Here is a 72089-nt window from a genome sequence, read left to right as displayed (position 1 = left end):
ATCTATCTATCTGTATATCTATCTATCTTTCTATATCTAGCATAATTCCTATCTATCTATCTATCTATCTGTATATCTATCTATCTTTCTATATCTAGCATAATTCCTATCTATCTATCTGTATATCTATCTATCTTTCTATATCTAGCATAATTCCTATCTATCTATCTATCTATCTTTCTATCTAGCATAATTCCTATCTATCTATCTATCTATATATCTATCTGTATATCTATCTCTCTTTCTATCTAGCATAATTCCTAAATAGCCTAACAGTGACATTTGTAAAATTTGCTTGGAAATTTGTATTGATCCTACTTAGTTGACATACATACACACATACATACAGAACAATAAATTAATAAATAGGACAGGTTGTCTAATTAGAAAAAAAATATGTTAGCTAGTGTCGCATTCCCCCCATTAAAATAACATAAAACCTATGATTTACCTTTAAAACTGCTCGGAAAAGTTTGCAATAATCGTTAACAAATAAAGTTATACAATAAATATATTGAAACAAGGATGATAATATCTGTAAGTAGCGAAGCTCTTAAATAACAAATTAACCTTTTATCTTAATTAGCAAAAGTGGAAAAACGCATTTCCCTATAAAAATTTATTTCCTCTAGAGCATCCTCATATAATGGATGCTCAATTGTATAGGACCTATTAAAAGTTACATTGTAAAGGAGAATCACATTGATTTTGCGTTTAGTACAGACAGACAGACACAGATCCTGATACTTTATTTTAGGTATTAGCGGCTAGGCTTTTATTTTTATTAGAAGAAAAAGGCACATATCAGACGAATATTGATTTAATCTTACAACCAATCATTATTACAAACTTTTGTGGTTCAGAGAATCAACAGAACAATTCTTTTATAATACATAAACTCTATATTCGTCACTAAAAAGTACGTACGTCCATTTAAAGCATGAAAGGACAACAAGTTAAATATTATAAGCTAGGCATCTCTATGGTAAAATCCTAAAAATGAAAGTTTGTCCTGTATTTAATTTATTTTGCAACAAATTTATGTTGTCTGATTTTGTCATCCTTGTTTTGGTAAATTTATTTGCTGTATAAAATAATTTTTCATTTTTTTAAAATTATCCAAAATAATCCTTATATTAAAGAAACAGGATGTGTGTGTGTGTTTGTCTGTCTTTGTGTATCGAAGGATCTTGCTAACCACCGAACTGAGATGGTTCTCCTTTACAATGTAGCTGTTTATAGGTCCTGGTAAGATTCATAACTATTTCGGGGGAGGGTTCCACCACCCTCTGTTACAATACTTATAACCTTTTGATATTAATTCTATGTTAAATCGTACATGAAAACTTTTTACGTATTTAAGGAGTTAGGAAACATAGAAAAATCTTATAAATTAACCCTTACAGATCGGGGGGGACTCCAGGACCCCCCCCCCTCTAGTTTTTTCAATCTCATTTTTTTGTAGGTAAGATGGAGAGCTGTGACTTTTTAAGTTTAGTAATTATACGTCGGCAAGAGTTGATTTTATTAGGATATCTGTTCTGTGTCGGTCGTGGTGTCCGGTCAAAGTCGGTTGGGTAGCACCTAAATTAGAAAAAAACCTAAATAAATCTTAAAATAAATAAATTCTACATTATGACTTTTGTGTATAAGGTACAAACCTAAATTTTTTTGATGAATACTTAGATATCAATGACCTTCTGAGAAAAGTGGTGTTATGACCGTTTGACCGCTCCCTGACCGACTTTATGACCGATTTTTGTCTGGCTTTTACTACAGATATATATCATGAATATCGTTGCTTCTATTACAGCTAGAGACCTATAATTTTTTTTGGTAAATCCTTGAGCAACAATAAACAGATAAAAATGTTAATTGGCGCCGCCAACCGCTGTTTTACCGCTGTAACCGCCGAAAATGGCGGTTTCCGTTATTTGCCGTTTTTCGGCTCTGATCAGAAAAAGTAATTTTTTTTTGTTATGAAAAATAAAACTTCGTCCTAAAATTTTGCCATCCTAGCTGCAAAATGGGCCGCGCTACAGCTGTTTTAAAATTTAGCGGCTGGCCGCTAAAAAGCGGTTAAGGAGCGGTCTGACCGCTATGACTAGAAAAAATAATTTTCTCTAAAAATACACATGAACCACCAGAAAAAAATTTTACGTCGTTATCTGTAACAGGAGCCAAGATAGAGGGGGGCTCTTGAAGCCCCCCCCCCCCCCACCGATCTATTAAGGTGGGAATGGGGGCCCGATCTGTAAGGGTTAAATAAGAACATGTTAAAATAGTCCTATAATGACGTCATTAGATCCATCTCTTTTTAAGGGGTTTCCTTTCCCACTTCTCCTCTCACCTCTCCCTGACGTCATGTCATAAGGAAAATTTTCTAGGACACTATCAACATGTTCTTAAATAATAAAGTTCAATTAATTCAATTTTTCTGTGCTGGAAAGGTCCTAGGGTAGATGCCAGACTGAATTCTGGTCACTTCCCCCAGTTCAGGGGGTTTGGGTGGGACTAACAATCCTTCCCTAGAAAAAACCTGCTCACGTTCAATCTGCACAAAGTAAAGACCAATTTAACTTTGGGCTCGGGAACGAAGTAGAGGTTGGAAACAACAATATGATGTTTGGCAGGGAAAGGACCAGTCAGGCGGATGATTCTGAATTCCCGCAGAATGTTCGGACAATGTTTCAGTCAGGCCAGACAGAAAACATTTGCCAAGAAATGCTTAAAGCCAAGGTTGATATCCTGGCTATCACCGAATCAAGGTGGACAAATAATGGAGAGTTTAAACATCATTCTGGCTTGAAAATACTTTACTCAGGCCATATGAATGAGGATCTAGGACATAAGCAAGGGGTGGCTCTTATGCTGACCAAGCAAGCAGAGCAGGCCATGATCAGTTGGCAACCCCATGGTCCAAGAATCATGGAGGCTTACTTCAAATCCTCAGATAAAAACATCAATCTGAGAAAAATTGTAGCATATGCTCCTACAGAACAAGCAGATACAGAGGTCAAAAACGAATTTTATGACCAGCTTGACTCTGTATTTAAGAATGGTCATAAAGAAAAGGACCTGACCATGCTCCTAGGTGATTTCAATGCTCAAGTGGGGAGTAATAATGAGAATTTAGAAGAAGTCATGGGCAGATATGGCCTAGGCTTAAGTAATGGCAAGGAAAATGACAATGGTGATAGACTTGTAAGTTTTTGTACTGAAAACAAACTTGTCATTGGTGGAACCATCTTTAAACACAAGAAGATTCATACTGCCACCTGGAGATCACCAGATCAAAGAACCTTTAATCAGATAGATCACATCTGTATATCTAGACGTTTTAAAGGTTCTCTCCTTGATGTCAGGGTTGAAAGAGGACCTGATGTTAATTCAGACCATTATCTTCTATCTTCTAAAGTTCGGCTTAGATTTAAAAAGCAGGACACAAAGCCTAACCCCAGGAAAAATTATAATTTAACAACCCTTCAAAACTCTGAAAAGCTACAAGAGTTTAAGCTCACTCTAAAGAACAGATTTGAGTTGTTGACTCTTCAAGAGGATGATGGAGTTGAAGATATTTGGCAAGGTATCAAAAAAGTTTATAATGATACTAGCCAAGAAAAATTAGGTTTTAAAAAGGCTAACCAAAAGCCGTGGATCACTCAAAGATCCATTGATCTCATGGATCAAAGAAGAGAGGTAAGACAAAAGACACTCTCCAGAAACTCTCCAGAAGATAAAGACCTGTATAAGATGCTCAGCAGGGAAATCCAAAGAAGTGTCAGAATTGACAAAAAAGAACACTTGGAAAACCTTGCTATGCAAGCAGAAAATGCTTTTAATCAAAATAGAATGAAAGATGTCTATGAGATTACTAAGAGCATTGCAGGTAAAGTACACAAATCAGGATCACACATCAGGGACAAGGATGGTTCACTCCTTAAAACTGATGAAGATATTCTAAATAGATGGGCAGAGCACTTCACTGAACTGCTGAATCTTCCAGTTCCAGAGGAAGAAACTGAGATTCAACCCTCAGATGCACTTGACATTGACTGTCGAGCGCCAAATCTATTGGAAATCAAGGAGGCAATTAAAAGTTTGAAAAATAACAAGGCCGCTGGACCTGATAACATCCCAGCTGAGGTCATAAAAGCAGACCTAGATACATCTGCTGAGGCATTCCTACCTCTGATCACAAAGATATGGAATGATGAGTTATGCCCAGAGGACTGGAAGAATGGACATATTTCAATACTAGCCAAAAAAGGAGACTTGGACCAATGTGGAAACTACAGAGGGATAATGCTCCTTTCAGTACCTGGCCGTATCCTTAGTAAGATTCTTCTTAATAGAATAAAGAAGAAGGTTAATGAAAAGCTAAGACCTAATCAGGCTGGATTTAGACCAAACCGTTCCACTATTGATCAGATAACCTCTCTAAGAATCATCATAGAGCAATCCAAGGAATGGAACTCTGAGCTTTTTGTAAACTTCATTGACTACAAAAAAGCATTTGATTCTTTAGACAGAAGAGCTCTCTGGAAAATCTGCCGACACTATGGCATTCCAGAAAAGATAATCAATATCATTAAAGCTATCTATCATAAAGGAGGTGGAAATGTAATGTATAAAGGTAAACTATCAACCTTTTTTGAGATTGTAACAGGCGTCAGACAAGGATGCCTTCTTTCTCCCTTCCTTTTCCTCCTTGCCATTGACTGGATCATGAAGAACTGTGAAAGTAATGATGGCATTCGTTGGGAGCTATTTGGCAATCCCAAATATTTAGGAGATCTGGACTTTGCTGATGATATCGCTTTATTAACAAGCAATAGAAGTCAAATGCAAAGAAGGACTAACAGGATAGCTGAAACTTCCAAGAAAGTTGGACTAGAAATAAATGTTCCTAAAACCAAAATACTCAGATTAAATGCAAATTCCCAAGAACCAATTACTATTGGGGACCAAATTCTTGAGGATGTAGATTGTTTTGAGTATCTTGGAAGTAAAATTGATGAAGCTGGAGGCACTTTAACAGATGTTAAAGCTAGAATTAACAAATCTAGGACAGCCTTTGCCAGCCTGAACAAAATTTGGAATTCCAACAACATCTCCATAAAGACCAAGTTAAGACTGTTCAAGTCAAATGTTCTCTCTGTTTTGCTGTATGGAGCTGAAACTTGGTTCCTAAACACAGCAGTGGTCTCCAAGCTACAGACATATGTCAATAAATGTCTAAGGAGAATCCACAAGATCTTTTGGCCAAATAAGATCACAAATGCTGAGCTTCTAGAGCGCAGTGATATGTCAGACATTAAACTGACAATAAAACAGAGAAAATGGAGATGGCTGGGGCACACTCTAAGGAAAGGGCATGATGATATAACCAATCAAGCCTTGACTTGGAACCCCCACGTAGGAAAGAGGAAACCAGGTAGACCAAAAACAACCTGGAGGAGGGAACTCTTAAGTGAACTGAAAGAAAAGAAAATTCCATCTTTCAGCAATGCCTCAAAACGTGCCCAAAAAAAGGAAGATTGGAGAACCATTGTGCATGGCCTACGTTCTGCCAAGAACTAAAAGGCAATGATGATGATGAATTCAATTTCTTTAATAGCAGCGAAGCTTCTCTTAATTTACTTTGTCTATTCATCAGTCCGCCAGTCTGTAACGCTAAAGGGACATGCAATTTTCTCGGCTGCCACCGAAGATAGACAGCGAATATTCCATATCAGTGAGCATTAAGTGTTTTCTTCTACTGTAAAAGAAAACAAGGATGATAACATCCACAAAAGCGAAGCTCTATAAACAAAGAACAAAAGAACATTAACCCTTGTAGAGTGTCAAAACTGGATAATCAGAATTTAAATGTACATAATTCGAAACAAAATTGTAGGTAAATTTGACTAACAGACAGACAGATTGAGTTATACAGTAGCTTCGCTATTAAAAATCTATCTATTTATTTACATTAGTGGATGACAATGGATATATAGTGGATAGGGGGTGGATGAGGGGGATCGTTATTTTAGTCAGCTACAAGTCTTTAATAGAGAAAATTTTTGATGTTGTATTGAGTTAAGTTTTTTTTTATAAAATGAAAAAGGGACATTTAAAAATAAGACTTAATTTAAAATGTTAAAATATATTTGTCCATCCTTTACAGACAAACAAATCAACAAACTAAAAAAGAAGTATAAGATAGAGAAAGATAGTATGGTGCGTTTTAGAAGAGGGATTTAAAGGGGTAAGACAATGGCCGATAAATTCATGTACATCCCCAAAGTTAATTCACAAAATTACCCCTTCTGTAGATTACAATAAGTGGTTAAAACATTTGGATACTTAACTTAATAAACCAACCATTAAAAATTTGGAAAAGCCAAAGAACAAGAAAACGTTATTATAAAACTTTGGGGACTAGAGTAAGTAACAGACCATTTTACCCTCAATGTCGGGGTTTAGAAATAGTTTTAAAATAAACAATGTATACTGCCTAACCATTGAATTCAAAATTATAGCGAGTATTAGTATGGATATACCCACCTAAGAAATGTAAGTTAGATATACTAACCTATCCTGTGTATAAGAGAGTTCACTGTAATGGTTTGGTATCAAGGGCGTGCAGGAGGAAAACCCCATTTTCAACTTCCTAAATCTCAAGTTTTCTATCCTCTGAAACCCTGAGAGGGAGAGGCTTAACAACTTTGTTGACTTTTATAGGATTTTGATTGGTTGGTTTAGCAAGTGTCCAAACGTTTCAACCACTAATTACAATCTAAAGAAGGGATAATTTTAAAGAAGGGATCATTAACCGTTACTAAGATATAACCAACCGTTGTCTACTTATAAGCCTTCTATACTACGATAAAGGAGCTCTATCTACCAGCTTATACCAATAACGAAATTAATTCGGGAAAAAATCACGAAACTTATACGTCTTTTTCAGCTGTCGTTGGGGGGCAACACATCGTAAAATTGACGACCTCTCCATTTGCCCCCCAAATATTATTTTAGATTATTTTCGCTTGTTGGTTATACCTTATTCCTGTCTATCTACCCTCTAAAGGGCACATTTACCACGTAGACTAGCTTAGTAGGCACTTTTGTGTTGCCATTTGACACTAAAACCTCTACCGAGTCCATATAGGGTCATAGTGGACTTTCGGAGATAGACGCACATCATAGTTCCCCTAAAAAATACACTATACTTTTCACTTTTAAATATTTAATAACATTAAATACCAAATTGATAAAATCCATGTTTCTTCGATTACTAGCGAACGGATTGAGCTAGAATCGATGTTAGGGTGTCTAAATGACCGTCTCAACCCCAGGAACTTACACAATTTTAAGATAGGCGGACCAAACGATTTGTGTTTTTGACTTACAGATTTTGGCTCAAATTTAAGCTCAAAAATTGAAAAAAACAGTTTCTCCTAGGAAAACTTTTTTGTCTTTTGAGCTACAGTCGATGTTAATACGGCAAAATGTTCGTCTCAACAAGCCACATTTAAGTTTTAAATATGGGGTCAAGATTCCAACTCCTTCCTTGTCGGGCCACGACTTGAAAGTTTGATTTTTTACTCCTCGACTTGTATCGATGGACACAAATCATGTGGTCCGCCTACCTAAAAGTTGTCCCAGAGTCTTCAAATTTTTTGTGTGTTTTCTACTCATTGAGACGGTCATTTTGCTGTGTTTAGATCTTCTGTAGCTCCGTTCGCTAGTTATCTAAGAAACTTGATTTTTGCTGAGAGGCCGAAATTTTTAAGCCTCGACTCGTATCAATGGAACATAAATCGTTTGGTCCGCCTATCTTAAAATTGTCCTAGCTCCTTTAATTTTTTTGTGTGAATCCAGCATAGTGAGACGCTCATTTTGCCTTGTTTAGATCCACTCTAACCCAATCCGTTCGCTAGTTATCCAAGAAACCTGATTTTTGCCGCGGCACCCTTCTAGGTTGGGTAAATCTTATTTTCTCTCTCAGAGTTGCTATGCTTTTAAAATTTTACATAATTATTATTGGAATCATCATGCAAAGTTTGAAAACAATAGGACAATTCTAACACGTCCAAATTACAAACTGATGACCGTGCAGACAGACCCTAATTAGAGTTTTGTTTAAAAAAGGTTTTCTAGTAAAAAAATTCAAACTGATCTAAAGGTATAAGACAAAAGGTGATAAATTTATTAACATCCAAATAATTTTACACGAAATTACCCCACTTGTAGATGAAAAAATGGGGTTGAAAAGTTTCAGCTTTCTACCTTAAATAGTAGTCAAGAAATACACGTTTCCCATTAGTTATAAAGATGGACGCATGGACAGACGCACCAAGTTATTTATAGAGTAGCTTTGCTTCTAAAAAAGATAACATAAGAAGCAATTTAAAGATAAAGATAAATAAGATATTGTTATAATATAACCAGGGATCTAAAGGGATAAGACAATGGCCGATATATTGATGTACAACCCCAAAGATGATACACAAAATAACCTCTTCTGTAGATTACAATTAGTGGTTGAAACGTTTAGTCACTCAACTTTATGGATCAACTAATTAAAAGTCAAGAAAAATCCCCAAAGTTGTTAAGCCAACAATTAGTAAACTTTATTTTAAAATTTGGGGACTAGTGTGATAAACAATCCATTGTCCCCTCTCTCTCTTAGGTTAACACTAAAAATTTCAGCTTTCTACGAAATTGATATTTCCCCCTAGCCGTACAGATGGACGGACAGATAAACACACAAAGTTATTTATAGAGTAGCTTTGCTACTAAAAAGAATATAACATAAAATGACATTTAAAGATTTTTTAATAACAAATTGTTATAATATAACCAGAGATCTAAAGGGATTAGACAAAGGCCGATAAATTGATAAACATCCCAAATTATACACAAATTACCTTATCTGAATATTAGTGAGTGAGACGTTTGAACACACAACTCAATAAACCAAGCAATCAAAATTCCCTATAGGCCATAAAATTATTAAATCAACGAATAAGAAAACTTTGGGGACTATTGTCCCCTCTCTCTCTGCAGTTATTTGCTATATAAGATTATAATATATTTGTGCGAGGGAGGTAATCAAAATAGCTTAAATCCACCCAGTAATGAAAATAGCTTAAATCCACCCAGTAAGATATGTATAAAGCTGCCCTTAAAAGAACAACTAATTGAGTTCACCAATTTTCATGATTTTTAACTCTAGACAAAAAAACTCTTAAAATACTTCAAATTATTGAATATGTTTTAACTGTATCTATCTATCCATATATCCATCTATCAATCTATCCATCTATCCATCCATCTATCTATCTATCTATCTGTCTCTTTATCTATCTCTATCTATCTATCTATCAATCTTTTTGTCTGTCTATCTGACTATCTATCTATTTATCTAAGGAAGTGATAATCTGTGTCTGTCTCTACCAAAACAAGGATGACAACATCTATAAAAGTGAAGCGCTGAAACGGTAGGACAAACGGACATTAACACTTGTATAGTGTCAGAACTGAATAATCAGAATATAAATGTATAATAGTCGATGCAAAATTGTAAGTAAATTTGTTGAAAAAATGCTTAACACAGAATTATGTTTATGGACATACTGACATTTTTAGGACTTAATTATAGAGTTGCTTCGCTTATAATATTGTATTTTGATGTCCCAGGAATCAGTATCCAAACAATGAGATCAATCGGATGATTAGATTACATCAAAATTTGTTATTAAAAAAGTAAAAAATCAACATGTTTAAAACGGACATTTTGGTAATGATTATAGAGTTGCTACGCTTTCTAAATCGCACCTAACTACTACAGGAATGTACAGAAATCGATAGGACAATTCTAACATGCCCAAATTAACGAAAAAAGCTATCCGTTACGGACGGACGGACGGACGGACGGACCGACCCTAATTATAGAAAAGCTTTGCTTTTAAAAATGACCCCTCCCCCTCACAATTTTTCGTTTAAAAATTGAAATGAAAATGGGGGTAATCAACTTCCCCCCCCCCAAAAAAAAAAAAAACATCATTTTACTCTTTCTTTTAGAATTTAACCTCAAGAGAGATTAATTAGTCCTTTGACACGAATTTTGAATGTGAATACTATTATCTTTATTATTAAACTATAAGTAATCATGATCAATTTTATTGTTTGTTTGTGATTATACCATGTAATGTATATATATGTTTTTGTATGTGTCATAAAAATAAATATTTCAATGCCCTAAGAAAGCCTCTATGGGCGTAGCCGCTAGTATTAAGATAAAAAGCTGAGAAAAGCGGTTATTAAGCATAAATATTTCATTGCAGAGCTACTATTTAGCTTTTTTATCATTCTAAATATATTTCTTTATAGCTGGTCTATATATCTGTCTATATTTAGTAAAAGTTTTAAATTTAATTTTAATGAAACTGATAACCATGCACATTTCTTTCCACCCACAGGGTACATTACAGGGATATAGGGACATTACAAAGGATAATATTTAAGAAAAACCATAGGAATGAGGTTGCATTGGAATTAATTACATTGGTATTCAAAGTTTTATAACCACATTATTTTATTCATTGGTTGAAATACTATTGTACTTTAGTTTTTAACTAGTCCAAACTTTTCACCAATAACCAATATTCTACAGGAGGAATAATCAGTTTATCTTCATTGGAAATATTTATTAATTAATTGTCCGTTGTCTGATCCCTTAAAAGTCCTAGAAATACCTAACTTTAAGCATCCAAAATAAGCTATAAAAATTGGAAAGAATTTTAATGAATATAATAGATTTGAAATCTGCATAAAATTTTAAGGATTTTTTTTTTATAAAATTCGTTTTTTATATAATTCATTATTTAAAAGCGCAAATCCAATTTAAGTTAATAAATTTTGACCAATCACAGATGTCAAAATTATTTAACTTAATTTGTATTTGCGCTTATAGATAAAGAATTATACAAAAAACGAATTTCATAAAAAATTCCTTAAAATTTTATGCAGATTTCAAATCTATTATATTCATTAAAAATCTTTCCAATTTTTATAGCTTAATACAAAAGTCAATGCTTTTCAGGGCTCGGCAGCAGCTCGTCAGTCGCCTGTAAGCCACATGGAAATCAATATTTTACATTTAAAAATCAGCTGAAAGTCTAAACCTGACCCAAATAGGGCAATAACTCTTTTCAAAAAAATTTCAAGAGCATAAACAGGTTTTAATTTGAGGCTTAGTCGCGGCTGCCGAACCCTGTTGCTTTCTCTTAGCGGAAAAATCATTTAGAAAAGTTATTGACATGGTTTACTGATTAAATGTTTATAAATTAACATTGGAACATTAATTGCTTGGTCAAATGATTTTAATTTCTTTGTTTCTTTTTTAATTTCCATACTTCTTTTTTCTAGTTGATTTTTTAATTCTTAAATAGATAATGAACTAAAACAAATATTTGGTCACATGGACATACCTACCTTAAAATAGCCTAAAACCAAACCCAACATATACAACTACATATAACCAGCTATAATATGAATATATGACATTAAATTTAAGGTTTGATGCCCGTCTGTGTTTATGATCTTAAAAATAATATAGCAATCAGTTTATTTTTTTTCCCAATGGATTTAGGCTATTTCACTGGGCACAGTACCCTAAAAATTGAGGAAAATTTATATCTGTATACAAATTATTTCTTATAAATTACTTTTGTACCGAATTTATGATTTAAATCGTCGTGCAATGAAATGTACATATTACTAAAGAAATCGTGATAATATGATAAAAAGATGGGAAAAAATTCTGTTAGCAATTGCCACCCTTAATTATCATAATTCATATAACTGTCAAAACATTTAGGTTTTGAAGCCCTTATTAAGCTTTGGAATTGTGTTATATCAACAAGAATTTGATTATGTTGGTTATTAAGTCGATGTAAAATTTGGGGATTTATGAATATTTCCATGACAATTGAGAATTTGCTCTATAACTTCCCTTTTGTCTGTCAGGAAGAACGTGTCATGTGTGACATCATAAAAATAGGTCTAAATCCATCGCCCTTTCCCACGTATTTTTATTACGTCACACATGACACTTTCCGTATCTCCGTATTTTTAGTACACTATGAGCTTTACTTCTTCTGGATGTTGTCATCCTTGTAGAGATATTACTAGCGACTGCGCCCCTTGAGACGAGGGTCAGTAATATAGCATTAAATTATCCAGCGACCTATATTTAGCTTTCCTAATCAGTGCAGTGGTTACTAAGATCTTAACGAACAAAGAACTGTAATACTTTAAAAGGAAAAGTTTTCCACGCGACAGACAAGTAAATACCAAATTTAATTATAATAGCACCAAAATAAGTTTATTGTTATTTTTTTGAAGACTTTTAAAAATTTGGTTTTAGCGAATCATCAACGATGGCTGGGAATTTAATTACAGAAATATAATCCTTACCTTTTCAAGTAATAGTTCACGAATTCTAAAGGATAAATCGAAAGAAAAAAATCTAAGTTATTTAAAAAATGTATAAGTTATTTCAAATATATCCTATCGTATAAAGTAGTAAGTTATTTTGTGTGTAGCTTCAGATTTCGATAACCACTTAACCGATTGAGTTCTCCTTAATCATTCTATAATTTATACCTATATAATTTAAGATTTAAAAAAATACCTCTTATTACTGAAGCAGATTAGATCAGGGAGGAAGGGATGGGAACACTGGATTGTAAATTCTATTTGTCCCCAAAGTTTTACAATCATATCATCTCATCCATTGACTTTTTTGTTAAATTAAAAATTAAAGCAACTGTTCTATCATAATAAGTTTAATTATGTGTTTATATCAAACTTTTGTCCAATGTTTAAGCCCTGAAAATCCCAGGGCTACACCTATTTTTGTCTCAAGTTAAGATAACAATTTTAGTATGCCTTTAATTACACTGCTATATAGTTTTGTCTGTGGTTTTAACAAGGATGGCATGTTGCAAGTTTCGTGCATTTTTAGAGTATGAATAACACTCCAATGTTTAATATATAAAAGAATAGTAAAATATAATACAGACAGACAAACAGACGGACAGACAGACAAACAGACAGACGGACGGACAGACATTATTCTACTTTGTATTATAGATTGTTAGATTTTGACTTATGTTTGAATTTCAAATATAATATTAAATATTCATTATTGCTAAATTTGGGTTTATTAAATAACTCATTTCATTAAAGTATTTATAACAGACAAATTTTCAGCCAAAGAAATTAAATTTCTAGTATATTGTTGAAATAATAGCAAGTTATACGTTTAACATTAAAAGCTACACATTTTGCTAAATTGAAAGAATCCTTAAATTGGCTTTGATACAATAACTTTAAAACTTATGATAATAATATGATAAATTTAGAATTTACATAATATATAACATATAATCACTTATGGGATAACAATATATGTTTCCCCCCAAACCAAGAGCGCTTATATGCCTCTAGGGGCGTAGCCGCTTCTAGTACAGTGTTCCATACTATAAAGTAGTAAGGTTTTTTTGTCTGAAGCTAAAAATTACAGAAATTGTGGGTCTTAATTGGTTTTACTTATCAGGAAAGCTTTATGAATAATCTTGGGGTGATTTTATTCTATGTTCCTGACATTCCCAACTCGCCCTAAAGATTAGGGGCGAAGCAGTTTGTAGATTATACAGTAAAAGTCAAATAGTTTCCAAGTTTAAATAAAAAAAGAAATATTTCCGTTCAGAAAAATTCAGTTGAGCAATTAAGACTATCTTTATTGCTAATCTATACATATGAATTTTTAGGGAAATTTATAATTTACACATTTTCTATACAGTACAAAAACGTTTTTAAAAGTCAAGCTTTTCTATAATAATGGTCAGTCTGTTTGTCTGGAATGAATAGCTTTTTTAGTTAATTTAGACATTTTAGAATTGTACTATCAATTTAAAAAACTTTGTATGATGATTCCTATATAAGTTAGGTATAATTTAGAAAGCGTAGCAACTCCATAAGCATTTCCAAAAAGTCTGTTAAGTCCATTAAAAACGTGTAGGTTTTTAACCTTTTCAACAACAAAATGTGCTATAATTATTCTATTCATCCGAGTTTTGTAATAGTTATTTCTTGCATCGTATTATAAACGGCTTTCCGCGGATATAGAATGTACAATTATAAGATTAAAACTAGTTTTTTTAGCCCCGAGGAGCCGAAGGCACCGGCTAAAAAAACTGGTTTTAATCTTATGATTGTACATTTTTATATTCATAGAAAGCTGTATATAATATGATGCTAGACATAGTTTTTCGTATGGATGAGAACCAGTTCCTATCCACCGGATTCGAATGAATACGAGAATAATTCTTCTTCTTACATCAAGGTATAAAGTTATAAGCTAAGCATCTGTAAAATTAAGCCCTAAAAATGTAAGTACATCCATAAACATTATCCTGTAACAATCAGTTTTTCAAAAGAATTACTTACAATTTTGTTTAGACTCGTACATTTATATTCTGATTATTCAGTTCTGACACTCTACAAGTGTTACTGTTCGTTTGTCCTACTGCTTTGAATTTATAGATGTTGTCATCCTTGTTTTACTTTAATTTACTTCAACTATTTTACACTTGAAATTGCATGCTTTAAAAATCTTTAATAAGACACAAAGTATTTACAAAACAAAAAGAGGATTTTTAATAAATGTTTTAGAAAATTATGTTACAAAATATAATTTAAAATTTTACAACAAAAAAAATGCTAAAATGTGTATATGTATTTGTAAGTGGGTGTGTGATCTATCTATCTATTTATCTGTTTGTTTATTCTTCAAATATTTTAGCTGTTATGATAGTTCGTTGGAAATTCAATGCCTCCCCACAGTGCGTATAAAGGTGCTTTGACTTTTGTGTCAGAACCTATATTGGGACATAGTGCATTTCATTACCCTAGGTTAGGTAACTTTATTTCACTTTTCAACAAAATCTAAAATGCAGCCGTTTTTGAGAAAATTAGATTTGAAAATTTCAAGTTCAATTTTCATCCACTAGGAGTTACCGCATAATCATGACAAGAAAAGCAAAGATTATTTCTTTAAAAGAAGGTGTATCAACTATTTTTTTTATAGCTAGCCGGTTCTTTTAGTAAGTAGTAGATGTAAAATTTTTCATAGAATTCAGATATGCAATCGGTTTTTTTGTAGACCTCTTATTTTTTAAGTAATTTAAGTTTAAAAAAAAAAAAATTAAGTCGATTTTAAGGTACTAAAATGCAACAAAAAAAAGAAAGAAAATGGTCATTATGAACAAAAATAGTAAGATCTTTAATTTGACACCTTACTTTTTCAATTCTGTCAGGTAATTATTGAAAAAATCGATTTTTTTAAACCCACGAGAATAAAAACTTTGAACTTAATTTTATTATTTCACAAATAAAAAAATATGGGTTCATATATACCATTAGAATCAGAAAAATATTACGAATCCATTGTAAGCAAAATTGAAAAAAAAAGTTTACAATATAGTATATAAACTACAATAAAAGGAATTATATGAAAATATCATATTATGTTGTACAGGCAACGTCTTAATTCTTCAATTGAGTATAAAAATGGGAAGGGGGTAAAGAGGGGGTAAAGAGGGGGTAAAAAAGGGAAGACAATAGTGTTGTCTGAACAAAAAAAATAATTGGCCATTTCTGTAATTTTTTAATTTTTTTCAATTTTGCTTACAATGGATTCGTAATATTTTTCTGATTCTAATGGTATATATGAACCCATGTTTTTTATGTCTGTTTGAGAAAATATTTAGGTCTAAAGTTTTTATTATACCGAGGTTAAAAAAATAGATTTTTTCAATAATTACTCAACAGAATTTTAAAAGTAAGGTGTCAAATTAAAGATCTTACTATTTTTGTTCTTACTGACCATTTTCTTCTTTTATTTTGTTGCGTTTTAGTACCTTAAAACCGACTTAATTATTTTTTTAAAAAACTTAAATTACTTAAAAAATAAGAGGTCTACAAAAAAAACGATTGCATATTTGAATTCTATGAAAAATTTTACATCTACTACTTACTAAAAGAACCGGCTAGCTATAAAAAAAAAAGTTGATACAACTTCTTTTTAACAACATTGCTTTTATAAAGTCTGTCATAAAACCTCTCTATATATGATTTATTTAAGGCTGAATTTCCGTGACCTTAGCAAAGCAACTGATAAAAATGGCCATGAATCAACTCACTTCAGGAGTGGTTTTATGAAGAACTTTATAAAAGCAAACTTGTTTAAAATTTAAAATAAATAATCTTTGCTTTTCTTGTCATGGTTATGCAATAACTCCTAGTGGGTGAAAATTGAACTTGAAATTTTAAAATATAATTTTCTCAAAAACGGCTGCATTTTAGATTTTGTTGAAAAGTAATATGAAGTTGCCTAACCTAGGGTAATGAAATGCACTATGTCCCAATTTAGGTTCTGACACAAAAGTCAAAGCACCTTCAAACGCACTGTGTCCCATGCAGTTAAGGTTAAACTTTTAAACAAGGACAATCATATCTGTAGAAAATCTTGAGAAAGTAAAACTAGATAATTTCCTAATTCATATATGTACAGTTTAGTCGGGGTTTATAGATGCCATTGAAATAAAGTAGTATGCTTTTTTGTCTGTTACAAAGGATCTTGCTAACTGTTTAACCGATATGGTTCTTAAGGTCAGAAGTTTTTTTTAATTTTGGGGTGGGTATCTTCACCCTCTTAATAAAAGATACCCCCCCCCCCCCCTACCTTAAGTGCCCTTAGAGGCATCTATGGAGTGTAGTATTAAATATGTCTTTTATGGCTTGTAGACCGACAGACTGATAAAACTAGTTGTAAGTTGGATGCGCTGTGGTAAGGGCTTCCGTATGTAATTATAACACAACACATACACACACACATACACATATACACACGCAACCCATACATTGCTTAGCCTAAACATATCTAATATCTATCTATCTATCTTTTTTTCCTTCTTTCCATTGATAATTATTACATACGAACTTACGGAGGGAAAAAATGATATTTAAAGTGAATTTTTTTCAACTTTTTTATAAAAGCAAAGTTGTTAGGAATTGCTTTGAGTACAACATATTAAAAATTTAGCCTACTAGGATTAATGGCTATTGTTTTATCTTTTACGCGGAAATTTACAGTCCCCAATGTCTAATAAGATGCTGTTATAATACTTTGGGTACCGCGGAAATTTGCAGTCCCTAATGTCTAATAAGATGCTGTTATAATACTTTGGGTACTGCGGAATTTTACAGTCACCAATGCCTAATAAGATGCTGTTATAATACTTTGGGTACCGCTGAAATTTACAGTCCCCAATGTCTAATAAGATGCTGTTATGATACTTTGGGTACCGCGGAATTTTACGAGATCTTAGTTGACAATCTCCAACCCCCTCCCCCCTCAAAACAACTTAAAACTAAACCGAGACCTACATTAAACTTCCCTGAAAATTTTGTATTGATCGGTCCAGCGGTTAAAAATTGTGTGATTAAACTGTTTATGAGATCTTTGTTAACACATACATACAGACAGATAAATTGATTTATAGAATAGTCAATAAGATGTGTGATTTAGCCGTTCTATAGATCTTAATAAAATACATAAATCCCAATAAATAAAATTTTGTAACAATCATTCAAGCCGTTTACAAGATTTTAATTAACAAATATAATAGGTTGCGCGATTTTTTAGCAGTATATTTTTCAAGTATTTTAAGAGTAATTAATTATTTATAAACAATACTTTCTTATCTTTAACATCTTTATTACTGTTACATATCAAATTTGTAAAGTGGCTCCTAAACACCAAAAATCTTTGAAAAAAATCGCCTTTAAAGACATGATTTAGCTCCCAAAATTCTGGGATTATATATGTAAATTTGCTTATAATCTTTACTATAATACATATGAGATTCGATATTGGGAGCCAGAAAAAAATAGGAGCCGACTCGCGAATTTTGTATGCTAGGATATGCTTTATTTCTTTATTTGATCAAACTTGTTCAGTCCTATATTTTTTCCATAGTCCTATCCCCCTTCCCTGTTAAAGCTTGTAAATATAATGTTTTGCATACCATTACTATCCATAAAAGTTGATAAAATCCTATTTAGCTCAACTGACACTTTTTATCCACACCCCTCGCTATCCCAAAGTACTCAGTACTGAGAACCCCCAACCCCCACGCTTCCGCCCAAAAATATTTTGAGAAAAGAAAATTGAGATGAGGGCAGTGTTGTTTTTTTTTATTTTGTTTATTACTTTAGTCCAGGTTAGCTTGTTTTTTTGGGGTATAAGGTAGACCAAACGTTGGGGTTAGCCATTAGAAAAAAATACCACTCCTCCCTCCCCACTTTCCTAAATATTTAATAATTAATTTAAAAGATAATATAAACTTCACCAAAATTTTGCATACATGAAATGTTATCATAGTCTCTCTTTTCTTTTTATTACGTGTTACTGTTATTAATTATTAACTGTCATTAAAAACAGAGTGTTTGATGCTTTCCCTATCTTAAGAATTATAAATATCCTAACTATGGTACTTATCAAGGTATTTAATTACAATCTTAGTTTAAAATAAATTACTCTTGTAGTGCTGCAATACTTAAGGAAATAATATCTTTGTTGCTTTTAGAAATATGCAAAAATTGTTGTATTGTATTAACACCCATATTGATGACTTAATCGCTTTTGTTGCAATTTAAGTATTCTTTAAAAAACAAATAGTAGAACAATTGAGTAGGCCTAGCTGTTTAAACAATGTTGTAAATCTCCCTATAGAAATATATTAACTGTCTATCTTTCTGTCTCTCTATGTCAAACATTATCTCACAAACGGCTGTTTATTAATACTTTCACAATATTCAGGTTAGGTCTCAGACTTTTAATATCCCCTGAGAGATATGGCCCCTAGAAACATCTATCCCTCCCTTTTAAAAATCTCCTAATTTGAACAATAAATAGTGGGTTTGATAATTAATGAGAAGGAAGGGGTACCCCACCCATAGGAAAATTTGTTTATAAACAACATTGGACCAGTGAGAATATTCCCTAAAAAGTACAACCTTATTGGATCAGTGGTAAGTGAAACCTTATTTGATAGTCTTAATTTGATTATAGATATTCTAATTATTCCTAGCTAAGACATACTCTCATCTGAACAGTACAGGCTTTATATTTTTATTAGGTTTTTTCTTCAAAATTCTTATTCCATTTAATAATGATTTAAAGGCAACAGTATTCATAAATTGTTTGGCCAAATTATTTTTTTTATTAAACAAACATTGACTATTTACTTTCAATTTACATTGGTATTTTATCATTGATTATTCTAAGTAGCGCAGCTACTATTTAATATACAAATGTCCGTACGACCGTCCATTTTCTACATTTACCTATGTAACAAAAATTTTAGTAAAAATGGATACCTATTTATAAAGGAAAGTCGACCCTAATACAGTATATGTACACTGTACAGTCTATTTTTTTAGATTGTTTATTTTTAAGAACTAATCAGCATTCAACAAATTAGGACAAGAAAACATACTCTCGCAACGGAGGAATAGACAACAGTTGATTATTGAGAAGCTGTGCTTCTAATTTACGCCAATATTCACTTTAAGTGGGCACGTCAACCATGACATAGGGATAGTTATTCATAAATTTTAATTTCATTTGATTCTTGAATTTAGCATGGAGATAATGGACCATAAATTTTACTGACCCCCTAGTATTAAACTTGTTGTGATATTTTTTGGCTTAAAAATTGTGGGTTTAATATTAAGTCTGGATTAGGTTTTACAAACAAAAATGTCGAAATAATTTTATGTGATTTATTGTGATTTATAGGCATATTAAAGTAAAAAAATAGAGGGCATCAGGGGTTAAATAATTGTATGTTCAAAGGGTGTGGAACCCTGTGCCAACTATTAATTGGGAATATCAGCAAATAGCGTCGGAAATATTGACACAGCAAGTCGCTATAAAAGAACAGAAAGTAATTTGCTGCAGACGAAAAAGGTCCCGATCACTGGGACCAGGTAGTTGTCTGGGTTATGCATCTATACTTATACATTTATTATAGGCATAACTGTCATTAAAGACAATTTAATTTGTAAAATTTGTGTTTTTACGACACAAACCTTTCTAAATCTGAGAATACATGTCCATATTGAAAGCTTAGAATTAGTTGTTTAAGTTTAAGGTTTGGCTGTTTGCTTTACCAATTATGGATTATGGAGGTGTTTAGATGAAACAACATGTTTCAAACATAAAAGCCAACTTTAGAGTAAATTATTTTGAAGTAGGTATTTGTTTTGAGTCTTGGTCAGTCTGCAGGACGCTTTGGGTACCGGGTACTTCTGGTGCCAGGTTTACCTGTCTTATGTTATTTTGTGGCCAATCTTGCTTTGTCTTTGGAGTTTCTTAGATTTATTCTTTGACTGCCGGGTTGGATAAATCTTATACCTGTACTCTCCACAGCTCTCATACAAAAAATAAAAGGGAGGGATTGGGATGACCACCCTCCCCTTCCTTGGAGTAAGTTTAAACCCGTAATTTTTTCTTGTATTATGGCCGTCTTAAAAATGACAATCAAACATATTTGCATATTAATTCTTATGCCAAAATAACAATTTTGCTGTGAAATATGAACATTCTTATTGTGCAGTATAAATTTGACTAAATTCAAGAAATTAAAGCTAATTCTAAACTACATAATGGATAAAAGTAAAAGTGGAGAGATTAGAAATAAAGTAGTGTAAGAGTGTGTGTGTCAAGATCTTTAAAACGGATAGCCGACTGTAACCAATTTTCTAGAAAACTTTGTTTTATTCATACATAGGTTTAAGTCTATTTTCGAGTGGATGTCATTAGCACAGATGTAAGTAATGGTGAACTTTTCATTCTGCTAAGAAAATTGATTTTTGCTCTTTGGCTGTGTTTATATTTCCGGCGCTATTGGCTGATATTTAAAGACCTAATTAAAAGTCGGCAATGGTCCCCACCCCGTGGGTAGAGTTATATACAGCTCTTGTCCCCTCTATTCTTTTATTCTTTTACTTTAATTAATCTATGAACTCATATCTCATGCCAGCCGTAAATCTGAATAGTAGTTGATTGAATATAATTTTTGCAATACTGTTTTTGCTTTTGTTCTTGCATTTAAACTACAGGGTGTTTCAAGAGAAATGCGGTTTTTAAAAACTTAATTAGGCATAGAAAATAAAACAATTATATAAAATGCTTTTTATATTTGGAGAACCGATCCTGGTACATTTATGTTTCAAATATTTAAAAATTATTTTTTCGACAAATTATGCCTTAAAACCGGTTTTTCCAAAGACCTTAATTTTGAAGATTTACGAATTTAAAGGTTGTTGAAAAAATGTGAACATTTTCAAAATTCAAATTGCGCGGCTTGTATTAATACTGTAATTGAACAATAGTAAAATTTAAAATGGCCTCTCACATAGATATACAGGGTGTTTCATAGAAAATGAAACAATTATATAAAATGCTTTATATATTTGGAAAACCTATTATGGGACATTTATGTTTCAAATATTTAAAAATGATTGGTCAACTTTATTGTATGACGTCATTTTTAGTGCCACTTTACGCTGTCTCGCATTAAAGAAAAGCTACGCTCATGATGTATACTCATGTTTTTTAAAGGCATCATTTAATAGCTTGAAAATACGGAACTATGTGATAATTATAGAGTAGCAACGGTTTCAAAGCATACTTTTAAGGTCTTTTAGAATAAAGATAAAGATATTTGGTTTCTAAAAAAAGTATTTGTTACACAATCCAGGGATAAGACAATGGCTGATAAATTGACGTACTTTTCCAATGATGATACACAAAATTACCCCTGTAGATTACAATTGTTAGTTAAAACGTGTGAACAATTAATAAACCAACCAATCAAAATTCAACAAAAGTCTCCAAAGTTGTTTAACCAACGAAAAAGAAAACGATATTATAAAACTTTGGGGACTAATATAATAAACAGCCCAATGTTCTATCCCTTCCGTGATACAATCACGTAAACGGCAAGAATAAAACAAAATAAAGGACTTGAAAACCTTGTATCAAAGTGGGCTAAAAAACGATGGACATCTCAAAATCCAAAAGAAGCTAGGTCAGCGGCTTTGTCCCGTACTTAACTCATGCACAAACCTGTAGAGACTATTTTATACTCTCACAAACACATTTGGAGCCGAGGTTTGAACCATTCACCTCCTTGATTTGCAAGTCGCGGATTTAATTATCGGAATACATATCCCTTTCTTTAAATGACATAATATCGCTGGTGGCAATTCATTAGACATACGCGGAATGGTGGGGGAGGGGGGGGTTAATGTCTGCAAAAGGAATGGTTTTTCCAGGGGAAAAGGGGACTTTTACTTTTACTAGTACCCAAATTGTTTTATGAATACAATCTTTCATTAATTGACATGTGGGACTTTACTTTTCAACCAATAATTGTAATATAAACAAAGGTTAATTTTGTTTATCATAATTGTGGGTTTACATCAATTTATCGACCATTGTCTTATCCTGTAAGATCCCTAGGTTTTACATCATTATGGTAAATCAAAGATCATCCTGTATGAACATTAGAGTAAAACACTAGAAGGGGAAAGGGTTAAATAACTGTATATCCTTGTGCCGACTCTCAATTGGGTCATTGAAAATCACCTAATGGTGTGGTATGTATTAACACAGTCAAGTAGCAGAAAATAATTTTGTAGCAGACGAATAAGGTCATTGAAAAAGGGAGTGAGATAGTTATCTGTATATACATCTATACTATAGATCTATTGTATGAACTAACGTGCTAATCGAACCATTATTGTAACTAACCCCTTTTTTTTAGCATAGGTACATTTTTAAAAATAGTTTTACTATTTGTGGTACTAGCGGCTTCGCCCATAGCCTCTAGGGGCTTTTTTCCTGAAGGTTCAGGCGAAAATTTAAAAAATTTTTTTAGATATTTTTAAATTTTATAACTCTTTATAACTTTTTATATTGATTTATATTATTTAAAACCTTCGAATTTTTTTTATTGTTTATTAAAATTACTTTGCCATTAGCCATTTTGGGGCTTCGCCCCTACAGAAGAAGAAAGGTTTCACAATCTTTTTGAATTTAAAAAAACAAAGTTTAAAAGAAGAAAAGAAATTCAAAAAGAAGAAAAATAATTGAAAATAAAAAAAATATAAAATTTATAGAAATATATAAAAACATAAAAAACATTAAAATTAGAAAAAAAAATATGAAAATTTTTTTGGGAGGGGGAGAAATTTTCATTTTTGGGGGATTTGGGGGTGTCCCATCCCCCAAGAAATAGCCTAAAACCACCACAGGACCAATAGGTATACACCCTGAAGAGTAGAATCCAATCGGTTTAGTGGTTACCGAGATCTTAAGCTTCAAACGGACGGACGGACGGACAGACCGTCGGACAGACAGACATCATTCTACTTTATATTATAGATAACTCTTTTGCGAATGTGATTAAGTATATTTAACTATATGGAATATGCTAAAGATACTATACACGGTTAGAAGAACTGGAAAAACAAAAATACTGGACCATATTTCTGAAACTTTTTTGGTTATATTACCTAACTAGCGGCTTCGCCCCTTGACTCTAGGGGCTTTGCCCCAAGAGGTTTGATCAAACTAATTTTTCGTATTTTAGATTTAAAAAGAAAAAGTAAAAAAAATTTTTTTTTTTTTTGGGGGGGGGATATTTTTCATTTTTGGGGGGGTTGGGGGTGTCCCACCCCCCAAGAAAATAGCTTAAAACCATCACAGGACCAGTAGGTACATTCCCTGAAGAGTAGAGCCCAATCGGTTCGGTGGTTACTGAGATCTTAAGCTTCAGACGGACAGACAGACGGACAGACGGACAGACAGACAGACAGACAGACAGACAGACAGACAGACAGACAGACAGACAGACAGACATCGTTCTACTTTGTATTATAGATTGCTCAGTCCGTTTGTATTTGTTGTAAAATATATGCTTCGCTCTAAATGGATTAATTTCATCCTTGTTGTATACAAATAGCGGCTGTGCTTCTGACATGTAGTAGTAGGGTATATATAGAGGCGGTAGATATATGTAGTATAATTTTCAACAAGAAAAAAATAGCTTTAAACCATCCCAGGTCCTGTGTGAAACTGCCATAAAATAAAGAACTCAATCGGTTCAGTAGTTATTAAAATCTTAAGCTTCAGACAAACAGTTTTTAATACTTTATGAATACTAGTGGCTGCGCTACTGCCATCCAGGAGCTCTATATGGATATGGAAGGACTAAAAATAGCCTAAAACCACACCCAGACTCATTTACAAAGAAAAAATAGCCTAAAACCATCTTAGGGACTATAAAAAGCTTCACTGTAAAGGAGAGCCATATTGGTTTAGTAGTTATTGAGATCTTAGGCTGCAGACAAAAAAACCTTACTACTTTATTTACTAAGTATATTTGCGATTACTTTTATTTAATGAAATCTTCCAATTTTTAACATGTACAAAACGGCCTGCTTAATTGCTTCAAGATCCATGTCAGATCTATATAGGAAATAAATGTCTATAAACGAATTCAAGTTTTCCAAGGAATATATGATTAAAACTCATAGTGCTCCAATAATCCATAATAAACTCTCATTGCCCAGAACGATAAGACCCATTATTTAACTTTATTAAAAATAAATTCATTTTTTTCATTTCATGTTGCTATTTACCTTATATTGATGTATTTAATTTCTAATCATAAAAAAGAAAATTTTAATTTATAATATGATAAATTTAAGAAAACTATGTTTTAAAAGAATTCGATTGTGGCGACATTTTGTGTGTTCAAATATTAAACTAAAATTGTAATCATCATCATTAACCCTTTGGTGATGGTAATGTAAAGAAAAAAATATAATTTAAAAAAATCTTTTAAAAATCATTTAAATTATTAAATATTTACTTTCTTTTAGATAGTAATGCCGGGTGAGGAAAATAGATTTATTGAGAAATAGATATGCATATAGAAAACTAGCCAATAGGGAGATAATTATATCGAGCCAACTCTAGTTTAATTAAATAAGCTGTAACTACTCATGAAAATAGTAAGCTTCATTGGCAGACGACCGGACTTTGATAATAAAGTAGCTACGCTCTGGTGCAAATTAATATTTTGCTACGGACTCCCTGTTGATATGATTGACACGTGTCAATGGTTATAGCCAAGTTCAACAAATTGACTTCTGGAATTGTCGAAAGTAGTGTGCTGTTTGTTTGTTTGTCAGTATATATATATGGTTATGCATTTGTATACATATATATGCAAGGTCCCCAACTAGTCATAAGTTGGTTGAGCTCTCTGGTCGAAATTTCATTCCTTACTCGTCATGGGGTAATGGCGCAATGGGTAGGGTGTTGGCCTGGTAATCTAAGGGTTCCCGGTTCAAGCCCCACCACGTGCAAAATTAACTCTGATGAAATGAGCCATACTGATGTGCCCTAAAAGGGCGAAACATTGTGTCTATGGACATATATATTATATATATACGAAATCTTAAATTATTTTATATGGTTAGCTTATCGACGGAAAAATTTTGCTATACAATTTTAGTTTACAAAGAAATATGACCAAGCCCCAAATACATAACTTTTGCACCAAGTCGTCTTCCTGTGACGTCATAAAATTAGGGAGATAAGACGAGAAGTGGGAAAGAAAATCTTAAAAAAGAGATAAAGAATATGACGTCACAAGAAGACGACGTGGTGCAAAAGTGATGTATTTTGGGCTTTGTCAGAAATATTCGGTGCTCTACCTTAAAGTGTCTATCGAGCATTTACTCACTACCCACTTATTTTGTAATTAAATAAATTTAGGGAGATATATTTTTTTCTATGCTTAACCTCTAACCTTGCAGAACTACCCAATATCCAATTTAACCTAACATAACCTGAACTAAAGTAATAAACAACCATTCGAAAAACCACCAACCCATACTCTTTATTTTCAATCTATTTTCAAAAAAAGTTCGGTGGTTCTGTGCTTGAATAGGCATTTGAGGAAAACACCAAATTTTCTTTACAGAAAAAGTTATAGAGTATCGTTGCTACTAAAAGAAATACTAGTTTAGAACTATAATTTATTTCTTTGGATATAAACAAAGCATTTTTTTATATTTCATTTAATTTTACAATATATGTACTATATTTAATCTATTTTCAATGTTAATTAATTTACAAAATAATACGTATTTTAATTTTATAATAGAAATTTAAGAATAATAAATTAAATAAATAGATAACATTTTATTATATTCTTTTAATAAAAAAAACTTACTTATTCATTTGACTAAATTGAATAGTATAATAAACGGGTTTTTTTTACATTATTTAATTATTTGTATTATATCATTGATGACGTCCAGTAGCAAGTAAAGCGTTTAAACAAGTTTTTACAAACTTTCAAAAGTCCCCTTCATTTTTCGTCCAAAAATAAAACCATTCGTTTTTCTTATGCATTTGGGATCAAACTATCTAACAGAAAGATAAACCAACAATTAATACTTATAAAGTAGCTCCATTACGAATTTGACTAATACTATTCATATACTGACTAAGTAGAAACAAAATAGGGATTAACACAGAATGACTCAATACCAATAGCACTGTCCGTACTATTAGACTCATATGCCAGAGTATCATCTGTGTCCGCACCAGAACTATCGGTTTCATCTCCCTCGTGATCATCATCAATAGTTACAAAACTATCATCACTGTAATACTCCTCATCATTAACATAATCACTACAAGTATCGTCTCCATTATGAGAGATAATACTCTCAGCATATTTGGAAGATTTTTTCCATTCTTTGCTTGCGGATTTTTCACAAATTGTCTCCGCAAAATTGGACGATTTTTGCCATTGCTCAATTGCGGATTTTTCATTTGAATTGAAAATAAATGAGTCAGTGTCATCTGCCATGTGATCATCGGAATTTTCATGGTTTTCATCAAACTGAGCAGTTTCTGTTGTTGATATAGATGTTGTTGTTGTGTTATGGAGACTTTCACCCTTATGTGTAACAGTTACCACCAAGTCATCATTAACATCTCCTCTCTCACTTCCTTCTCCCTCCTTCTCTGTCTCCTTGCCACTCTCATTACCCTCACCAAAATCTTTTTGATCTTTAACCTAAATAGAAATAGATTTGGATTAGTATTGAGAAAACTAATTGAATATTTTTTTTAAAAATTTAATTCAGAAAGGTCTGTATTTTTAAGTGCTTTTTGTTAGGTCTGTCTTTTTGTATGTCTGTGTTTTTATATGCATGTTTCTTTCTAACTGTCTGTATTTTTTTCCAAATGTGTCTTTTTGTAAGTCTTTATATTTGTCTGTCTTTTAATATGTCTTTCTACATACATGTCTGTCTTTTTGAATGTTTATCTTATTGTAATTATGTCTGTCTTTCTATTTATCTGCTGTTTTAAAATGTTATTTTGAATGTATGTTTGTTTCTCTGTATGGAAGATGACGTCATATCATAGAATAGCCAATGAGAGGCCAGTATACACTGTAATTGACCAATATGGTAAAATTTATGCTGGCCTCTCATTGGTTTTTCTATCGTATGACGATATAATCTGTGGAGGGACTTTAATCATCTTCCTACGTATGTATTAATAAATGTTTTTTAAACATCTCAAACTGCTATACATATTAGGACAATATTTCATATTTTCATATTTCCACTAAAAAATGTTTAGACTAAATCTCCCATTCCGAAACCTAAATTGTATAGCGGCAATTATCTAGCGGCTCAATTTGGGAAATAGTCAGGGATTAAGAAATAGGAAAATTAAATACTGACTATTTTTAAATAACCCCCTCCCCCGCAAGATGTTTTACCTTTCATTTGGTTGTGTGAAAGGTACAGTTAAAAGGGTTAAAATTAGGTATAATGAAGTTTATGGAGCTCCATAGGGTAAGGTTCTTTCAGGGTTAGAGCACCCCGCTGGGTTAAGAAACAATTTAAAGCAAACAAGAGTTATTCTAAACTATCTCGATTTGTTTTTATTATTACGAAACTTACAATTGGTATGAAAATGAATCATTTACTTTTCCATATATCCCTGGTCAATGAAATTTGAAATTTATTAAACATATGGGGGTAGGAATGGTAGACAATAATTGGCTAATTGGTGAGCGCAAATGACAGCCCAAAAGAGAAGCTTAATTAAAGATTTAGAAAATATTTTTGTTCAGCTATAATGTTTTTCTTTTCAAAACCTCGTAGAAAAATGTTAAAATCTTGTTGATCATAAAATGCTGTTATTATGTTTATAAATTTTCCCTACAATTAAGCTTTCATTATTTACCGTTTTAGTAAACAATTATTAAGTATAACACCCAAAATATTTAAAAATAATAAAAATATGCAGTTCTACATGTATATATCTATAAGAAATGGATGTTTCCCTCCCAATTTTCAAACAATTGTTGAAGCTACATTTTTTGAAGGAATGGTAATGTTTTCAAAGACTTGATCAAAATATTCGTTGAACTTTTTCTTCTAAATTTATCAATTTCCCAAAACCTATTTTAATTTAACCTACAAATATATAAAAATGTTGCTGTAAAAATTTCTTTTTTCACTCAATTTTAGAACCAAATGTTTTGTTAAGTGCTTATATATTATTACAAGTTCTAAAATAGCAAAGTGTATAATGGATTAAGAAGTTGGACTGAAAAATAGCTATAATATAAAACATTAAGGTTTTTTTTCTCTAAATCTATAGATCTAAGAAATTGCCTGTTCGTATTGGTTGCACTTTTCATGTAAATACCTTGGATTGGTTTTAAGCTATTTTCCCCGTCCTCCCTAGAAACTAGGAACTAATCAAGTCTTATAAATAAAAAAAAACAAAAAAACAAGGATGCAACATCCATTAAAGCGAAACTCTAAAATCAGAAGCTATCTGTTACGGACGAACGTACGGACAGACCTACCCTAATTATAAGAATATTGGCTTTTGAAAATATAAAAACAATATTCTTAATATTGTAAAAACCCTGTATAAGTAGCAAATGTTTCTGACTAGAAATAATATTTCTAAAAATAAATAATAATAATAGTGTTACAGCAGAGAAACAGGTTAGAAAAGACATATATCTTGCTGTTTTATTATAATAACAAATAAATAGAGAACCTAACCTTGATCTTGTAAATCAATTAATTTTCCTAGGCTTGAAACTAGAACAAATTATTAACATAAGATTAAGGATAGAAAAGAAAATTTAAAAAAAAATGGTAAAAGTATTTCTCGTATTCATTCGAATCCGGTGGACAGGAACCAGTTCTCATCAATACGAAAAAACTATGTCTAGCATCGTATTATAAACCGCTTTCTACGAATATAGAAATGTACATTCTATATCCGCGGAGAGCGGTTTATAATACGATGAAAGAAATAACTATTATTTAATCTATTTTTTGGGCAAAGTAGACAGATCTCTGATTTAAGTTGTTTATTGATAAAGTAATTTAGATTTTAGATGTATTTTATGTTCATGTTTAGGCTTAAAACTTTGAGGACTTAAATTTGGCAATCAAGTAGGGATCTTAAAGGATAAGACAATGATTTCCCCCAGTAATACTTAACAAACTTACCCCTTCTGTAGATTAAAATGATTAGTTGAAAGTTGTGACTAAACATCTAAGATATAATTAAAGTTTTAAATAAAACATAAGAAAGTAGGCGGGCATGAACCTCGTCTAACCTTTCAAAACACAAGCTTTTAAACATTTTTCTTCAAACAATCTTTTCTGTACAAAGAATGTACTTTTGAATAACAATTCTAACCTTTTCTAACTTATTCAGGATAATTGAAAAAAGTAAAGCTCAAAAGAAAGTATACAAAAATAATTTCATTTAATTTTTATTCTATGAGATGTACTATAAAGTTAGGAAAGGGATAAGTTTTCTATAAAACAAATAATACTGATTAGACTCGAATAAAGTAAATTTCCTCTAATTAGGTCTATAGCATTTGAATTTGAATGCTTTTAAGCTTAATTGGTTGGTTCAAACATGAAGTGTACACACTCTTTAACAAATTATTATAATTTACAGAAGGGGTAAATTTGTTCACCATCAATGAGGCTGTACATTGGTTCATCATACACCAGCGGCTAAGCCTTATCATTTAGGCTTTTAAAAACAAAATTGTAAAAAAATTAGGAGTTCGTTTTTTTATAGGGGTGCTTTCTCTTGATTAGTTGGTGGTACCCTTAACCAAAATAGTTATAAACCTTTCCAGGACCTATAAGAAGCTGAACCATATCGGTTTAGCAGTTAATTAGATCCTTCGTTATACACGCATAGAAAGACAAACATCCTAATATATAAAAATCCCTTGCTTTTTCAGAATAGATATCTATTTCACTGAACTTTTTCCCCTGTATTCGCACAAAAGAAGTATTGTTATACTCGTCCTTTAATTTAACAAATTTTACTCACATACACTTTTTTTCATGGTTTTAGAGTTCATAAAATTCATAGAGTCATATTAGTATTTTTTAGCGTAGCTACTCTACAACTACGCTTAGTTTAGATATTTAACCAGACAACTATCATCCCCCTGTTAAGGACTCTTTTCATCTGCTATCAAATTGCTTTCTGCTCTTTTGTAGCGACTTGCCTGTGTTAAAATTCCCAACACAATTCGTTGATTTTTAAAGACCTAATTGAAAGTCGAGACAGTGTACATACAGTTATTTAACCCTTTCCTCTCTAGTGTTTTACTCTATGAATATGATTCTTGTAGCAATTAAGGAAGTGTAGTAACTCTATGATCATTAACAGAAAGTCTTAATTTATACTATCATCTTACATTTTAAAGTGTTGATTCTTATGTCCATTAGGCATAATTCCATTAGCAAAGCATATCTTAAATCAACTTGAAAATTTAAGTGTACTGAAGCATTTTTGAAAATGTACATCAAATTTTTCTAAATAATATTCTAGCATATTTAAAGGGAAATGTTTGTTTGACATTTTTATTTGTTGAGCTTCGCTTATGTCAATGCTTTCATTCTTGGTTTTTATGATGTCGGAATTCAATCTAACTTGACAATGTAAGAAAAGAGAAACTCCACTTTTTAAAACTTATTAACTGCCAACAGTCAACATGCAATTGTAAGGTTTTATGTGGACTTTATTTCTTTATGTTTATCTTATCAGTTTGGAATAGAAATGTATTGCATCGTATTATAGACAGTTTATAATTGTAATTTATTGCATAGTATTACATACAGTTTTCCATAGATAGTAAAATTAAAATAAACGGAATAGTTTTAGTTATGTTGGCCCTGTGGGGCCGAAGGCTCGAACCATCAAAACAGGGAAAAATATTTTTTTTAAATTTTCGTGGCAAATTCTCTGCAATACAGTACGATAATTGATTATTCACTATAACTAAAAACCAGTTTTAATTTAGCGGAAATCAAACGGATTTAGATTCATATATAACCAAATGAAAGAGTATCCCTTTAGTACTTGCCTTTATGAACATGAAAAGGCATTCTAAAGAATGTTTAATACTTAACAAGGATGATAACATCCATAAGTAGCAGAGCACAAAAAAACTCCTAAATAGAGATAAAGAGAGGTGTTAAGTAGTAACAAGTCAAGAATATTCATATTGCAAAATAGATACAAAACCTTTCCCAAATGTTTTAATATTTTTATAAAACCGACGGACCAAGTAAAAGTATACAAAATCTTCACACACAAAAAGTCAACTATCTGTCTTAAATAGTAGCCAAGAAAATAACATTTCCCTTATAGCGTTACGGACTGGATGGACAGATAGACAAAGTGAATTATGGAGTAGCGCCGCTATTAAGAACTTACATGATGAAAACGTGACAAGTTATATGTAAAACAAATAGAAGAACAGGATATACAAAGTTTTAGAAAAAAAAACAATTAAAATTTGGCATTTGAAAAGGGTCGGATTTAAAAAGAATTCCTTCAAGCCCTCCTATGATTGTTCGTTATTTTGCCAACATTAGAACGTAGACTCTCGAACTTATGTCAGCAATAGCCACTTTCGATTTAGCTCACGTAATGTTTATTTTTACACAAATGGCATGTCGATAGTATAGTCGACATAAACCTTTTAAAAATGCAAGTCGATTGAATGCTCATTTTTTTAAAGGGTGACACAAGGACATCCAAGCTTTTTTTAGGGGGATAAAATAAGGGGTTTCAAATCAAAGGATTGAAGGGGGTAATCTAATGTATTTTTAAAAATTTTAAGTGGGAGATAGTTTAAAGTTTGAGGGTTGTATTCATCCCTATATTCTCACCTCCAATAACCGATAATATATAGTATTCATTAAATAAGGGCTCGGCAGCTAGAAGTCAGTCTACTTTTAGGCTTAGGGAAATTAACCTTTATAATTCTAAAAAAAAACAGCTGGAAGTCTAAACCTGAACCAAATATAGCAATCTATCTTTTTTTTAAAGTTAGAAGTATCTAAACGGATTTAAATTTGAGGCTTTGTCGCAGATGAAACGCGGCTTCCGAGCGCTACCTTAAATCTAATATTTTTTTCTTTTTTTCTTATAAAACGTTTTTATCCGTACTTCCACTTCAATTAAGCCATTTTTTTGCCTTGGCAATTCAATACAAAAGGAAAGCAAGAATAACACCATCCAAAACAAGCGTTAAAAGAGGGGAAAATTGTACTTAATCGTTTTAGATATCAATTCATGTAGTTTAATATATCTAGAGCAAATATATTTCAATTTTTACATTTAATTATAATTTCTCAATTCTGAAGAGCTTATGATAATACTGGTATAATAGGGTTAGCACTATCTCTATAATAGGTATATTTTACTACTTTTTATGTAAACAGAGAATTAATGAAGAGCTTTTTATGTGACTTTTGAAAGAGAAGAGAATTCATTCTAGTGCATTATTTCAAACGTGAGTTGTTTCATGAATAGGACAACATCCCCTTAACTAATTTTTGACCAATATCAGACCCCCCCCCCCTTTTTTTTTCATTGCTTTGCTTTCACAGACAATCAACTAATTTGTTAATAGTAAACTTAATTATTAAAATGGTTAATATGGTTTAGGTAAGAATTATTATTTTGTATAGAGGTTTGAAAAACGTATATAAAATACGTAGGGGGGGGGGGGGTTATAATGGTCCATAGGCCGTTTTATATGATTCAACAGTGAATAGTTCAACAAATAATGGAAAAAAGAGATGTTTTTACCTCCCAACCTAAGCTTAAATAGTCTTTTGGATAATATTATTTGAGATATTATACATATAATGGATATAAAGTTTCGTTAAAATGACAGAAATAAGCCATAAACTGTCCTCCAAAAAACTGGAGCAATATAAAAAGATTAATTAACTATTTTCACATCTTTGAATGGATACTTTTAATATTGCAGAAGTCAAAGCAGCAACGGGAAATAGGAAGATGTCCCTACAATGTGTAAAAATTAGCAATGACTCTATATTTGTCCGTAGGTCTGTCTGTTCAATAATGTATTGGATCCCCCTGTTGGGGATCTTTTTGTCTGCTAGAAAATTACTTTCTTCTATTTTTTAGTGACTTGCCTGGGTTATTATTCCCCCGACGCTATTGGTTGATTTTTAGAGAACAAATGGAAAGTCGCACAGGGTCCTCGGGAAGGGGATATTAAGTTATTTAACCCCTTTCCTCTCTATCGTTTTACTCTAATATCTTTTCATTTATTTTTGACAATTTGGCGATTAATACGTGGCAGGTTTTAGGCTATTTAATCCCAAAATTTTGTATTCTGTTAATGTGTGTGAACACTTATAGGAAGTAGGTGATCTTATAAAATATGGGAACATTGCATTGGGGGGGAACAATGGGTGAGAACTTTGGGGCAACTATTCGTAGATGATCTTTTAGTATATGAGAACTTTTTCAGCACAGGGGGGTCTTTTCAAAGGAGGGGTGTTTCCATAAAATTGTAAAACAAAATTTTTTTTAAACATTGAAAACTGCACTTACTACGTATATATATTTGGATGTACATAAACACATGCAATAAGTTGACTTGCTATTGCAATGGCCTATGTCAACAAAATTACATTCTTGGGACAATTTTTATAGCTGATATATTTCCAATTTTTGTTGGAGTGTTTGAATACTAAAAGGTTGAATGTAATAAAGGCAGGGTTAGAATTTAAACAGGCTATAAGATGAATTACAACAAGTACATTTAGAAGCAAAGTAATAACGATGTTGTAGAAAACTAACCTAGCAATGTGCATAGGTCCCCTATTTTCAGTACAATACTACAGGGATCTAAAGGGATAAGACAATGGCCGATAAATTGATGTACATCTTAAATGATGATACACAAAATTACCCCTTCAATCCAAAAGAAGCGAAGCAAAGAAAACCTATCTATAAGTAGTAGGCAGAATAATTTATTTTTCTCATGAAAATTAATTTTCTAAGTAAAAAGAAAAGAATTACTATGTCATAATATCTGAATTTATAAGGAAAACAGGAATTTATTTCATTTTCCAATACGAATAGTACGAATCTTAATAATATCTAAAGAAAAGGAATAGATAATTATATACTTAGAGTGACTATATGGAAAAAAAGAATACAAAATATCTACGTCTCAAATTGATCCTGTTAAGGTCCACTTTGGGGACTAAACCCCTTTCCTCACTTTTTTTAATTTAGAGGGTTTTTTTCGCCCACTGCCATATCTCTCCCATTAAATATGTAGAAGTTCAAAAAATCTTCGAGAACAGAAAAAAATATTATAACATTTCATGCTTTCTAATTATATAATCTGATATTCTAAAAATATTTCCTTATGAAATCTTAAACAAAAAACAGATCTTAATAAATTGACTGTAATATGTCAAAAGATAAAAGCGTAGCAACTTCTAAGTTATACTTTTACTAGAACTAGACAGAAAAAGATTTTTAAGAACCAATATGTAACTAAAAATATTCTGCTTATTAGAATAGTCTCTAGATGCCTCTAGGGGCACTTATGGTAGGTGTGGGGGGATGTAATTTAATCTATTTTTTTTCTTGCAGCTAAATCACACCTCCCCCAAAATAATGATATACCTTACAAGAACCTTTGAGATGCTACACTGTAATGAAGTACTATCTCTGTCGCTTTCAGCAGACGTGCTATAATTTGACAATATATATCAACAAAGCTTTTTATTTCCTGTATGCCAGTTTAATGTCTTCTATTCATATATAAAAATTTGTTTCTGTGCTATTGATTGACATAGTTGTCCTTGTTTTGATATCAGCTACAAGCAGGCATTTTTATTATGATAGTGTAATATCATAATATCAGCGTAATACAAGAACAGTAGTTGGATCTAATTGTTTGTACATTTTTGTACAAGAAGGAGTTATATTAATAGGGAGGGAAGGGATATTGGAATGAAAATAAAACTGGTACCCAAAGTTTGATTGGTAAGTAAATACCATCAGTGTCCTAATTTCTCCACCAATAATTCTTGTTTATTTTAATTAGGGGTGTATATGAATTTATCTTATATTGTCTTATTGTTTTTTTGAAAGCGAAGCTTTTCTATAATTAGGGTCGGTCCATACGTCCGTCCGTCCGTGCATCCATCCGAGATAGATAGCTTTTATTCGTTAATTTAGGCATGTAAAAATTGTCCTATCGATTTCAAACTTTGCATGATGATTCTTGTAGTAGTTAGGTACGATTTAGAAAGCGTAGCAACTCTATAATCATTACCAAAATGTCCGTACGTCCATATTAAACATGTTAATTTTCTACTTTTTTAACAACAAATTTTTATGTGATCTAATTATCCGTTTGATCTGATTTTTGGTATATTGATTCCTGGGACAACAAAGAACAATATTATAAGCGAAGCAACTCTATAATCAAGTCCTAATCATGTCCATAAACATAATCCTGTATCAAGCAGTTTTTCAACAAATTTACTTACAATTTGCGTCGTCTCCTATACTTTTATATTCTGATTATTCAGTTCAGACACTATACAAGTGTTAATGTCCGTTTGTCCTATCGTTTCAGTGCTTCGCTTTTTATGGATGTTGTCATCCTTGTTTTGTCTACAAGATGACCAAATGTAAAGAAATATAAAATATTAATATACAAAACATTAGTGCTTACTAATTAACACCTTCTAAAATTACCCTTCGTACCATATGAATTCAAACATTTTTAAAATTAGGGTCTTCACGGATTTATATAAATTATATATACTTTTTCATAAAAAAAAACTTGATACAAGTTTAAATAATGTCTGTGCATCTGTCCGTATGTAACAAAATATCTCGGTAAACGCTGACCCTTTGTATTGAAGTCTTAATGGAAAATAGCTTACGGTCACAAGATGGTTTTAATCTATTTTACAAGAGCCAAAAGGGCCAAATAGTTAATTTACAGCATTAAACTAATCTACCTAATACTTATATTTGTCCTGTTTACTATTTTTGAAGCATTTGGGATTTACTTAGCCTATAAACAAGCATAATTTAACTAATTTATAAATTCAATAAAGATTATGCAGTCAAAGAGTTGGTTGTCATTAATATTCAGGGTTAAGAAAGCTACAAACCAACTTATTTTGTATTGATATTATTGTTTAGTAAATAACAAAGATATTAACAAAAGGAACATTTTTAAAGACTTAAATTCTAGAGAAATTCTTGACATTGTTCCTAATAGTCCTAGTAGTCATTATTCCTACAATATCATAATATAGAGTTGTTACACTTTCTAAATAATACCTAACTCAAACTGTCCCAAGACTGTCCTCATTTTTATTTGAAAACATGTACGAAATCTTGTGACTAGCCTATGAAATGAAAATGACACTTATTTATTACACAAGGCTGGAATTTTATTTTTTCCCATGTTTAATTTTAACCAAACATGGTAATAGTAGACTTTTATTTTGATTTTTATATGTGTGTAGCTTGTTAGTGTGTTTTTTAAAATGACAAGAAACCCATTGAACATTGTTTTGACCTAATTTTAACTAGCAGCTACGCTCTTAGATGCCTCTAGAGACAATTGAGGGAATAAGTGGAAGGGGGATCTCGACAAACTTTTATAAAAGCAAAATTGCCTGGTATTGATAAAAAAAAATAAGTTTAACATTAAATATAACTACAAGAAGGAGAAAAGACAATGGCAGTTCAATTAATTTACAATTCTTTCTCCTAATATTTAACATCTTCCATAGACAGAATTTTTCGTATGGTATTTAGTAGCAGTTTTTATTATTAATTTTCCAATTCATTTATCTCTACTTAAAACCTATATCCACCAAGCAACCCTTTTCTGAATGAAAGCTTCAATTGCAGCTGGCAAAAACAATGATAATCCCCTTCCACCCCATTTACCCCATCCCCTCCTCTCCTAAAACATAAACGAACTGATCAATAAATGAGGTTCATATTAGCAAGCTAAATTAATGAAGAGTTTTCTTCTGTCAACTTAACCACCTATATCATATATCCATTTATAATTATGAAAGATAGGCCAAGAGCTCTAAATGAAATCCTGATTAGTAATTGTCATCTTGACGGCCAAAAATTCATTATTTAATATTTAACTCTCCAGATATTTCAAAATGTTTATTTTCATATAAAGTTTATTTTTGTCATCATAAAAAAGTAGACAAAAAGCCACCTGAAAGCGTAAGGCTGCCAAGTACTGTTTTTTTTTTATTTTTAATCTTGATTTAAAGTGTAAAATACAAAAGACAAGTTTAATCCGTGTTAGTTTTCACTTGGATTTTTGTAAATACATTTCTATCTATTTTTCTACATAACATTAGTGCATTTTATTCCTTTTAGAAATAAGCAAGGAGTAATATAAAGATTAGTTGATTAAGTTAAGCCATTTTAGAGATTAAAAGTCACAAACTGTCTGACATGTAGGCTGATCAACGGATATCTATGAGATCATCCAAAAAGCAAAGAGAAAGACAATTTTTGTGGAGCGAAGCATATCCAATATTCGTACCTGCATAATAGTAGGTGGGTATCTTGAATCTATTCTTAGCCCATTAAATAGAATAACATTTTCTTTACCACAGTCCTCTCCACCAATAGTGAGCGTCTGTTTTCCCGCCATTTTGCTATTTCCCGCGCTTTTTACACTTTGTGGCGGAATATTAGAAATTTCCGCGCCACTGAGCATGATCACGTTGGACATTTGGGCACGCTTCACCTCCAGGTTAAAGGTTTGCTGGGGCTGGTAGATGTCCTCACAGTCCCTGTTGTCTATGGTCACGTAGCTTTTCAGGGTGGATATTGTGGCGGGAAGCATGTTCATGGGGGGCAGGCTGATGTCCTCTATGATGGGCGGGGGATGGGAGACAGGGGGCAGGGTGCCGAAATCTTGCAGCGAGGGGGAGGGGGTGGATATTATGGAGGAGGGTAGACTTAGATCGGCAATACGACTGAAAAATTAAATAATGAATTTTAACTTTCCGAAATTAAAAAAAATACTCACTTAAAGCCTTAACCAAAATGCTTAGTATTGTCGTAGTGTTGTAAATGGCCTAATTATCTTTAATTAATTGCATCAATTTAATTTGATGCCAATAATTTGGCAAAATGCATTTTAATTTCACATTTTTAGAAGGGCAGCTACTTTATAGTTATGTTTTAACTTTTTCAGCCATACAATAATAAGTCACGTGGTTTATTTAGCCACCCATTAAGATTCAGCCTCGAGAAAGCGTAAAGTGGCAGCAAAAAATAATCTATACTGGCCTTTCATTGGTCAACTTTATTACATGACGTCATTTTTTGGTGCCACTTTACGCTGTCTCTTCAGCCCCAGTTACCCGATGCTAACCACAAAATCAAGGCTTTTTAGAAAATGTAGCTGCAGCCGAACTCAACCATGCATCTTATACAAAGCCGCAGTGGCAGCCGCACATATTCGAGAAACCTGGGTTGCTTGGCAAATCTTAGCCGCGAGATATGAACATTTCAGTCCTTGTTATATTGTATTTGAATATAAATCAATTTCAGAGTGCAGCTACTCTATGGAAAATGGATTTGAATATAGCTTACCTATTTATAATATCTATTTGGTCTTGTATTCTGATGCTGCTTTGTAAACTCTCCTCTCCTTCGCTTTCCTCCCTAAATCAATGTACAGTAGATTATTTTTAGTTTAGAAAAGTTGAAAATTAATTCCATTTTAATCTAGCAGCTGCATCCCTAGCACTTAGGGATTCTAAAATCAAAGGTGTAAGATGAAGGTAAAAAAAGCAAAACCTATCCTGGGCTTAAATCTAAACATATTTAAAGCTTCACTAAAAGGAAAACTCGATTAGTTCTGAGTTTGTTGATATCTTTAGCTTCACACAAAAAAGCCCACTACTTTATGGGCCCCCAGTCTCTAAGTAGGACGTATCTGTCAAGAAAATGCCTAAAACCACCCCAAGACATATATAAATCTGCTCTGAAAAGAATTACCCATTCGGACCAGCCATTTCCCGAGATATTTAGCTATATACAGACAAAAAAACCTTAATACTTTATATTATAAAAAGGGAGAATAGCCTAATAGGATATGATTACCTAAAATCTGAGAGAGCTTCTTTCTTCTGTTCTTGTTGTCTTAATTTTTGTTTCAGCACTTTAATCAATTTTCTCTGTCCCTTCAACATCTTGTGCTGATACTGGATTACCTGGAATTAAACAAGGATAATCAGTTTTGAAATATTTCAACTATATAGTGATATAATATTTATTTATTGCATTGTATTATAGACAGCTTTCCGAGGATATTGAAATAAAAAAACATAAGATTAAAACAAATTTTGTTTGACCCGATATATCATATATTATGATTTTTATTTTAGTATTCGTGGAAAACTGTATGAAATAGGATGCTTTACATGATTTTTCAGTATGGCTCGAGACCAATGATATTTCCTTTATTGATTGAAAAAAGGGGGAGAGAGAAGAAAGTTTGGATCTACTGCAGTTCACGGTAAAATATTGCTGGTAACGAATATTGCTAAAAAATTATTAATTTTAAAGGCTGCTAGCTGCCAAACGGCTGAACGTACAGATCATGCCCGCACAAAGTTTTAAGCGGCATAAGAAGTCCTACAAATAATCTGGAATAGCCATAAATCAATTATGCATAATTATCTTGCAGTGCAGAGAAATGCGCGAAAAAGACCTATTTTACGCGGTTATTCTTCAGTGAAGCTTTCCCTGTGCATCATTGGATCTTGTCTATTCCAGATTATTTGTAGGCCTCCTTATGCCGCTTAAAATGGTGTGCGGGTATGATCTGTACGTTCAGCCGTTTGGCAGCTAGCAGCCTTTAAAATTCATAATTTTTTAGCAATATTCGTTACCAGCAATATTTTACCGTGAACTGCAGTAGATCCGAAAGTTTTTATAAGTTTGTATATGACTTTAGTATAGGCTAGGTTATAATATATGTATCGGTTACTGGGTAGCCTGTAAGGTCCCCCCTCTGTGCATGGTTAGGCGTTTTAAAAAAAAAAAAATTTAAATTTATTTCAAAAAGGATTTTGTGTTCGACAGTTACTTTAAGGGAAATCCCCGACAACATACAAAATATAGTTGGATTAAATTCTTTTCTATTATTGCAAAATGTTACAAAATTGTAATTTTGGTTGCAACTCCTGCAATAAAGGAAGTAATAAAAATTTCCTTTGAAAAAGAACTTTCAAATCTCATCATAGGGGCTGATTTATCATGTTCACATTTGGTATAATTATTGAAATAAAAAAATTGTAGAACATTTCAATGAGTATAATGTTAATATTACTCGCCCCTTACCCTTTTTCAAATCTATTCTTTAAAAAATAATGATAGAAGGTTTATTTTTGCAGTTTTGTTTTCTTTTGAAGGTTTGAAGAAAATAGCTAGAAAATAAGCCTAAAATAACTAAAAGCTACTTTTGATTGTGATCCGGCAGTTAGAGAGATCTTAAGTGACACAAAGACTGATATTTCCCACTTGCCTGCATAGGATTAGTCCGTGTTCCTGTATTTTTTTTTCAGGATGAATTGTGGTGTAATAAATAACTAAAATCGTGCCCATAATGCAGTAAGGAACTAAGAATCATTATGGGTATACTAGAGTGGATGTAGGTGTATTCTAATTAAAGATTAATGAAACTCCGCTCCTGACCACACATCTTGTTGTGTGCTGTTAGCCAGGGAGTAAGGGAGGGGACAATGGGCAATTAATTCAATATAAGAGTTATTAAAGAAAGGGCATAAAATCCAGTTTAATCCAATAAATTTGTAGGAAATTATAAAGGGATTTTAATTGAATGATAGATTTCTATAACGTCAAGTAAAGTGAAATCACTACTTGTTTTTGATGAAATATATTGAGGTTTTTTGGTGTGATTTTTATATTAAAAGATTATTGGACCCGGCCAGCTGCCAGCAAGAATAAGACTGCCCCTTTTTATTCTGTTTATTTCCCTTGCCCCCACCTCCCTTCTCCCTTCTCCCCGTCTGCTACATTCCAAACTAACACAACGAGTGTTTTTTTTCCTTGCCCCCACTTCCCTTATCCCTTCTCCCCGTCTGCAATATTCAAAACATACATAACGAGTAGCGGCATTTCATGCGCAAGTCCCCAAACTCAGTCAGAAACTGCTAAATTCTTGCACATTCCCTTTAAGCCAGTCCCCAAAGTCTGAGACTCCTAAAAATTGAATATTCGATCCATTGTCCCCTCCCTTACTCCCTGGCTGTTAGCGGCCCTACTCTGTAGAAATAGCCTCAAACCTGACCAGAATCATGCTAGCTACTTAATTTTACAGGTAAGTGTGTACGATATGGTTACAGTAAAGCTTCTAAAAGGGTCAGAGAAAGTTTATAATCTTATAATAGTTAAAATAAAGAGCTCTATTTTACTGTAGTCATTTAGAATCCTAACTATGATTTCATCCACTTTTTATTATTTAATTTTGCAACATTCAAAAAGATAACAGACAAAACAACCTTTTTAACCTTCTAATGGTTAAACTATTCTATGTTTAAACTACGGATCATTGAAAGAAAACGAAGTAGCGGGTTTCGACGCATTTTCACAGTAGCTTTTGATAGGTTATTTTAGGTTAGGTTACGTTAGATGATTGCCCCCAAGGTTGGGAAATTGGCCGTGCAGGGTCAGAGCCCCCCGCAGGGGCTAGAAATCAGAGAAAAACTACTGTGAAAATACGACGAAACCCGCTACTTCGTTTTCTTTCTGATCCAAAGCTTCTGGTATTTCCACCATTTCATTTATTGTGTATTAATGTAGAAACATCCAAAAAAAATATTATGAGTTGATAATTTGGTAATTGCAAACATGAAGTAAATAAAAAATAATCATTTTACTCTTATAAGCATATGTTAGTTTTTAAAAGATGACAAAATTCCCTTTTAAATAAAATTTAGGTGATTTTTTATATCAATTCTGTAAACCTAAGTATTATATAAGGTAGAAAGGTTTAAAACGACTAAATTCCTTTTTTTGGATGCTCTATATACTATATAGGCCCAGGGAAGGTTTATAGCTATTTTGCTCTAAAATCTAACTTTCCTAATGTAACATTAGGTAAATGTATGTAAACATAAAAATAATAAAAAAATATGTAAAATTCATATCTATAATACAAAGTAGAACGATGTCTGTCTGTGTGTTTGTCTGTTTGTAGCGAAGGATCTCGCTAACCGCTGAACCGATCGGGTTCTCCTTTACAGGGTAGCTTCTCATAGTTCCCGGGAAGGTTTATAACTATTTTCTTGGGGGGTGGGACACCCCTAACCCCCCCAAAAATGAAAAATACCCCCCCAAAAAAAAAAAAAAATTTTTTCCTTTTTTATTTTAAATCTAAAATACGAAAAATTGGTTTGATCAAACCTCTTGGGGCAAAGCCCCTAGAGGCTAGGGGCGAAGCCGCTAGTACCTAATAAATTAATAGAAAGAAGTAAAATCCTGGCTTGTTTACTTTTTTTCTTATTTTCAAACAGTTTAAAATTAATTTGATAGATTTACTTAATTTTTGTATAATATGTAATAATTACATCTTATAAAATTAAGCACTGACTATAAATTGACTATTTGATACTTTGAATAACTACATTATGTGAGTTTAAATCAAACTTATAGTCTTCAAAAAAGGAACTTAATGTGTTTGTATCTGTGCAAAAAGATCTCGCTAACTGCTGAACTGATACGGTTCCGCTTCCTAACGAAGATTCAAATATGTCTTTAGAAGAGTTTAACCTAGTTTTCGGAAGAACCTCCACCCTGTTTAGGAAACTAACCCTGACGTTAAGGTGTCCCAATAAGTTTCTAGGGGTGTAGCCGCTAGTTAAGCTATAAACGACAGCATTAATTAAGATGTTTTTTTTTATATATTGCTTTTTTCCGATGTAATAGAAAAATTTGCGAAGATCCAAAGCAGATTTTATGCTATTTTATGAAAAAGCCAAATATGTAAATTATCCCAAAATGCCCAAAAAAAAAAAAAAACGGCGAATTGTAAAGGATTTTAAAATCTACGGTTTCGTAAGAACGTAAATGACAGATAGATCTTATGAAATCTGTAGAGGGTGAAAATTAGGAATTCCATTGATCCCATACTTAATTTACTCAATTGTACCACAAGCGGCTGCGTTCCTATCATATAGAAGCTCCGTATAAACCTTAAACTATCCCATGACTTGTGCGATGTATCTATTAAATTGAGAACTCGATCGGTTACGTATCTATTTAAATCTTAAGCTTAAAATAAACTTACTACTTTATGTAATAGGATATTTTTTTATTATAAGAACACTTTTTGTTAGACTACTTAAATATTTACCCTTGAGTACATTTTTTTAGGAAATATGAGTAAAATCTATGTATCGCAACCAAAAGGAATTTGTGTAATTTTGAGCAACTGATTAATTCACTGAAATCTAATCTGAATTTCTATCTAATTTCAGCTGTTCCATCACTCCCGCAAAAATTATCAAAACTGTTGGCGGCATTCTATCAATATGCAATATTTTATGTCGACTATATAGCTTTACAAAAAAGTATTCGTGACTGACATAATTTCGCCAAGCAATTATTGTAGTATGTTTTAGCTATATTTACATCGACTATAAAGATTTGATAAAAAGTGGTCAGGGCTGACATATTGACATTCTTATATTAGCATATTAACGACAGAGTATATTATTACTGCAGCTTCCATCTTATTATTAAAAATTAAACTATTTTTTTCTTTTTACGCTTTTATGACACTTTGGGGAATTGAAAAGTTTCTGAGGGATATATGTATAGTTGATACAACAGGATCATCTATGTATCTTTCTATCTGTGTGTACCGAAGGATTTAGGTAAACCGCTGCACCGATATGGTTCTCCTTTACAATGTAGCTTCTCATAGCTCCAGAGAATCTTTATGTCTATTGATAGGAAAATAACCCACTTCCAAGAGAAATTGCCACTGGAAAAAGATTACCAACCCCTCAAAAAATGTTTTTTTTTACTTTTTCATTTCTAAACTAAAATTGAAAATGGAGGAAGGATAGATTGCCCCCCCCCCCCTCACACACAAGTGCCCCTAGAGAATTTTTACAGACAAAAAGAACAGATAAAATACACAATTAAAACTTATAGTTAAAATACTTTTTGAAAATCCACGAATTTGAATACCATTTTGCAATAACTCTGATTTTTAGCTATTTTACTTGATATTTAAGTATTTCTAAGAAAGTAAACTCCTTTTTATTGGTTTTTTGATAAACAAAAATTAAAGATACTGGAGGTTTACAGTGCATCTCAAATGGACCAAAAAAAACAAATAAAAGTAGTATTGCTTATTATTTTAGATTAGGTTCGGTGAAGGTTAGAATAGCTAAAAGGTACAGTGTCTCCTACAAATAAAGCCCTCTGCAGGGGCTTTACATGTGTCATTTAACAAAATAAAAGAAAATGGGGGAAGGGGGGGGGGAGAGCTGCGGTGGTTAAATAATAAGCTTGGTGAAAGAAACAAAAAACCTTATTAATTCCCTTCCTTATTTTCTCGTATTCATTCGAATCCGGTGGATAGGAACCGGTTCTCATCCATACGAAAAAACACTGTCTAGCATCGTATTAAATCCAGCTTTCTACGAATATAAAAATGTATAGTCATAAAATTAAACCCAGTTTTTTAGCCCGTGCCTTCGGGGCTAAAAAACTGATTTTAATCTTTAATTGTACATTCTATATCCGCGGAAAGCTGTTTATAATACGATGCGAGAAATAACTATTCTTTTCTCCTTATCAAACTTATAATTAAGACATAACAAAAGTTAAGTAAAACTGTATATTACATAAGTTTATGAGTCTCTTTTTAAGTATATATCTGTAATTTGGTACCAAGTAGTTTAAGCATCATAAAGACAAGTCTGTCTAGTATGTATTTTAATTAAAAGACAGGAATGTACTTTGTGCTCCAGGCATGTAGACAAAATCATGTTAATTCTTAAAAATTTATAGGGGTTTTGACTACCCCTCATACATAAAAGGGGACAAACGTAATAGGGAACAAACGTATTAGGGGGGAAAGGATGTAAAAAACAAAAAAATCTTCTAGGATTTGAAAACATAACATTTTGTACCCTAGGCCTTGCATATAAATTTTAGTTACCCTAATTTAGGAATTTTACCACAGAAAAATTTCCTAATACGTTTGTCACACTTGTATATTTGTCAGCTTTGTACGTTTGTCGGCCTAATCTTTGATCTTTTCAATACTATTTTTTATTAACTTGCGGCTATTCCCCTATAGGTCTATTTCAATAATCCTAAAATGTACAACGTGCTTATAAATATCGAATACCGTAAAAATAGTCTGGCAATGTATTTAAATTATATATAATTCAGACTAAAACTAATTGCCAATTACTTTTTAAACTTTAACAGTAGGGAGGTTGAACAGCTTTCTATCCCCTTGATATACTATTTAACAATTTTAAAAATACTCTAAAAATCAGTGAGGGAGGGGATATTGATTAGAACTGGTACCGAGACAAATCCAAATCAGTAGTATCTAAACTTTTCAACCAATAATTTAATGTAAAGGAGTAATTTTGTTTGATGTATATCAATTTATCTTAAATTATCTTCTACTATTTTCCATTGAATTTGTATATTAATAAATTAAATCAAAATTAATAGCAGTTCTAGATTACTTTTTAAGAACGGAAAACTATATTCACCATCTTAACCGTGAATATCTAAAGGTTTTACAATACCATTTATATTTTTTGAAAATCTTTTTTTGGTTTATAATTCTAATTTTAAATTCAATAATTTCCAAGGTTAGATTTAAAGTAAGCCTGCAGCAAATACTCGATATTTTCGATTTAAAGAAAACCTTTTTACAGCAGGCTTTCTTTAAGCGTTATTGGGTGAGAGAGGAGGGGGTTGTTTTATATACTTTTCTTTACAATCTAAAACAGTAAGTTGTAAATTAATACATATTGTCGTATTTATACATTATGATAGAATAATCCTAGATAATTTAAACTTTATTATCTTTATCGCACAATTAGTTAACTAGCTAAATAATAATTTTGATAGATTAAAACACATTTTGAATTAGTTACTGATTCTTTAACCAACTCACACATTTCGGGCACTTTATTGATAACCTATCCCTTCCGCTATTATCTCAGCTTCTAATATAGCTTAGAAAGATATACATTTTATATTATGATAAAAATTGTCTAAATATAACACCAACAAAAAAAAATTTTCTTATAACAACCTTTTAATTATCAACCTTTGTCTTTAAGTCATTTCTTGTATTTTTTACCAGTTATCACTATTGCATATAGTTAAAATGATAGTTTCTACTATTATAACCATAATATTGCTATAAAGATGCACTTTGAAGGCAATACCGTAGTTATAACGTATTTAAGATCATTAATTATATGAAATTATATAATTTTCTATCTCTAATAGTAGATAAACTATAATATTACCTAACCATAAGAATAGGAATAAGTATCAAATAAACAAGACTTTTTAGTAAAATTTAGACGTCATTGGTTCGAATCATGACTTAACCACGTCATAGCTTAAGTTGTTAAAAAAAATGGTTAAGTACCTGCTGTTATATCATACACTAGCGGCTTTGCCCCTAGCCTCTAGGGGCTTTGCCCCAAGAGGTTTTATCAAACTAATTTTTCGTGTTTTAGATTTTAAAGAAAATTTTTTTTTAAATATTTTTTTTGAGGGGGGGGGTATTTTTTATTTTTTTGGAGGGTTAGGGGTGTCCCACCCCCCAAGAAAATAGTTATAAACCTTCCTGGGACCTATGAGAAGCTACCCTGTAAAGGAGAACCCGATCGGTTCAGCGGTTAGCGAGATCCTTCGCTACAAACAAACAGACAGACAAACAGACAGACATCGTTCTACTTTGTATTATAGATATGCAATTAAAATTATAAAAAAATTGATGATGCCTTGAACAGGTGCAACTCAGTTTCATAAACAACTAGAAATAATAATTAAAGGTAGTGCAATCAAAGGATTGGTTGTTGGTAAATGAATCAACATAATTTGAATTTAACAAGATAGCATCAAATTCACTCTCAAAAATAATGATTAAATCTTTGTCTGTACTGTTTTACTATTTGCAGGGACATTAAACTGTAAATTATATTGGTACCCAAAGTTTTTTAAAGATATCTCCTAAATCTTTTGTGTACTTTTATCAAATCTTATTTGTACAAACTTATCATTGTCTCTGTTTAGTTTTACCACAAGATTAATATAACTATGACATTTGACAAATTCATCTTGTATTTGACTGATGGGAGTTTCTTAAAAACAAACAAATTTTTTTGTTTTAATAAATGCAAGAAAAATTTTTTCAATCAATTTAAAGGTGCTATTGACAATTTTGCTTGACTAATTTTGGGATAGTTTTCAAGTAATATATGAGCTATGCCATGTTGAGTCTTAATTTTTGATAATATTTAGACCTTTTTAAGCTGTGCGAACATAATAATGTGAGGAAATTTGTTTAGCCGCAATATTGAAAACAAGTTCTTCTATAAATTTCTAGACATTATTTGAATTTAATTTTTGCCAGATTTTTTGGTTAAGTTGCAATATTGAATAAACATACAATAGCATCTATCTTCAAATGTGTTTCATCTCTTCCGCCAAATTTATCAATTATCAAAACCACAAACATGCAAAATTATTAAAACAACACAAACTGTATCTTAATTGAAAGTAATAAGCAACGTAGATTAAATGGCATAAGTACTCTTCTGAACACTGATTTTAAAAAATATATGAATACGAGGGAAAGGTAAATTTTACTTAATATCATTTTAGGTCAGGTTATTTGTTGTACTTGGTAGCCCTGTATTATTATTAGCATAGGAAAATTCCCCTCCCACCCCCATCCTTTTTTTCCAATTTATTTATAAAAATTAACTTAGGGAGAGTTGTATCAGAGCTATTGTGTCTTTTTGAGAAAAAGATAATCATGATAAATGAATTTATGCGAAAGTGATAGAAGTCCATCTTTAAATTGACTGATGGACATCAATTCTTACATAACTGTTCAGTTATGGGAAATAAAATGTTAATAGGGAATAGTATTCTAATATATAAATAGTAGAACAATAATTCGTTGTAGTAAGGTTATAAACTTTCTTATAATTCCGTATACCTTAAATTGATTTTTTCTGTTGTCCTAGTCTAAAACTTATGAATTTTGTGGGATTGGGAAACATTTTACACCACCAACAAAAATAAATTATCACTCTACAAGGGACAATGGCCTGTTTATTACACTAGTTCCCAAAAGTTTTATAATAGCCTGTTCTTATTCGTTGGCTTAATAATTTTGAGGACCTGTACTGGTTAGTTGGTTTATTAGGTTCAGTGTTTAAACATTTTAACCCCTAATTTAAATCTACAGACATGGTTATTTTGTGTGCCATCATTGGGGATGTACATAAATTTATCGGACATTGTCTTATCCCTTTAGATCCCTGGTTTCAATATCTATTTTGTTATTTTTTTTCAGAAAACTTGTTCCTAAAATTATTGAAGATGAGAAATATTTTGATATATGAGGTCTATGACCATTGTGTAAAAGGACAATCTTATTTTTATTTTCATACATTTTTTATAGAATTTTAGTTTCTAGCAATCTAATGATGTCTTTATAGTATATATTTTTTTTTATTTCAAAAAGTTTTTGTCTGTTTTGGTGGGTTTTTATTAATTTTGCTTTTAAAAGACCCTTAAAATAGTACCCAAAAGTTTAAACGTTAATTTGTTGGTTTTAACCATCTCAACCTCCTTATTACAAGAAAGTTAATAAAATTGAACGATAAATGGATGTACGCACCAAATTATGATAAACATAATCATCCTTTCTGTAGATTGAGATTAGTCTAGACCAACTAAACAAGACTAAAGGTACCCAAGGTTTTTAGACCAGAGAACGTATTTTAAAAAATTGGATACATTTATAATTTACAGTCCAATGTCCACTCCATCCATGTCTCTATATGTTAACGACGCAGCCGCTAGTAAAATTGTAAGTTTAAACTGTATATCATATCTATCCGAGATATGTTATGTAATACAGATTTAAAACGAAATTGCGGTTTCCTAAATGATTTCAAACGATGGCATTGGATATAGGATATACGTGGATATTATGACAGGGGAAAATTTGTTGTAAATTTAGCTTGCTAATATGGACCTTATATATTAGTCAGTTCGGTCATCCAGTAGGAGGAGGGGATGGGGTAAAGATGGTAGATGAGGGAAATCGTTATTTTAGCCAGCTGCGAGAATTACTTTATCTGAATACATAAAAATCTGATGCAACATCCATTTGATATTATATAGATTTTTCAAACAAATACTATGATCGACTTGGAAAGGAAAATTGATTTTAAAACACCATTAGACTAAAGACTGTTACTTTAAATGTAAAAAACAAAATTACTATTTATTTTTAGAACTGGAATTGCTATACACCAAAATTATGGTACAAAAATACCCCTCTAAAATAGTAGAAAATTTGATTCTAAATTTTTTTTCAAAAGATATCTCAAAGTCCATTAAATTCTTAGAATATTATTGTTCATCTTTTAGTCAGTTTTAGATAAAATTTTCCATATTTGCTGCGCTACTTATAGCATTGCATATTGGCATCCTTGCTTTTAACTAAAGGTCATCCATAATAGTTTTTTTTTTGATTTGTCGAGTCCTTTTTAAGGAAATATTATTTACGGAATTTCATGTTTATGCATTCCAGTAAAAATGTAATGTTTTGGTTGAAAAGTTTTTACACTCATAGTTTTTACAAGCCAAATTTGATAAAAAAAAGTACCCCGAGTTTCCAAGCCAACAAATAAGATAATATGTTTGTAAACTTTGGATACCAGTATGATTAACAGAATAATTGCCACGGATAAATATTGGTCTCTGTTTCATATAGACATAAAACACATTTTTTTGCTGGATTGTAGGATAACAACCTCTATGTTTAATAATTACGGGAATGTGACCATAAGTTTGTTCACTTCTCAATCATTTAATATCACGTTTCCTTCAGGGATTTTAAGGGATAAGACAATGGATGACAAATTGGTATACATCCCCAATGATGATAAACAAAATTGACTCTTCTATAGATTATTTATTATCACACAACTAGTTCTGAGTCATTCAATGAAAATTTAATAAAAGTACTCAATGTTGTAGAGCCAGCGAATAAAATAGCGTGGTTATTAAACTTTGGGTACCAGTGTAATTTAAAGTCCAATTTACCCTTCTTCCCTGCGCCTCCTTAGTTTCCCTCTTAAACTAAGAAAAATTGTGTTGATATGTTTCATATATTTAAGATTGATGTCGATTTAAGAAAGCTCTTAAGTCAGCAAATTACTACAATAAACTTATATCTGATAAATATTATAAAACCCAATAATGATAATGATAATAAGAGAGAGAGGAAAATTAAAGTGTAAATTATTCTGGTACCCAAAGTTTTATCAACATGCTCTCAGATTTGTCAGCTTAAAAGATGCTGCTTACTCTCATTAAATCTTGATTTGTCCATCTATTGACATTGTCTTATCCTTTAAGATCCCTAAATAGTAACGCATTGTAGTATTATGTTGATTTAATAACAACACAAAAGTTTTACAGGGTTATTAGTAATATGGTCATTTTTGATAGACATATCGTTGAGGAAATACATTTTTATAAGAAGCGCAGCTTCTCAAAACTATGTTTGTAAGCGTATTTCTTTTTTTTATTCGAATTTAAGATTGTTGTTAAAAAACAAAAGGTTCTTGTTTGTAAATTTATTTCTATTTTTGATGATACTATAATACAATCTTAGTATATATTTCTGTAATGAAGACGTTCTTTTCTTCTGTATTTTATCCTAACTAGCGGCTACTCCACTAGAAGCCTTTAGGGGTCTTAAAGTGGGAGGGAGAAAAGTCAAAACCCTTCCATATTTAATTTGAGCTTTAAAAAGAAAAAGTTTAAAAACCCAGATTTTTTTTGAGGAGGGGAGTCATTTTTCATTTAGAGGATGGAGATACCCTGCACCAAAAGTGTTAAAAACCTTCTCTGGACCCATTGAAAGATTCACTGTAAAGGAGATCCATGTCGGTTCAGTGATTTGCAAGATCCTAGGCCGGCTGCAGACAAAAAAGCTTGGAAAGTCATTTCCTAATTTTTATTCAAGTACTCAATATCTTTCTTCTGAAAGAAATAAAAATTTCAATCTTTGCATATATTTATATAACACACCATTTAGGATATTTTTTTTTATTTTTGTGATTTTGTCCTTTTCTTATGTACCGTTGAAGTCACTTTTTTACTTTTATTCTCTCTCTCTCTTTCTCTCTCTTGAAATTCCTTTCTACTTGACTTTTGGTCAAAATAATATGATTTAATTGTTAATAATTTAATTGTATATTATACGGACGGACGGATTGACGAACAAAGTAAGTTACTTAGTAACTACTCCTAATAACAAATGAGAACAAATGATAAGATTGCATGAGGATTGCACTCAAAAAAGACGCCGCACACTGGGAAAAAAACAATAATACCGGAATTTTCAAGTTTATTATAAAAATAAGAGAAAACTTTATTTCTTATTTTTTCACCAATAAAATTATAAAAAAAAACTTAGTTTACAATAACAAAATATTTTTGTAAAGGCTGAATTAAAAAACCAAATTCTTTTTTTTTCTTTCAATGAAAAAAAAGAACAAATAAAATATTTCAAAAAGATAGACACATGTACAAATATGCATTTTTTCCACTGTTATGTTATGATTGTAAAGGTTATAAAAAGTAGAAAAAAAGTTATATGGTGGTTTAACGTTTTTAACGTAAACGATCAGTTAGAGCGAGCCCAATTGGAATTTACTATTTTATACGTTTTAAAATTCAAATTTGCATAGTTTATATAGACGTTTGGCATATTCAGTAACAAGCCGTTTTCATTCCACAGCACATATCATTCTCGAAAAGTATATACTTTCCGGAAGCCAATCTTTATGAGGAAGGTATTTTTAGAAAGGAGAAAATGTGTAGAAAACACCCATGTAAATTAGAAAATCCGCAGAAATCATTTTTAAAAGTTATTGGCAAACATTTGCAATGTTAATTTGCAAAATTGATTTTATGCCCTAAATGACATATTCTGAAATAAATCTTTTATGAAAGTTTATTATCTTTGAGTTTAGGACATGCTTAAGACGTAAAAAATATTTTCAGTGTTACTTTTTTCGCCCTACATGTGAAAAAAGGCATTTCTCACATTTTATTATAGAAAATTGCATATAAACAAAATAATTATTTTTTTCTACAGTCAACACAAAAATTGGCATAAAATCTTTCATTTTAAATGTAAAAGTCAGATAAAGAATCCTTTTTAGAGCAAATATAGTGCAAAAAGTAACCAAGACGTTTTAGCAAAGTATGAATATCTAATGAAATAGATACTTTTAAATTTTGATATACATATCAGATAAAAATATATAAAAAAAAATCAAAAACTATAAAACAAGGTATATATTTTTTTCACTCTGTCACTGAATAAAGAGCACTTTTAGGTTTGATTTTAACCAATGCAGCACTTAAACACTCATTTTTCAAGGTAAATAAACAAAATAAATGCAATTATACAATTAAGTCAGTTTAATAATACAGTAAGCCTTTTTGTAGCAATTTTTTTTTGTTGAAATAATTCTTTATTTCTATAATAAATAGTATTAAAATCTAATGATTTGAAAATTCGTAATTAAGAACTTCATTTTTACACTGTTTTGACATATAAATTACAAAGAAAAAGATTAAATCCTTTAAGTTTGAATAATACTTTATATATTTACATAATAAAAACATTAAAATTGTTAAAGATTAAAAAAAAAGACAAAAATAAGTAATTTTTAAAATCATTTTGTGTCGTCTTCATAAACTATTTCCCCTTTTATATTTTAGTCTGGTAGAATTCATAATTATAAATAACCTTTCTTGAGCATATATATGTTTTATTGAAATTAATTATAAGAATGTAAAACATTTTTTGATTGATTTAATATTAACAATTCACCTAACATTTTGTTATTTTACTTTTTTTTTAAACTCTTTTATTCTTATTAATAATTCTATTTAACACAAAAAGCTCATAGGGAGTTGATAACCTTTATTTCTTGCTTTGTATTCTAATCAGGTATTTATTTGACTAAATATTTTAAAACTATACAGCATGCATGTTTGTATCAATAATGAAGACATTACGGGTTTTTATGTACAAAAAGTTGTTTTAAAGCAAGAAAAAAATATAATCTTTCTAGTAACTAATATACAATTTTGTAGTTTTATATATGTCTGTATTTTGGTTTCTAAAAAAAGTACTATACCAACAAACATGCATGCCTGAAAATTAGTTTCAATATTCGTATTAAACAGGAAAAAGAAACTAAGTCGTCGTTATAATTACTGTTTGTTATTTTTGGTGTAAGGTTTTTTTTAATGAAACTTTTTTGGATCTTGTGAATTCGATTTCTGCGGATTTTCTGGTTGCCAGAAATGAAATCTATGCATCTTTTTTAGCTAGATGGCATTCGTCTGGTTAAGATTGGATAAAAAATTCTTTGGTTGGTTAAATTTAATAAGTGTGACAGGGGAAGCATAGGCCGCTGACAATTTGTAAGTGTTTTTGTAACAATGTGGTTTTTTTTATGGATATGGGTTGTCAGCCCCAAGCCCTACGATTGTGGTGTAAAGCGTCCATTTGCCATATCAGACAACCAACCCTTTGATTGCACGACCTTTGTCTGAGAAGTCCTAACTGTGCATGGTAGTGAGTTGTGCCTGTTTTTGGGCCATGGCATTCCCCCTACTCTAACTATTTAAGTCGCGCACCTGACATAGCAGCTGTAGGAACCATTTTCAACGTCTTAAGTTATGACGCGGTGTTGGACCGAGATTCGAACCTATCACCTTCCCGACGACGAGCGGATGCGCTACGTGTTGAGCCACGGTCTCGGGTTCACGTTTGGCATATATTAGAAACGATCCCCGTTGAAACTTTTGTCTTTATATTGATATAAGTATTTGTGACTACACACTTCTACACAATTGTTTGGCATGGTAATTAAAAAATAAATGTTGCTAAAATTACTTCTAACGACTAGAAACCTTTATCGACCATAATCTAACGCAATAGACCGGCGGAAAGACAGACAGACAAACGAACTTGAATGCTTCTACCTACAAAATAAAATGTATATAATAGTAAAAAGTTTATGTAGTTATCTTAATAAGGACTACTTGCTTTTTTGTTTCTGTTCATATAAAACTGATAATTTTACAACTTAGCTAAAATTTAAGAACTACCTTTTATAACGAGATAATGGGCTGGAAGTTACAAAAAACAGAATCTTACATATTTATAAGAATTGATAGTTTATCATTCCTTCAATATATTTAATTTAATGTAATCAGGTTTCTTTGTCTGAAGCTAAAGATCTCGGAAATTACTGGTTCGAATTTGTTGTACTTTTCAGTGAAGTTTAACAATATCTTGGGTGAAGTTTTAGGCTATTTTCCTCTACTAACCCGCCCTCTTTTAGGTTAAAGCAACTAGTATCTGTAATTTAAATCATTTGCTATTCTGCGTTTTTGTTAATCTGTAAGAATACCGTTGCTTTAATTGCAAAGTTAAAGAAGTCATAAAACAATTCGTTGTTCTATACACGAAAACAGAAAAAAATAAAACAAATAGAAAAATAGTAAATTGAAAGATTCATATCATCAAACCCACACATAAATAGTGGAAGAAGGGGACATTAGGCTGTTTATTATGCAAGTGCCTAAAGTTTTATAATGAAGTTTTCTAATTTGTTGGCTTGACCACTTTGGGGACTTTTAATGAATTTCGATTGATTGATTCATTAAGTTCAGTGTTCAAAGGCTTCAACAACTAATAGTAATCTACAGAAGGGGTAAGTTTGTGTATCTTTATTGGGGATGTACATCCAAGTGTCGGCTATTGTCTTATCCCTATAAATCCTTGCACATGAATGCATAGCATTAGCAATTAGCCATTGATATACTTGTTTATGAACAAATCGTCCTTGTTTCTAATAATTTTACATACCTGAAATAAAGAATCAACATTAAATATCAATGGTTTATGTGAATATTTAATATCTAAATTATCTACATATATTACTAATCTGGTAATTGAAAAGATATTAAGACCTTTATTATAAAATACAATAATTATGTACCATAGGCTAACTCCATTAAAATATAATATGCTTGCAAAGGAGTTATTGTTTTCCTAGCCTTACATAGACATGAAGGAATAAATAAGACTTAATAAATGCACGTTTTTAGTAATTCTTAAGGCAGTTCATTAAATCGAAGTAAATTGGATTGAGGAAATTGTTTGTCAATAAACTCAATAATCGTTTAAATGGGCTTAAATATTATCAATTTAGTAATTTTTCAACCTATTTTTAAAAAATAAACTATTCTTTGAAATAAAGATATATTTCGATTTTAGCAATCATTTTTAATTCATTTTGTCTCATGTAGACTAGTCATAAAGAACAAAAAACTTCCAAAAACATAACAAAATTAACATTAGTACTTTTCAATTAATTTTTTTTGTATTCATCTATAAAAGCCAAATTTAATAAAACTTCACTGCAATTTTTCAAGAATAAATCCTTTGAAATATTTTGTTTTGCTAGAGGAAAAAGTTCTTCACAGTATACACAAAAAAGCCGTAAAGCAAACAAAATGCTTTTTTGCTGTTAAAAGTCCTTTTCAACTTTAAAGTGCCTACGAAAGACGTTTTTACATTGAAATAAAGTTTTATTAGAATTAAACGCATTTTGTTAAATGTTCAGATCGATTATGTGGTAAAACCATAGTAGTATATTATCGTCATGCCTATAACCAACCCCCTCCCACCCCCCCACACTTTAAATTTATCCTTTTTTTGGGGATTTTTTTAGGGTGGGGGACCGGTAAGAAATGCACCTCCCATACAAGTCTAGCCAAAAACTCTGAAAATTGCAATTTTACGGTCAAGCCGTTTACGAGATCTTAGTAGACTTACATACATACAAACAGATATCCTGTTACTGCATTATATAATATTCATTTAAGAAAAGAGATGCTTCAGGAAAGCTTTTCTAGTAAAAAAAAAATTCTTTTCAGATCTTTTATAGAAACATCCTCTAAGAGAAGTTTAAAAGGTGCTATTTGCTTGTGTAGGGACGGGTCTTCTGCAGATAAAGTAGTAGTACAGAACATACAAACATTTATGTAGATTTCAGTGATTTTAAGAGGCTACTGTCTCACTCTCCGGCATTTCGATCAACGTAAGGTCCAATAACTATGAAAACTAAGGGAAGCCAACCTCACCTTTTCTGTCCAAACACCTAGGGTAATAGATTTTCTAACGCCCAACAGACAACTAACTATTTGATTTCACGACCTTTGTCTGGAAGTCCTAACTGTGCATTGTAATGAGTTGCGCCTGTTTTGGGTCAAAATATTCCCCCTACTTATAAATAAACTTTCCAATTACCTTTCTGAAAATTTTTTCCTGTCCTTAAGATTTTATAGAATATTAACATAGATAAGTATAGAAAATGGTTCAAGTTTACTTTGTAGTTCAGGTTTTAGAAAATAAACTATTATTTGTTTATTAAGTAAAATATCATAAACCCTCTAAAAAATAAAATATAAAGATATAGGTATATTTTTAGTCTAGTTTTCAAAAATTTTAAACTAAATAAAAAACGAATGTTTTTTTTAATGTAGGGGATACTAAATAATCATGTTATTGAGAAGAGGGAGGTTATTACCTACCTTCCCTACCCTCCTAGATATTTGAAACAATATTTGACCCCTTTTGGATCTCGTATGTTATTCTATTGTCAGTATTCTATGAAAAGAAAGTAAATATAGGAGGTCAACCTTTTCAAAGTGAAAATAAACTATTTTTTAGCACCTTGCATAAAGGTATGTACACTTAAAACCACCATCAAACCTAACAGAAAATAGCCGAAACAAATTAACTTTTATTAGAAGCGAAGCTTCTTTGAACTGTGCACGTTTGTACGTCTAACTTTCAGTTAAAATTGGCTTTGGATATATAAATTTATTTTTTTAAATCAAACTTTATTGACAAAAATATAAACAGGTTTTAGCTGCAATACTTATAGACATAATTCTTATTCTTATGAAGTTGAATTCTGATTTTGTTATCAATATAAAAGATTTGGTAGAATTGTATGAACATTTTCAAACATAAAAACATTTTTCTATCCCGGTAAGAGTTTAATTTGAGGTCAGAAGTAGATAAGATTTATATCTAACTAACAAGCATTTTTATATTCATTCTTATTTACTTTCTATAGTTTTTGTCTGAAGCTTAAAACTTCAATAACTACTGAACCGATTGACTTCTCCTTTAAAATAAAGCTTTACATGGGTCTCGGGATGGTTTTAATCTATTTTTTTGCATAAGAATTGTAAGGTTTTATGCTATATTACAGTCCATTAACTACATTTTTGGATAAAGAGCCTCTACTATAAGATGCTAGGGGCGTAGTCGATAGTCTATAATACAAAGTAGTACAATGTCTATCTAAAGCCAAAAATCTCGATAATTGATGAACTGACAAGGCTATGGTTTTCAAAGGAAACTAGTTCTGTGATGGTTTTAAGCTATTTTCTTGGGGATAAGACACCCCCAACCCCTACACGAAAAAAGGATTAACAAATACGAAAAAGAGGGGGGATGGGTGTGTAAACTAACCTCACTTTAAGACAAAGCTTCCGTAAGGAAAAATGATCTCCCTTCCCCCCCCCCCTCCAAATAAAAAAAAATATATCTTTAATAGAAGGTTGGTAAAGTTGTCGCAAATATAGGTATAAAATACTAAACTATTGGTTGGGGGGAGGGGGAGGGGGGGCTTCTTACAACTTTCTGAATTTACAAATATACTGACATACATACATACATGTGTTAAAGAGCTGCTGCGCTGCTAACAAAGAAAAAGTATGAAGTAATATGATAAAAAGCCTAGATATAAATTTAATGATATTATTAACAAATTATTAAACAATTGGAAACAAATTATTACCAATTTCCCATAAATTGTCACTGGAGACTAAAATCCACCAACCTCCATTTTTTCAGCTAAATTTGAAAAAATGTAAAGTATTTTAAATTCTAGTTTTTATAGGTTAGGTTATGTATGGTTCAGGAGATAGAGACGTGGCTAGTGTCCTGTAGGGTAAGAGCCACATTTCATCCACAGGGTGAGTTGGGGGGGGGGGGGAAGGGGGTATTTTGTGGTCCATCTGTCGATTTGTGGGAAATTGCTGCCAAATTATTTGTAGTCAAAGTGTAACATTTTCCCATAACCTTTTATTAATCGGTGTCCAAACAAACCAACCAACCCGCAGCTTTAGCGAGAGATGTACAAAAATCTAAAGGGTTTATATGAACCTATGTGTCTATTTAAGGTATAGAGTTTGTCTTAGCAATTCAACAGACCAAATTTAATCAGATGTACTTTGAATACTTCAAGAAAGTTATATTATCTAAGAGTTGATGCGCTACGAATAAATTAGGTTTATGATTATATGGTCTTAATATTCAAATTTTTTAATACCATAATTGTTTTTTTTTTTCCAGAATATATTACTGTGTGATTTATTCTCACAATTTTTTTTTCATAATCAGGTGATCAAAACATTATTTCTTAGTGTTTTTGTAATACATCCCATTCTAATATTAGCAAATGAAAAAAAGTAGACTAAAAAAAGTATCCTTTTAAAAAAGTATAATTTAACAGAAATAACGTCTAAAATAAAAGACCATCAAACAACGTCGGGGAGGTGATAGGGTCGAATCGCGTCATAACTAAAGACGTTAAATTTGGTTACTCCTGCCACCATGTCAGGTGCGTGATATCCATTGTTAGAATAGGGCGAATGCCTTGGTCCGAAACAGGCGCAACTCATTACCATGCACAGTTAGGACTTCTCAGACAAAGGTCGTGCAAACAAAGAGTTGGTTGTCTGATGGATGTTACTTAACCTAATATCCATGGGTGTTAGAGTATCACATCCAATTACAAGCGGATGATGCTCTGGATTCTCTAGATGATCACTTAAAAATCGAAGGCGAATCCTGCCCTTTCGTAAAATTTTTATATAATATAATCTAAAGAAAATTACAAAAAGCTTTGCTACTTATATATCAAAAATACAAATTAAAAATCTAAGTGATTTTTTCAATATTTGAATTTTCTTATAAATGTGAAAAAAATGTAAATTGGTTTTAGTTATGTAATAATCAATTATATAATATTAAATCATATTAAAGAAAACCAGACAGGGGCTTCTATTATGAAAAACAAATAGGTTAGTTCAGTAGAACAGGGTTGACAAAGATTTCAGTTATCGGACAAAATCACCTTTATTTTTTAATTAGTTGCACATCTACTCAATAACTTGGATATATCAGTATGTACATATGTTGTCTGTATATTTGTTTACTACATTCTTTTAAGTGTTATTAATAAAGCTTCTAAGATTTTTTTATTGGTATTACATCAACTAATGAACATTTTTTTATATAAAGTAGTAGTTTTGTCTGAGGTTTAAGATTTCAATAACTACTGAACTGGTTAGTTCACCTTTTAGAGGAGCTTCAAATAGGTTCTAGAATGTTATAGGCTATTTAGATTTAGTCCTTGGGATGGTTTTAGGCTATTTTCTCTATTTATACCCTTTTGAATACAAAGCCCCCATGGATGCTAGAGGAGCAACTACAAGAAATCATAAATTCATCACTGCCTTAACATTAAGCGATATTGTTACAGTATATCGATTTTTTGTCAAACATAGACACTTTTATTAACTGACATAAGTCGAAATATATCATTAAAATTATTTTCTACAATGTTTTTATTAGAATTCATGTCCTAACATTTTAAATTTTAAATAACACGTAACTCAATTAATCTGGGAATTTTTTTCTCAAATGCTGTCATGCTATATTATCTCCTTGATATGTAATAATGATTCAATTTTAAAAAAAGTGTCTATTAATAAAGTTATTTTTTTATTAGGGCATCAAAATCGATTAATATCAGCTGGATTAAAACCGGTTCTCAGCCATACTGAAAAATCATAAAAAGCATCGTATTACAGACAATTTTCCACGAATATGAAAATGAAATGCATAATGACAGTTTTTCAGTCCGGGCCCGACAAAACTGGTTTAATCTTGTAATTTTTTTGTATTTTAATACCCGCGGAAAGCTGTCTATAATATGATGCGATAAATAACTATTATAGAATCAATGATAATAATCATATATGTCTGTAGCGAAAATTTTTTTTGGTGATTTTAAATAATTATCAAAACTTCAAGGCCTTAAAAAACTTAATTCCAAAAAAGGACTAAAATTAACAAATTGACAGCTAAAATTTCTTAAGACTTGGCTTCTAACATCAATTAATAAATTGTAAAAGGAAAATTATACATAAAATACGGCAATTAAGACTTTGTGATACAAAATATTAAAATAAATTAAAATACTAAAGTATCAGGTATCTGTCTGTCTGTATGTTAGTATGTTTGTAAGTCAGATAAGATCTGGTAAAGATAAGTCTTTTCTTCCGAAGATATATAGGCCGAGAAAAAAAAATCAAAAAAATTTATAATATATCAAATCATAAATGTAACCCCACACTCCTTTTAAGGCACAGCCAAAAACAATTTAAGCAATTTTCTTCGGGGTTGGGACACCACCATCCCCCCCAAAAAGAACAAAAAATTGGTAGTGAGACTTCCCAAATCCTCTTGGGGCGAAGCCACTAGTTAAAAAATAAATTAACATAATGCAACATATTTGTCTTAAAAATAAACACTTTCATTACCAACGAACCATCATAAATATTAAGAGTAGCTTCGCTACTAAAAAAAATATCAAGGAAATAAAACTAAGAAGGAAAAATAAACAATTTAAAGAATTAAAGGTGTATAATTTAGAAGATTTTTATATAAAAAAAATAGGGATTTTGCATCAGTAAAAACAATATTTTTCGAAAATAAAAAAAGAATGGAAATCTCATATTATTATATGGAGGGGAGGGATTAAACTCCTTACCAGATTATATATTACGTTCAAAGATGCAATATTAGAGTAAAAAACTGTATCTCCCCATCGCAGTGTCCTTGTGCCGACTCTCAATTGTGTCAATGCAAATCAACCAATGGTGTTGGTTAATGTTATATTAACACAACCAAGTAGAAGAAAACAATTTGTTAGCAGACGAAAAAGGTCATTGAAAAGGGGAGAGAGGTAGTTATCTGTATATATTTATATACTAAAGATCTGCTGATGCTACATACCTTATAACTCCTATATTTTTTTATTAGATATTTGTGGTTAGTCTTTTTCTAACTATTTATTAACATTAGACAAATTATTAAACCATATAATAGGTTTTTTTAAATTTTATTTGTGCCTCTAGTTTTAGGATTTAAGGGAGTGGGGTAGTTTTGGTCTTTTGAGCTAGCTGTTTTAGTGAACTTAAGTAACTAATTCTACCATAAGATAGATACAATTAGGTTCTCATTACTTTGCTTTGGAGGTAATGGGTTTGAATCTTAAATTGTCTCTCTTGCTGATATGTTAGATGTATGACATTAATAGTAATAGTAGGAAGATTACTTTATCCCATTGACAGGCAAAATATGTTACCATGGTCAGTTAGGACATACAGAAAAAAGGTCGTAAGTGCCATAAGGAAAAAGTTGATAACGTAATCTCTAAAATCTGTCTATTGTTTAAAAAAAATTGTTGTGAAGCTAATAAAAACCAAATAAAAAGAATAAGTTGGCCTTAACTAATTTATTTGTGGTCAAAACGAACATATCATTTTTTTCAGGGTTTTCTAGGAGTGCAGCTGCTCTATAACGCTATGTCTGTAAGTAGGTCCTTTACTAATTGTCTTGTTAGAGCACCTTATAATGCAATGAAAGTAGATTTATTATATTTATTTAATTACATTGTATGTTGCCTTCATTTGAAAAGTAAAACTCATAGTAAAACCCTCAAATCCCTCTATCTTTTTTCTATACAAAACCCGTATGAGTCCCATACCTTCTGAGCTACTCAGTTCCCGCTATAACCTAACCTGACCTAAAGTAATAAACAAAAAAGCAGAAAACTACTTCACTTTGTTCCAAATTTATTTTAAAATAAGGGAGGGTTTCTGTGCTTAATTAGGATTCTTGATTTAAAACACTCGTAATAATTCTTGTATAAATCCTTATAATAAAGTAACAGGATGTGTGTTTGTCTGTACCGAAGGATCTCGCTAACCGCTGAACCAATCGGGTTCTCCTTAACAGGGTAGCTTACCATAGGTCCCGGGTCTATAACTATTTTTAGGGAGGCTACCACCACCCTCCCAAGAGAAATCACAAAAAAATCGATGTATAGAGACTCCTACGCAACATATCTAGGTATCGTAGAAACTTGAAAGTAACGACGAAGCCCATTTTGTTCCGAATTTGTATCACTTTTGAAAAGTGCGACTCCAGTTACGTCATATTTTTCTTTCCCGAAAAAGGGAAGGGGGAAAGAAAAAAAAGGGAAGGGGGGAAGAAAAAAGAGATGAGAGAAAAGGGGGTTTTCCCCATCTCTTTTGAAGAGATTTTCTTCCCCCCTTCCCTTTTTCGGGAAAGAAAAATATGACGTAACTGGAGTCGCACAATTCAAAAGTGATACAAATTCGGAACAAAATGGGCTTCGTCGAAAGTAACATAGATAGGTATCGCATTATTTAAAAAAAAAACATTTAAAGTGCCGCTAGAGGCTTCTAAGGGCGTATCCACTAGTGCAGTTAATAAAATAACAGCACAGACAGACATATTGACGTTTCCTAAGCTTTGTATTACAAGCTGTGCGTGTTAAGAAAAACATATTGCTCAATGTGATACCAATTTTATCAGTCTCCACTCTTTTATCTACAAACAATAATTTATAAATAATATGTTGAAATTAAAAACAATGAAAAAAATGTCCTTAAATACAATAGGAGATAAAAACAATACTTTTCTTAAATTTTCAGGGATCTAGAGAAATTTATTCTTGTCAAAATTTCATAAAATTTAATTTAACCTATATTGTAAAATATTGTTTATCAATAACTAGGGGGTGAATCTTTAGGAACGTATAGAGATTTTACCCCTCCTCTTTTTAAAAGCGAAGCTTTTCTATCATTAAGGTCGGTCCGTCCGTCCGTAACGGATAGTTCTTTTCGTTAATTTAGGAATGTTAGAATTGTCCTATCGATTTCAAATTTTGCATGGTGATTCCTTTAATAGTTAGATACGATTTAGAAAGCGTAACAACTCTATAAACATCACCAAAATGTCCATACGTCCATTTTAAACATGATGATTTTTTTTACTTTTTAACAACAAATTTTTATGTGATCTAATCATCCGATTGATCTGATTTTTGGTATATTGATTCCTGGGACAACAAAGTATAATGTAATAATCGAAGCAACTCTATAATCAAGTCCTAAAAATGTAAGTATATCCATAAACATTATCCTGAATCAAGCAGTTTTTCAACAAATTTACTCACAATTTTGCTTTGACTCTTATACATTTATATTATTATTATTCAGTTCTCACACTATACAAGTGTTAATGTCCTTTTGTCCTACCGTTTCAGTGCTTCGTTTTTATGGATGTTATCATCCTTGTTTAATCTTAGGTTTTAAAAATAAAAAAAAGGCGATAGCCTTCTCAATAAGAGTTATGGCTATGAGAAGCTACATTGTAAAGAACAAACTTTTTGGACAACCGTCCTGTTACTCTTAAATAAGGGGAAATTAGTTATGACTCCCACGAGAATTCGCCTCTAGAGAGAAAAAAAATATTTGAAGTGCCACTAGAGACCGTCAATGTATGACTTACTGGATTTCCTTCGTACAAGAGGCCTCTAGGGGCGTAGCCCCTAGTATCATATAAACTTGCAAAATATACACACAAAAAATATGTAAAACAACATGATACGCTATGTATTAAAAAAAAATATTCATTTTTGGGTTGATTTTTTCATCTTTTTTTCTCTGCAAAAAAACTCAAGGGCTCTCCTATATTAACACTTGGTGATAATTTCAAAATAATTTTGGAGTCCTTACAATTTTACCAATATGTCAAAGTTAAAAATAGTATCTTGAAAAATAAGTAAAACAGTTATTCTTAATTTTTATAGTTTAATACTAATTTATTACACTTAAGATACAAGTTCACTGTTTTTATCATGTAGTTTTTAATAAACTGATCGAGTATAGTCCCTTTCGTGGCAACGCACCTTAAGGGGCGAGGCTTCGTATTTTTCACAGTAGCTTTTCTCTTATTTCTAGCCACTGCGGAAGGCTCTAAATCTGCGGGGCCAATTGCCTAACCCTGTGGGGCAATCACCTAACCCAATATAACCTAACTTAACCTAAAATAACCTATAAAAAGTCATTTTAAAAATACGACTAATCGCGCCTTAAGGGGCGTTGCCACGAAAGGGACTATTCCCAAATGACAAGTCAATTATTCATAGAGCATCATTTAAATTTCTGAATATATTAAGTTGGGTCAGATAGGGTTTGACTCTGAAGTGGTTAGGACACCCACAGGGTTTAATGAAATTGAGGTGGAAATATTTTAATAAATTTTGAATAACTTGGTTTCTGTAAAAGATTTAAGATTATAGGACGTTATTTTCATTCTGTGGCATGCGGAAGGAGGAAATAGGGGGTGTTCCCTCCATTTGTTAACCTCCCTCAAGATTCCAACCCCGCTTAAATCGCTGTGCACACCCCAAAGTCTTAGAAATAATTTAGTTGTTTTCTATGACAGTTGATATAAATAAAATGTGTTTCTTTTATTGAAATATTGAAATGAATGGGTAATATTTTCTTTATTTATTGTCGCTTTGTTTATTGTTTCTAGTATTTCAATATAAAAACAAGGACAGATATGTTACTAAGTAGCGAAGCAATAACAAGATAGAATTCAAACTTACAGTTAGTCATTTGATGTTTTTGAAATTTTTTTAGATTACATTTTTTTTAATTTAGCAGTTATTGTCAAGAAATCCAGGGGCTTTGTATTCGAAAGAGTAGGAATGAAAGCGCAAAAAATAGCTTGAATCCATCCCAAGGCTTACATCTTAAAATTACCCACATGTGAAGATTCCCTAATACAGAGAACTCAATCGGATCAATAATTATCTTAAGCTACAGACCTTACTACTTTATAATAGGACTAGCGGCTTCGCCCCTAGCCTCTAGGGGCTTTGCCCCAAGAGGTTTGATCACACTAATATTTCGTGTTTTAGATTTTAAAGAAAATAAAAAAAAAATTGGGGGGGGGGGGGAGGCAACAAACAAACAGACAGACATCGTTCTACTTTGTATTATAGATGATATATAAGTTATGCGTATTATGAAATACTCTGATTATCAAATGATGATGTACTGATTGATTTGTATAGAATAGCTGCACAATTAATGATATATTACCACAAATAAATTTACTAAAATGTAACATGACAAACATTTCAACCTTAAAACGTTATGTTAACATACAAATTCTATGATCGTAGTCGATTATATATGAAAAAAAAAAACATTCAGGACAGATATTTAAAGGGAAATTTTTTTAATGGGATATTTATATTAGCAGGGTTGAGCTACCCTCCCCCAAAAATTGACGTATACTTTTATTTATTATAATGTTTTTGAGGGGCTTTGGAGGACTTCATGCCCCCCCCCCCTAAGCCCCTTACCCCCATTAGTAAAGTCTGTGTAGGAAACTGTATACTTACAAGTAGACGAACAGATCAGTAAAGTTCCTGTTAGAAAACTATAACATAAATTTAGAATAGACAAGAGAAAGAATAATTAAAAATTAAACAATTAATGAAATAATTGTTTAAAATTATCATAATTATAAAACTGATAATGAACAAAGGCGTATATTTTTATTATACCATAAAATCTAATATAATTAGTTATGTCTTTTATAAGCGAAGCTTTTATATACAAATGCTAGTTGTATGTGTTATTTTTAAGCAAATCCTTAACATAATCAGAGAGGGAGGAATATTGCATTTTAAATTATAATGGTAGTCCAATTATATCTTGATTGGTTGGTTAATTAAGCAGTGTCCAAACTTTTCCACCGATAAATTAAATCTATTTTTGGGATTAGTGTATTGTCCTTTAAGATCTCTAAATCACAAAAATGTAAAACTAACCTGTATGAAAAGGTTTTGTTTATTGATAAGATTCGCTCTGACTTGAATTATTTGATTCTCTAGAATTTCCAGCTGATCGTTGTATAACCTGTACATTGTAATATAGGGTTATCATTTCAGGAAAGATTTATACGGATCTATGGATTTATTGACAGTTGTCCGCAGAAATGAAAATAAAATATATATACATATACATAAATAGAACAAAGCTGAATCCTTTGAATTTTATTTTAATAACCTAAAAAGAATCTCCAAGAGCAGGTCAGAATTCATCTGTTTTTACGTCTGTTGTAAAACAATGAAACAAAAAATATTGCCTCTTACTTTTTTTCTAATATAAAAATAAATGTTTAAACCAAGCCCTAAGAGTTCAACCTTATACAAAAGTGACAGAATATGTGTCTGTCTATCTAACCACTGAACCTAAATGGTTCTCCTTTGCATTTTCTTGTAGGACCTGGAAAGGATTACAAATGTGTTTGGGGAGGATAAAAGTCCTCTCTCCAAAAGAAATCGCATTAGAAAAAAATTAACCACTCCAAATTAAAAAAAAACGTATTCCAAAAATGTAAAATCTGAAATTCTAAAAGAGGACTATCCACGAACAAGAGCACGTGATTCTAAGTACCTTCCAGCATTGATCCTGAGTATTTTCTTTCAGAATATAATAGGTCACTATCAATAAATAATATATTGACGAGAAAATTTATGTTTCACCACTTCAAGTTGAAGAAAAGTAAAAAAATGTCCATCATTTTTCGTTAAAATTCTATCAAACGTTTTGTTGAGTTCGGGGTGTCTTTAATTGTCCATGTTGTCAAATGATAAAAATTGAAAAAAATTGAAAAGCACATTTACTATATCTCATATGTATGTTTAAATTAATGCTAATATGGATTAATTTACAATCTATATAACACGAGTATTCGCATATGCATCATCAAATATCCCTTTTATTAAGAGAATTAGCTTCATAGAAGTTTTCAAAATCAATTAAAATACCTAAAAAACATGGTGAAACATAAATTTTCTCGTCAATATATTAATAATATATGGTGTCGTATTATATTCTGAAAGAAAATACTTAGGATCAATGCTGGAAGGTACTTAGAATCATGTGCTCTCGTTCGTGGATAGTCCTCTTTTAGTTCTTAAAATGATTATGATGACCATTTCCTTCGCATTTCATCAGCAAGTCCAGAATTCTTGTCCTGCATGTCTTGTTTGTCTAGGTTACACCTGTCTGGGTCATGGTATCCTATGTCTGGGTCATGACCAGGAATAGGAATCTTTTTCCATGACATCTCCTCATCAGGATCTGATGGGAATAATGATAATCTACGTTTTTTTGCAGTAAAGCTATCCTTTAAAAAGGGCATGTCTGTTCATTCGTTCGTTAAAATTATTTTCTTTTCTTAGGGAGGAGACATAGGGATGTTTATTTTACTGGTTCCCAAAATTTAAAAATAACTTTGGCTTAACAACTTTGGGGACTTTTATTTAATTTAATAGGTTGGTTTATTAAGTTGATTGTCCAAACTTTTTAACCACTAATTGTAATCTTCAGAAGGAATAATTTAATGTATCATCATTGGTGATGTACATCTATTTATCTGCCCATAATAACTTTAGGGACATTTATTGAATTTGATTATATGGTTCTTTAGTTGTGTGTACAAATGTTTCAACCAATAATTGTAATCTACAGAAGGGGTAATTTAATATATCATCATTGGGGATGTACATCAATTTATCGGTCATTGTCTTATCCCTTATGATTAATATTGTGAATACTTACTGAATATAAAACATTTGTGAAAACATCTCATTAACTTGTATCCTATAAATCTAAAAGTAGAGCTAATTTCTTTAACTTATAGGTTTTGATTGACATACGATCAAACCCGAGTTTTAGAGTAGCTGTGCTAAATAAATACTACAATATATTCATGTCGTAGAGTATCCCTTTAAGTTTAAATCCAGGTAAAGATGAAAGAATCGTCCGATCATAGTAGTCCAAATCTGCCAGGCTTCTGTATTTCAAACTCGCCATTCTTTTAGATTTCTGCCTGTTGGGTATTGGAATGTTAATATTTAGATTATATCCTATTATGTAAAGTAGATTTTTGTCTATAGATTATGATATCGTTAACTACTGATCCGATTTAGTTCTCCGTTTTAGGGAAGCTTCCTATAAGTACGTGGTGGTTTTAGGTAATTTTATTTTGATGATTTTAAGCTATTTTTTCTCCTCTTTTAACACTGACGCTTAGAATACAGATTCCATAGTTGCTAGGGGCGACCCGTTAGCAAAATAGCTGCACTTTTAAGTATCTGTAAAGGTTAGGTTAGATAAAGCTGGTCGGCCCAGGAATAGTAATATTTTAGAAGAAACATATCTCTAAAATAGCTTGACTGTTCTTTTTCTTACTGTTATTTTATGTTATCCCCTCTCTCTTTCAAGAATAAGGCTACTGGAGCCTTATGGTTAAGCCGCTAGTAAATATTACATAAAACACTCTAGTCTTCAATTTCTCAATGGTAAAGTAAATGGTAGTTTCAAATCATAGAAATAAATATTCAAAGATGTATTTTAATTTAAAAATTAACCAATAATTGCTCTTTAGAATAATAAAAATATGTTTTACTATTTTCACTATTTATTGAGAAGTGTAGCTACTCTTTGCTTAGGTTTTGTATTTTTAACTGTCCGCATGGCCATCCAACTTTTAAATAATTTGACTGCAACTTATTAAGGTTTGTACCAATTTTCACTCTAAATTGTCAACTTTTTGTGTTTTATAGACAATGCCTGATTGAAAAAAAACTATTATTTTATTCATTAAATACATTCTAATAGAAAAATTATATTAAATATAAAACAAATTATTAATTTTAAAAGACGAATATATGATCTCTTTATCCGTTGGGTATGGGATTTAAGGGAAAACCGTACTAAGAATTTAATCTAGAAATAAAAAAAAGCCTAAAACCTTCTAGTGATCTATTTGAGGAATCCATAAAATGATAACTCAATCAGTTTAGCGGTTAGCAAGAATCAATCAAAAAAAATATTTTATTTAAAACTTTACAAATAATATTTTTTTTTAATATATTGTTCTTATTCTATATTTAAGATAAATATTAACATTCCTATTATTATTATATTAACTTTTCACTATTTATTATGAAAATTCACTTAAATATTAATATAACTCAAGTCTAATAATTTTGAAAATTCACAATTTTCGCTAGAATTTCACTTGCGGTGTGAGCGAGCGTCAAAATTAAACTGAGAATTTATCAGAAGAATTCTCGAAGAAGCGCCGCTCTAACTACGCTTAGTGTGTGTGTGTGTGTGCGTCTGTCCCTAGTAGTTTTTAAATCTGACAAGTAGTGACAAAACCTTGTCTAATCTGAGTTTTGACAGGTTTTCCTCAGGTTTTAATCTGCCCGCCCCTCATCAATCAACTCTGACATTTGATTACATTTCGTCAGATTGTAATCTGACAAAACCTGTGTTTTTGCGCAAAAAGGTACTAAAACTCAGATTACTCAGGATTTGCCGCCAAATTTTTAATCTGTCAGGGGGGATTTCAGATTATAATCTGACGAATCTGACTCAATGTGAGCAAAGTTCAGGTGATTAAGATCGTAATCTGTGATTAAATTGACCCTCAAAATTTGCCCAGTTAATCCCTTATCTGACATTTGATGACAAACAGTCATACTCTAACCTGACATTTGATGACAAACAGTCATACTCTAATCTGACAATTGATGACAAACAGTCATACTCTAATCTGACATTTGATGACAAACAGTCATACTGTAATCTGACATTTGATGACAAACAGTCATACTGTAATCTGACATTTGATGACAAACAGTCATACACAAATCTGAAATTTGATGACAAACAGTCATACTCTAACCTGACATTTGATGACAAACAGTCATACTCTAATCTGACAATTGATGACAAACAGTCATACTCTAACCTGACATTTGATGACAAACAGTCATACTGTAATCTGACATTTGATGACAAACAGTCATACTCTAATCTGACATTTGATGACAAACAGTCATACTGTAATCTGACATTTAATGACAAACAGTCATACTCTAATCTGACATATGAAGACAAACAGTCATACTCTAATCTGACATTTGATGACAAACAGTCATACTCTAACCTGACTTTTGATGACAAACAGTCATACTCTAATCTGACTTTCATTGACAAACAGTCATACTCTAATCTGACATTTGATGACAAACAGTCATACTCTAATCTGACATTTGATAACAAACAGTCATACTCTAATCTGACATTTGATGACAAACAGTCATACTCTAATCTGACATTTGATGACAAACAGTCATACTCTAATCTGACATTTGATGACAAACAGTCATACTCTAATCTGACATTTGATGACAAACAGTCATACTCTAATCTGACATTTGATGACAAACAGTCATACTCTAATCTGACATTTGATGACAAACAGTCATACTCTAATCTGACATTTGATGACAAACAGTCATACTCTAATCTGACATTTGATGACAAACAGTCATACTCTTAACTGACTTTTAGTGACAAACAGTCATTCTCTAATCTGACATTTGATGACAAACAGTCATACTCTAATCTGACATTTGATGACAAACAGTCATACTCTAATCTGACATTTGATGACAAACAGTCATACTCTAACCTGACTTTTGATGAAAAACAGTCATACTCTAATCTGACATTTGATGACAAATGGTCATACTCTTAACTGACTTTTAGTGACAAACAGTCATACTCTAACCTGACTTTTGATGACAAGCAGTCATGCTCTAATCTGACATTTGATGACAAACAGTCATACTCTAATCTGACTTTCATTGACAAACAGTCATACTCTAATCTGACATTTGATGACAAACAGTCATTCTCTAATCTGACATTTGATGACAAA

At 31.4% G+C, this 72089-nt stretch overlaps 1 protein-coding gene across 1 annotated transcript; it reads right to left on the bottom strand.

Moving 5' to 3' along the window:
• Positions 1 to 26227: 26227 nt before the first annotated feature.
• On the bottom strand, positions 26228 to 39672 carry LOC145324563 (uncharacterized). Its single transcript, XM_080167146.1, has 4 exons — positions 39656 to 39672; positions 39248 to 39319; positions 38187 to 38625; positions 26228 to 27293 (listed from the first exon to the last, which is right to left on the bottom strand). Exons 1-4 carry the CDS (start codon positions 39670 to 39672, stop codon positions 26715 to 26717), a joined length of 1107 nt encoding a protein of 368 aa, XP_080023272.1. The 3' UTR covers positions 26228 to 26714.
• Positions 39673 to 72089: the final 32417 nt, after the last annotated feature.

This window comes from Acartia tonsa, chromosome 7, assembly GCF_053477335.1.
Source record: "Acartia tonsa isolate MP-2025a chromosome 7, ASM5347733v1, whole genome shotgun sequence".
NCBI classification, from domain to species: Eukaryota; Metazoa; Arthropoda; class Copepoda; order Calanoida; family Acartiidae; genus Acartia; species Acartia tonsa.
This window is presented reverse-complemented; position numbering and strand designations above follow the sequence as displayed.

Coding starts and splice junctions, on each gene's coding strand:
- LOC145324563 (XM_080167146.1), bottom strand. Junction 38,626..39,247: donor CAAATAGATATTATAAATAG/GTAAGCTATATT, acceptor TTAATTTTTCAG/TCGTATTGCCGATCTAAGTC. Junction 27,294..38,186: donor ACCCACCTACTATTATGCAG/GTACGAATATTG, acceptor ATTTCTATTTAG/GTTAAAGATCAAAAAGATTT.